Raw genomic sequence first — 71879 nt, 5'->3', positions numbered from 1 at the left:
GACTAGTAAAGGCGTTTGAAACAATGCAGAGGTCAGGAGAGGAGGTAACTCTATGAAAATCTCGGAACTATAACTGTTCTTCTCTGGGTCCGCAGTTTGAGGCCAGTCCTGCCAGTAAAGTTTTGGTGTGAGGGAAGCAAAAATCCCCCAAGCTTTTTTTTTCTTTTTTTTTTTTGCATCCTCACCCAAAGACATTTTCATTTGGTTTATTTGGGAGTGGGGAGGAGGAAGGGAGAAAGAGACAGAGAGAAACATCAATGCGAAAGAAGCATCCATCAGTTGCCTTTGTGCGCACCCAGATCTGTGCCGGGACCCACAGCCTAGGCACGTGCCCTGACTGGGAATCAAACCTGCCACCCTTCGGTTATGGGATGACGCCCCAAACCCAGAGCCACGCTAGACAGGGCCCAAGCTGGTTTCCAGGAGGAGGGGAGAGGGGTGCACAGCCACAGAGGCAGCACGCGGAAGCGGAGGGAGGGAAGTGGAGCGCGGCTTCCGGAAGGACGGGGACTGGCGGGAGCCATCTCCTCTCTTCCCCGCCACCCTCCAGTGTCTCCCCTCCTCTCCCCCAGCCTCCCTCTGGGCTGCCTCTGCAGAACAGCGCCCCAAGTCCACATTTCCAGGAAATAAGACCTGCTTGGCCCCACTTAACTCAACCGTCTAACCTTGCTCCACACAGCTTTGGCTGGAGCAGGGGGCGGGGGAGGAAGGAGCAGAGTCCTGGTTGCACATGAGGCTGGAGCAGCCCAGCCTCGGGCTAGCACCACATTGCTGGGACACCGACAGGGCACCAAGGGCCCGTCTCCGGCGCTTCCCCTACCCCGACGCAGCCAGCAGATGTAGGAAGGAGCTGCCATCAGCCCCACTGCGTGGGTGTGGGAAGGGAAGCACAACGAGAGAAGTGCTCGCCCAGGTTCCCACGGCCTGGAGATGGCGGAGCCGAGACTGGGACGCGCAGGCCACCCAGCTGCACGGCGCTGCACGGCGCAAGGGGGCCTCCACCGGAGAGAGTGATCCTGCAGGTGGCGCACAGCCCTTCCTAGCGAGGGTTCCCACGGTCCGGTCCACGTGCCTCACCTGGGTGTGTGAGAGCTGCCAGGGCCCATCACGAGTTCCAAGTGAAACTGCCTCAGAACATGTAGCTTGCCTTCGCACTGCATGAGTGCAGAAGGGAAATGACAATCTTGGCAGCCAGGGTTCTCAAATCCTTATTCCACCCTAAAGCAGCTCCTTTTCCTTACACCCCCTCAAGGTTCAAGACATGCAGACAGGCTGAGGGTGTTACAAACGAGGGAAATCTCTCCGTTTCTACAGGCAGGGGTACGTGTGCCTGGGCAGGGGGAGGGCACAGTATTAAAGGACACTGGTAACTCTCTTCTAGAATGTTCTGTTCCTTACCTCTCATTCTAAGCACAAGCAAATCTGGTCTCTCTGGTAGGCTGTATTCCTTTAGTGTATTTTTTTCTCTCCGCTTGCTACATTAGAAGTCTTTCCATTTCCAGTCACTACCCTGCCGCTGGCTTAGATAGTGCACTGTAATAATACGCAGCTCATACATTGTGTCCAGGAGACTCGCCACCTTACAGCAAGCGTCACTTCAACGGCAGTGAGCTGGCCATGGCCATGACCCACAGGGACCCCAGTGGCCGCTTACTATAAGCTACAGTTTGTGGATAATGCTAACAACGTTCTTTGAGAAGCCACATTTGCATGACCTCACTTTTCGCTGTGCCTCCTTTAAAATTGCTAATAAAAGACCGGCAAATGTGTTCTTGATTATTAATCTGTTCACCCCTTTTGTTCCTCTCCTGCTGTTCAAAGGAAACCATCTGCATTCATTACAACACGTCCCTTCACGACCACCAAGAACCCATCGCCTCCACCCTTGAAATCCCCAAACCTTGACGTGGTAGTTGCCCCCAAATGGGGGGCTTCGTGTACACACTCTCCATGATAGTCACAAAACAGGGGAGGACCCGCAACAGCACTGTGCTTCTGGGAACATGAGCCAACTTCGGAATCCAATTTCCAAAGGGAAATGTCATGTCTGTTCCGTGTCAGCCTCTGCTTCAGAGCAGAAAAAAATAAATAAATAAAAGCTAAACAATAGCAAGAAACCGTTGGCCTGACTGGTCATCTCCAGGCAAAGCAGAGGGCAGATGGGAAGCCATTCGACTGGCGGTAGAGCCTTGTCTGTCTACCTCCAGTTGCTTTGGAAGCAGCTGAGCCAGGCTGAACCCGTTGAATGAGACTTCACACGCACGCACACACACACGCACACGTTTATTTAAACCGCATTATTAAAAACACATAGGCCTGGCTGTCACAGGAACAGGTGGTCTGGCCGCTCTGGCCTCTCGGGTGCAGCAGGCCGGCTGCCCGCTTTGTCGAGGGCCCTGCCCCCCAACTGTCCCGGAGTGACAAGGCGGCACACAGCCGGGCTGCACATGTAACCCCCAGTCCCAACACGTCTCTCCCTAAGGTGGAAGGGTTCCTGGAAGTGAGCCCCTGGTAATGTGTAGATTTACAATCAACCTGGGAGAAGGAAAATAAAATCAACCTAAGAAGTATGAATATATATATGAATATGTATGTACAAATGCAAAAATCACTTCTGCTTTTACATTACCATTGATATACATACATGATAGTTTCCAGCTGTCTACATACGTGTGGAATTCATGAGTAAATAAAACCATGTAATCACACACACACACACACAAACACCACAGAAGGGGATCTAGATACACCGCAGATATCACATAAAAACTGTATCAATGATCTCTCACAGAGATTCTGATACAAAAAAATTTTGGAAGAAAACCATATAGTCCATTTTTAAGTGAGTTTCTCTCCCCAGCATTCAGATATAAAAACACTAAAAATGAAAAGACGCGCACCCACCAGTCGCATCCACGTGTGCCCGCCTCTGCTGGCAGGCCGTGCAGAGGCCCCATCGGCTCCCCCGCCCACTGCTGCACGTGCGAATCCACATTGACCCCAGATGCCCAGGAGGTGTTGGGGGGGGGGGGGGCTCGGTCAGCCCGGGGATCGTGGGATCCAGTCTTGCCTTTGCTGTGCGCCACGTACCCCACAACTGCTGTCTGTGCCACGAGTGGGCACTGGCTGTCTCCAGTCTATTTCCACGCTAGACTGTCACTGGTCACAAAGGGCCTTGTTCTCCCATTCCCTCCATTTTCCAACGGAAAAGGGGGAGGGTCAGCTAAGCTTGAGCTCAATTCGTCCCGGCAATTACTGCAAAGTCCCCCCCCCCCCCCGCCAGTGAGGGCAGCCCTGCCCCTTGTGCGTAAGGACGCGCAGCCAGGGTCCCGACAAAAGGGGGCCCTGCTTCTCTCCGAGGGTGCTCGGCCGTGTCCGGGCGTGCTGGCTGAGAAGCCTGCCAGTTCGCGTCTCAATGGGAAACAGAGACAGGAACCTGGGGGCGGGGGAAGCCGAGGGAAAGATCACCAAGTGCCAAGAGACAACAAACCATCGACTTGGTGAAGAGGAGGAGAAGAAACGATTCTGACCCCAGAACAGTAAATCACTGACAGAATGTAGCTATGTGCGTTTTAGTAGTATCCAGCTAAATTATGCTCTTATTGCAGATAAAGGTTATTTTTCTCTGTCTCTCCCCCTCTCCCTCCACCCCTCTCCTCACTAAAGTAGAGCTGCACATAAATTCAACCAAATGAAACCATTACAGTGAAATACCACCGAGATGCAGTCTGAAGTATAATTCCCGTGAAATAAGTAACTTTATTTAAAAATCAAAGTACTAGTCCAAAGGTAAAAAAAAATATTACATTACGATGAGAAAGAGGTCATTTAAGAAAAGGCCAAAATGACACTTCTTTCTGAAATGCTATATGGAGGCTTTTACAGCACTGGGGAAAAGGTGACTTTTTCTTAGATTTGTCCTTATTCTCTGCTTATGAAGAGAAGTAAAATGTTTGAAGAAAAGGTCACGTTTAATTCGAGGCCATGGCACACGCTCCTCTCCGAGGCCGAACACCCCCATCGTGCCCCCTTCCAGCTGTCTCCAATGACAACGGGCCTCCCTGTCCGGTGCTCCTGTCTGCCCGGGTCACATCCAAGACACGCCAGAGGTCACTTCTCCCAGCAAAGTCACTTATTTCAAAGGATAAGTAACGGCATAAAAAGGGGACATTCAGTTAATTTTAACACCTGTTATCAGTTGCTTCCCTCGGTCATCATGGAAATGGGGGAGGGGATCACAGATTCCGCAACAACATGCACCTTCCACTACAGCGAAGGGCTCATTCAATAGCTGAATCACTGCAGAGTGACTCCTCCAGCCTCATGGAACTCCAGACAGGGAAAGGAAAAGGAAGTTTAAGATCTAACACACCCTATAAAATTGTTGGGAAAAGTGAACTACAATCCCCAGTGAAACTGCCTCTTATGGCAATTAAGAGCCCGTTTGTGGAGCATTAACGGCCTCCGGCAAACTCAGCAAACCCATTCCTGGCTGCTGGTAATGACAGATTTCTCGGGGAGTATTATTTAATTAACAATAATGTGACAGAGCCGCTCAGCGGAGATGCAGCGTTTACTTACTGGAAACACTAGGCCACGGTAAGCGAAAAAGACGTGGGATTTGTTCGCCTCCCCGTTATCTTTTGTTTCTGCAATACGTAAGCAGCTCGTATTTATTTGCCACTGGATAGTTTCAGCTGCCAACGTGTCCAAAGAACTTGAGCTCTCACTCCACAACGCTGCTAATGGTCCTTGGCCGTTTGATCCTGCGCAGACATCCCCCAGGGCCTCCCATGTCCAGGGACAGCCTTCTTTGTCCTTCTCCCCCTCCAGACAAGGGCAACCGCCGGCCCCCCTTCCCCGTGCACGCCGGGCTCCCTCCCACCCCCATACATCATTCTCCGCTAATCACCCACCAGAAGTGATGCCGTTTGTTCTCTCTCCCTTCCCAAACAGCTTTAGGCTGCATCAGCAACTTGGTGGCGGCTGGGTCTCATCTCCCCCCGAGAGAGGCAGGCACTCGGACCCCATGGCCCAGGCAGAGCGGGAAGGAAAGCCCTAGGCCAGTGCAGACTTCACCCCTCCAAGTCACAGGACTACGTCCCCCACGCCCAGCGGACTCCTTTGGAGCTGACTATGATGTAAAGACCCGTTTCCCACTGGTGAAGGGAGGACCACTTTCCGCTGTTCTGCACCCAGCGGGAGCTGGCAGCGTGACGCGCACCCTACAACTAACGGGACGAGCTCAGGAAAACACAGAGACAGCACACTCCACGGAAGGAGGAGAAAAGTGAGTTATAAAACTTTTCTTGCCGTCTGCTACTTCTATGACATACAGTCACAACATCTGGTTCTAAACTGGCCAATGGCACAGAAAAACTGGCTTGGGAGGTGACTGTGTTGCCTTGGTCCCCGTGGGAGCCAGGCGAAACTGGCCAGGACCGTAATTTTACACTTGGATTGGGTGGCTGGTGACGGTAGTCCCCGCCGGTGTGCAGTCAGATTCCTGCCAACCGGAAGTCTTTATCTTAGAAATGCACAATCGGTGCGGAACTCGGTTGCCAAACAAAACCAAGTTCCGGCTCGTGGCTTCTGAAAAGACAAGTCTGAGATTAGCTCGCACTTCCCAGTTTAGCTCGCACTTCCGCTTGGCAGCGGGTCGGACGGGGTGTGTGTGGAGCACCGGCGTCCGCAGCAGCGAGAGACTGACTGCAGAGCTAAAGATTCTTCTCTTGGATTCTTTTGGATTCAAAGCAGCTTTCACTCAAATACTATCAAAGGCATCTGATTAAACACATCTCCCGGCAGGATTTTATCACAGGGCAGTGCTTTATTATGTATAGTATAATCAGACTGATATCACATGGCATCAGCCAGTGAATGTCTGGTTTCGAAACAACTTGTGGAAATAGATTTTATCCCTTTTTTTAATCCTAATTTGATGCTATTAACCAATTCCATTATTTAAACTGACTATTAAGACTAGAATCAGTTTGATTTATCAGAATGTATTTCCCAGTAATAAGGCTTTCTTGTTAGCCTCCTTCTTTAACCTTCCTTTACTTTTAGTACTTTGAAGAGAAATATTTGCAAAGTCTTTTTCCTTAATATGGATTAAAATGTGTGGACTGGTTCCTGTTAGACTCTTCATAGCCTTACAGTAAAAGAACAAACACTTGCAGAGTTTATATGGATTTCTTTTCATGAATCTTTATAGGAAAGATGGAATTATAGGAGGGATTATAGGGGAAAGAAATAATACATTAAACTTTGCAAAAGATACAGAAGAGCATTTTCCACTCCCCAGCAACCCAACCCCTTTACCAGCAGGGGCTGGGGCTGCTGGTGCGGTTCCCAGCAGCGGCATCCGGACGGCCCTGCGGCACTGCCCACGGCACCGAGTGCCGGACGGGGAAGGGGTGCGGGCGTGAAAGCAGGGGAGGCGTGTGCTTTTGCCCCAGCAGAGCTGGCGACCCTCTCTCACCGCCAGTGGTGCCTGAGATGAGTCAGCAGGTCATGCAGAACTTTTCTTTCCTTGTACCCACACCTGACAGCCAGTGGAGGTGGGAATGGCTGGCACCGAGCACCGTCATCCCCATCAACTTCACTTTAGTGGGACCACTGAGACTTTTCAACATGTGCCTGCAAATCCAACCTTCTTCCCAGGCAAAAATGAGTGACATGCTTACTACGATGTAAAGTCGGCAGCTGGAAATATCATGACTTACAGGGTTTTTAAAAGGCCTGAGGCCCCTCTGGCTCGCCCCCGCCTTGGGCCGGCGCACACTGAAGTCCACTGTGGGAAACCCCCTTCCCTGCAGTCGGCCTCCCCCGGTCCTCGGCCTGAGCCCCAGGAGGCAGGCGAGTTCCTAACCCCCCCAAGCAACCTGTCCGGTCTATAAGCTTCCCTGTCAGAACACCCATCCTCGTGTATGCCTCTCCTGCTACTGGCCGAGGCCAGGTGCACTGCTCCCGGTCCTAGCGGATGCCCATCTCCCGTGAAGACGGGTTTTTAAAATCTGATGTCATTATCTAGCTGCGCCTCGACTTTTCCCAGTAGCCTTAGAGAGTCCTTTCCGTTCCTCAGCCACCACAGGCTTCATCTTTAGGATCCTGCGGGTGTTTCTGTACCTGCTCCAAACTTCCGTCCTCACCCCCGAGACTGCCAGTGCCCTGGTGAGGACCCCAGGCCCACCTGGTGGTTCCTCAGCGGCCTCCATTGTTACTACTGCCAGACAAGAGCCATGGTTCTCTTGAATGAGAAAATTATATTACCGAATCATTGTTCACTCTTAGTTAATGTGATTCTATTCCAACCTTTATTAAATTCTTGCTTGGTGCTGACACTGTCCTCATTCGGAAGATACAGAGGGGGCAGTCGCTGTCCTATGAGAAGTCACAGGCTGGTGGGGAAAGCAGATCACGTGGGCCCTGCTGGCCTAACGGCCAGAGAGACGCGGGGACACGGAAGCCAGGCCTGGTGACTGTGAGTGCGTGCTTCCTGGGAAAGAGACTGCTGAGCAAAGAGCCTGGCAAAGGCATTCGTGTTTGAATGGATGCATGAAGGTCTGAGAACACAGCAGCTGTGGTTTATTCTGATGGACAGAAAAATGTGTGGGGAGCAGGGACAGGTGAGGCTAGACCCGTAGGGCCTGAAGTGCCTCCTGAAATCGAGGAGTTACCAGTAAAGAAATGAGGAGCCGCCAAAGACCCTGTAGCAGACGAGTGGCCTCGTAAGACACCTCTGGCTGATAAGAGGAGAACAGGTTAGGACAAGGTCACCAGTCAGGAAGCTGCTACCGTGTGAGGTGGATGCGTGAAATTTAAAAGACTGGAACTCTGGTTAACGGCAGAGGGATGGAGAGAAAGATGGATTTGAGGAAGAATTAGAAGGTGTAACTGGTTAAACTTGACAGGTTTAAGTAACCAGATGTGGGTAGCGGTTAGGGGACAGAAGGAATCTTAGTGGACACTGACTTCTGGATTCCCGTGGCTAGAAGTGCCACTCGTTCTCCAGGCTAGAGTGAGCAGGGCCAGAGACTCAACACACACACACACACACACACACACACACACGCACGCACACGAGCCAAACCGGAAACTGTCCCTGTGACCCACGGGTCTTACGTTTGTTCAGTGAGTTCTCATTTCCGAATGTCAACTGCACTTTTTTTCACTCATTATTGCTCTGTCTGCATTCCAATACTTCTCCAAAGAGCCAGGTGTATAAAGTCAAGACACACCTTGACCAACGTCACTTTAATGTGTTCTGCTTTGGTTAAGTCCCGATGCTTAGTGATCAGGACTTTAGATACCCTGAAAATTACGAATAACCCATAAACACCTGATACAGAACTTACTCGTATAAAATACTACTTATCATTCACCACACTGAAGTTGAACATGTAACTGAATTAATTACAACTCTCCCGTCACTCAGCACTCAACAGTCAGGACCGTGTTTTCTCATTTGCCGAGCCTGAGTGGGCACAGCCCACGGCTCTGCACCCACAGCTCCCAGAGAACTCCCTTCGGTGGAGACCCCATCTCTCTCACAGCACACGTGAGAAGCGGGCCATTCACACAGGCCTTGCTCTATACGTGCTTTTTAGACCGAACAATAACTATCTCTCCCGTCCCTTTCTAAATGCAAAAACTTGCTTGTGATCGGGACAGGTTATTGGCCCTTTGCTCTTCTGAGGTCACAACCCCCCCCCCACTGGACTCAGCCGGCTTGACGGATGCTCCAGGTGTGGCAGGCTGTACTTGCTAAAGACGGCCACAGCAACACCTGCCACCCCACAGGTGCTCTCCTGGCGCCTGGCCACTCCCCTCGTGCGTGTGCACGTCTGAGTGGCTCACGACCACAGGAAGCAGCAGGAGTGAAGCCGGGGAAATTCCGAGACCAGGTCACAGAAGGGCCCATACACAAGGGGAGGCAGCTTTGGTTTCCAGAACAGGCGCGCTCGCTCTGGAGCCCTGACCTCATGCACCACACCGCACACCGTCCCACAGCCGCCGTGGAAGCCCCATTGGCCCACGTGGAAACCACACACAAAGGCACAAAACCGGACCTCGTGATGGGGCACACCTGCCCCCGCAGCCCCGGCCTGCACGACACCACTGCCTTCGGGTCTGGCCACCATCTGATGGCAAACGCCTGAGAAACCCCACGCCAGGCCACCCGGTCAAGGCACAGCAAGTTCCTGACCCACAGAAACCAACAGAATGACCGCTGTTTAAAGCTCCTGTCACTGGAGGGGAATTGTTTCACAGCAGTAGCTAGCCAGAAAACAGGAATTAGTGTCCGAATGGTCCAGTACAAGGCCAAACGAGGGAGGACTGGTAGACTGAATTTTCCATTCCTCAATGTATGAGACGACACTTATGCCCCTGGTCCAGGCCTCCGTGTGGCTGGCGAGCTTGATGCCACAACCAGACGGGACTCGGATGAGCCTGAAAGGACTAAAAAGGCCCTGGATTCAGAACCACTCCTACTCCTGGTCATGTGCGGGGCCCATGGCAGCTCCCCTTTGCTGGGAAGGACCTAGTTTAGGACCAACTTGGCTTGGGCTGTTTGGGAATCTCTGTTTTCCTAAATCCCTGTTAACACAGAACTTCCCAAGGAAGAACACAAACTTAAGTGCACAGTCGGGGATTCCATTCCAAGCTAACTGGAGCAGGCTTTGGTGGGGGGAGGGGAGCAGGGGGGCTCTGTTCAGGGTTCCAATTAAGACCACCTCACACACTGCTTGAAGGGTGGTTCCAGTTACTGAGCTGGGGAGCCATCAGGGAATTAGAATGGTCCAGAGAAATGAGGACATTTAACCCATCTCTGCCCCACGACGGTGCCACCGTGGTGTAACTGGAGGCAGGTCGCTACGCAGGCTACAGATCAGAAACCCACCCGGTCGCACGTGCATGGCGGGCGCGCTCTGGCGGGGAGATGGAGGGGCAGCGGTGCCCAGAGGGAAACACTGGGACTCGGGCACTTGCAGACGACGTCTCCTACGACTACCTCCCACGGGGCAGCTGGGACCTGCGGGTACCCACGGGGCAGCTGGGACCTGCGGGTACCCGGCATCAGACCGGGGCCAGCCAACCCTGACGCAGCACAGCCCATGGTACCAGTGCGGTCAGAGGCAGCTCCAGCGCGGACTTCCCACTCTGAGGACCGTGGAGTGGCCACGTGCTGCTCTCCCACTCACGGGTGCGTGGCCGCGGCTCACACAGGGAGATGGGCTCCCATCCTGTCGGGGCACGAAGGGTTGTGTGACCTTGGGCATGGACATTTCTCTCTGTATCATGAACAATTTTACAGAGTATTTTTAAAAAGTTAATGAATACCCATGACCCCAATGTGAGAGTGAGGTAGAAAGAACAGTGTCTGTGGCCCAAAGTCCCCAGCTGAGTGACGTCCCTGCTCACGGTCACCGAATCAGCCCCGGGTCACCGGGCGTCCATGGCACAGGTGCCCAGCGGCAGGGAGAAGGGCTCTTGGGAAGGAGGAGGGGCTCATGTGCTTTTTTTTTTTTTTTTTGCTTTTTAAGTTTAATCTTCTTTGTATTTTTTTCCATTACTACTTAGTCCCCTTGTGCCCCCCTCCCACCAGCAATCACCACATATTCGTGAATCCTTTCTCCTTTTGGAGCTGTATCCCTCCGCCCCGATGGCGTCCCTGGCTGTCATCTGCCCTCCACCTGTGAGTCCGGCTCTGTCCTGCTTGGACTCCACACAGGAGTGAAGTCACAGAGTACGTGTCTTTCTCTGACCGGCTTATTTCACTTAGCACAATGTTCTCCAGGTCCACCCACACTGTTACAAAGGGTAGAATAGTCTTCTTTTTATGGCCAAGTAGAATTCCGTCGTGTACATGTCCCACAGTTCTTTTACCCACTCAGATGGACACCTGAGTGCTTCTGTATCTTGGCAATGGTAAATAACTGAACACAGACAGGGGAGCTGATGTTCTTCGGAATTAGTGTTTTGAGGTCCTTGAGATACATGCCCAGAGGTGGAATTGCTGGGTCAAAAGGCAGATCCACTCTGAGGTATCTCTACACTTCCTTCCACAGTGGCTGCATCAGTCTGCATTCCCGCCAACAATGCAAAAGCATCCCCCTTTGTCCACATCTTCGCCAGCACCTGTTTATTTGTTTGACTTGTTTGATTTACTGATGGCAGCCATCCTGACACGTGTGAAGTGATATGGCACTGTGGTTTCAATTTGCATCTCTCTGATGATTAGTGACACTGAGTATCTTTCCATGGGTCTACTGGCCATCTGTATGTCCTCGTTGGAGAAGTGTCTATTCAGGTCCTTTACCCATTTTTTAATTGGATTGTTTTTTGGTGTTGACTTTTATAAGTACTTTATAAATTCTGGACAAGCCCTTATCAGATGTATCAGCAAATATGTTCTCCCATTCTGTGGGTTGTCTTTTTATTTTGCTGATGTTTTCCTTTGCTATGCAAACACGTTTTAGTTTGATGTAGTCTCATTTATTTTTTTTCTTTTGTTTCCCTTGCCTGGGGAGACGATTCCGATTAAAAAAATTCCATGAGCTAAAACAAAAATTCTATGAGCAGTATCTGAGATTTTGCTGCCTGTGTTTCTTCTAGGATTTTTATGGTTTCAGGTCTAACATTTAAGTCTTTGATCCATTTTGAATTTGTTCTTGTGTGGGGTATAAGGAGGTTGTCTAGTTTCATTTTTCTGCACCTATCTGCCCAATTTTCCCAACACCATTTATTGAATAAACTATCTTTAGCCCATAGTATGTGCTCACTTCCTCTGTCAAATATTAATTGACTATAAAGGTGTGGGTTTACTTCTGGGCTCTCTATTCTGTTCCATTGATCTGTCTGTCTGCGTTTATGCCAGGACCAGGCTGTTTTGATTACGATGGCCTGCCTAAACCTCCTTTGGAGCTTTGGACTAAAAAGAGAAAGTTCCTCCCTCACCTCTTTTAATAATCAGCCATGGAAGAAGGAACTTTTTATCCCTAAGTCTAAAACCAAGTGTATTATCTTGCCTCTAATGAATGCCTCCTCCCAACCTCCTGCCATAACCTAAGCACAGAAGTTTTCCTGTCATTGTTTCACCACCCACCCTCGCAGCCCCCTTCCTTCTAACCCAGGGCCGTCAAACTCAGCTTCACCGGGGGCCACATCAGCCTCACAGCTGCCTTCAAAGGGCCGGATATAATTTTAGGACTGTGCAAATATAACTGCTCCTTAACAGTTAAGTAGAGCTTGGTGCTGCTGCTGGGAAGAAACAAGGTGCCGGGCCGGATAAAACAAGGTGGAGGCCGGATTCGGCCCACGGCCCTGTGTTTGCCGCGCATGCTCTACTCTGTCCGGTTGGTGGGTGGTGGGAGAGTCTGCCTCCTCAAGAGCTCAGACATCTCACCCATCTTTTCCGTCCCCGAGACCTTAGTCGACGTTCTCACCAGTTTCCCCTGGACTCTCAGCGGATTCCCCCACCCCTCTCCAGCAGCAGGGCTAAAAACATTTAACCACTTAGGTTTGTATGCCCCGAAGCATTTAATTGCTTGCTACGAACAACCAAACACACTCAAAACACTTCAGTCCTGCACTGTCCAAAGCTCCCGGCGGTTCTGGCCTGCATCTCTGATCCCTCTCCCGACTGGACCGCTGTCCCCCAGACAGCCCTCTGCGGCCTACATCCGCACCTCCGCACGCACAGCTTCTTCCCCTGGAAATGCCCTCCTCACTGTCCTTCAAGGTCTGGTTCCTGCGCTACCTTACACCTTTTCCTCCTGAGAGAAATCGTTTCTCCCCCTTCTGAACTGGCCCAGCATCTGCTGTCAGGGGTCTTGTGGCCCTCGTCACAAACAGGTCTGCGTTGCAGTCGGTCACGTATGAAGTGCATGCTGCAGGGTCGCTCCTGAGAAAGAAACCCAGTCCACCCACCTCCCTGGTTTGTCGCATCTGCCAATAGCCGTGGTGTAAACACTCACACCCCAGCTGAGTGGTAGGGGTCGGGAGAGATGTACCGATCAGGTCTCAGGAGAGCTGGAAGGGGCCACGCCAGCAGACTCCTCTTCGTTTGTTCCTCTGTAAAATGGGGAAAGAATTCCTTTTCATGGAGGTCTTACAAAGACTAAATGACAAAGTAAAGACAAATTACTTAACATCGCCTGGTGGAGAGGAAGTGCTCCACCCTGTGGCTTCTGCTGTGACTGCTCGTTCCTCCTGTGCTGCTCCAACGGGACCCCCACCGCTAGTGCCGGTACCGCGCCTGCGCCTGCGCCTGACTCCCGTGTCCACACCAGCATTAATGCTGACGTCTCCCCCTCTGAACTGCAAGCTCCCGGGGGGAGGGAAAGGGAAGTCACATCAGGAAGCACCTACTGCTTTCAAACACAGGGCTTTCGCCACCGGCCGAACACCTTGCTACAAGCGTCAGAGATATGCTCTCACTTAATTCTGACAGTCGCCTTGTGAGTTCACCTCCGCTCTGTAGATGGCAGACCAGGACGGAAACCATCTAAGTCTCCTGCTCGGGGCTGCGCGGGCGAGAAGTAGTGGGGCTGGAAGCGAGACTCGGCTTCATCTGGCTTCGCAAACCGTCCCTGGATTAAACGTCGTCAGTACTCAAATAGCTATCAAATTAATAAATTAAGTCTTAGTTTTAGATAGCAAATGTTTCCCCCAAACTCTTTTTCCTATCGACTACTCTCTGTGGTCCAGGGAAGGCTGTAGAACCGTTCGGCCGTCCTGGAGTTCTGCACAGAGGCACAGCTGTGAGAGGAAGCACTGAGTAGCAATTATCTGCAAGTTCTCATCAAAGAAAAACTTTAGCCAAAAATGCACATTTAAAATATGTGCTTTTTAAAAATGAACAAGCACACATTTAATGTAATTATTGTAAATGTCACTTAAACTAAAAACAGTGAGCATGTGAGACAAGTCTGGGAAATCAGAATTGACCATTCCTAACTGTAGCCACAGCAAGTGCCCACGGACTGCACTACACTTCCATTCGCTCTGATCTCGAGTGAAACAGAAGGAAGTGGAAAGTAGGTCAGAAACTTCCCGACTCCTTCAGGACTTAGACGTTCACTGAGTTTGTGTGAAAAGACCAGTAACAATCTGTCAACATTTTCCATCCTTGACAATATGGAAAGAAAGACAGGGCACCCTCAATTGGAAAAAGTGATTGAAATGAGCACGAAAAGCAAAGAGGACTGGGCACAAACTCTAGAGAAGGGGTTTCTGAAGTGGAAATCCCTTTCCTTGAGACCTGAGCTGGGGCATTGATATCCAGAGGCTCGGCGTACAGACAGGACACACGACGCAGGCTCTGTAGGGGGCCGACCAGGTGTTTCAGAGTCAGCTCTCAGCCACGTGACGCAAGCTTCCTTCTGCTTTCTGCTCTGCTCTACTGCTCTGACCCACCTAGATAGATTAGCATGGCATCTATCCTAACATAAAACCACACACTGTTCCCAAACTCTCCCTCTCAACCACACCTGCCCCACCATTCCATTTCTGAGTCTCAGAAAAAGCCCGCCATCTCACAGACCATCCTGGCCGTGGGGCAGACCAGGGGAGCCAAAGGGCGCATGGAGAGAAAGGGCAGATCCCGGAGGCCGAGAACGTCTCCAGTGAACACTGGTAGAGCCGGACCTTCAGGCTCAGGATTTCCGTGGCTCTTGAGGGACCTGGAGTTCAGGGAACTATAAATAATCAAAATTAGAATAAGCAAGAATGATGGCCGACTTGTCTCAGAAACCTCCATGGAAATTAAGTATTCTTTGTGTTTTCTGTTCAATTTAAAAAGAAGGCAACACACTAATTCTTCCACTCCAGTCACACCGTCAACTTATGCACAGCTTCTCTGAAGGGTGGGGGAAGGAAGTATGAGCACGTTAAATGCAAACACTGATTTCGAGACACATCCCACTTCAGAAATGTTAACTGTGGGAATGGGGTCGAGTCATGGGGCAGGTGAGGCGTGGAGGGAGAGGGCGGGGGCGAGAGCACAGCCCAAACGCAGGAGATCTAGTCCCAGGACAACCTCCTGTGGCTCTGCTGAGAGCTGGCAGCCTCCACAGACAGGCGGCTTTGAGCAGGCCGGTGAGTTCACGGCCGGCCATGAAGGAGGGGTGGAACGCCTGCCAGTGGTACGGAAGGTCTGCAGCTGATGAAAAAGACGGTGAGTCAGAGACCGGCCCCATCGTTCAGCACACAAAACCACACCATTAGCCCTTTCCAGAACGGGTCCCCGGGGGCAGGCTGCAGTCAGGGGCACCGATGCACACATCCAGATCCGGGGCGTTGGAAGTGTGCTTACGGGAGCACCGAAAATACTCTCCTTGTGGAATTTTACAGTGGAAATCTTACCGTCTGTGAACTATACATATTCAAAGGTATCTATGAACTTTTCACCCCACTTTATACCCACACCACCTGTTTTGTTCTCTGTGGGTTCTCCTCTCTATCCAGGGGTGTCCAACCTTTTGGCGTGTCTGGGCCACACTGGAAGAACAACTGTCGCCTTGGGCCACATATTAAATACACCGTGGCACGTAATCACACACAAAAAAAATCTCATAATGTTTTAAGTAAATTTACTTAAAATTTACTGGGCTGCATGTGGCCCACAGGCCGTGGGTTGGACAGCCCTGCGAGAACTGTGGCTCGTGAGTAAATGTGTGTGTTTGCATTTCTCAAGAGGAATCCCTGACTGAGGGACAGGCTAACGCCGTCACACTGACTTGTGTTCTGACTGAATGCTGACGCACCTCCCGGTCCACCGTCACACCGCACTGTGTATCTGCAACCTTCACAGAGCTTCGTTTTTCTTTTTAAAGGCGTGTTTGAGGCTCTTTCTATAAGTAAAAGTGATAGCTTGAGGAGTTCGGCTGCCTGAAACCACACCACCACCGTCTATATTTACCTGGGAGAAGGGATGAGGCCATACCAGAAAATGAACACCCACCCACGCCCCTCACAGGGAGTCACCAGCAGAGGCAACTGGTGTTTTGCTTCTGCGGAGACATCTGAGTTTACCAAGCAGGGCTTCCATTACCATGAACAGCTCAGGAGAACTGGGATAATGAAGAGAGGAATCAGAGGGAGGCCATAAAAGCCCAGCGCATTCCGATAAGAAAGCAGTAACCGTCCCTTCCCCCTCCTTTAAATTTCACAACGAATTCAAGTAACAAAATAAACAATCCGCTGAGAGCACACTTTATGTACAACTTTAATTTCTTCCCACTGTGTTCATTACCCAGCTATTTGCTTTTCCGTAGGCAGGATGACGGGGAAAACTTTTAAAAGACTCATTTAGCGAAGAAGTCAATTTCCACTAATGCAGTCTCCATGTGGCACACGCGGGCCTCCGAGCAGATCTACATACACAGATATGCACATATCGGCCTCCTCTTTCATGAGAACAACAGAAATTAGCCCACTTCCACGACTATTCTTATCCTGCAGGGGAAACATGACTATGAGAACCATATTATTTATAATAATTGCAAACTGGTTAGTATTTCTGATTTTCCCTTGTATAGAAACAGCTCTAATTACGCACAGAATAATGTAACTATTGTATAACCCAGATTGCACTTTCTAGAAAGTGAGGCAGGAGGTATTTCTCATGCGCTCCGCCATGAGACAGCAGGAATAAAGTGTTCTCCGTCAAGGGTAGCTGTCAAGCTCCATACCACGGAGTTTACGGGCAGTGCGGGCTTTCAGGTTTGGGAAAGAGGACGTGAGAGGGGAACACGGGCCACCAGAGCTGTCACAAGGTCACCGAGGGCTCCACAGTCCTAACCACGCAGAAGCCACCTCTGAGCATGCTCAGTGAGGGGGAGGACATGAGGGCTTTGTGCTGGCGTGTAGGAGGCGAAGGGGACAGGGAAGAGAGGCGGAAGCTGAGGGGACGATCCGCCTCCCAATGCTCATCACAAAGGTTCCAAAGGTTGTCCCTCCCCTCACCCAGCCCTTCGGATGACCCCTACAGGTAAAGGTGGGGGCTCTGACAGGCAAGAGTGCACGCCCCCTTTGTCAAAGACGGACTTACAGCCCCTCAGCATTCCCTCACATCTCACTTGGCCCCTGAAGTTCGGCCAGTGGCGGCAGGATGAGGCACGTCCGCACCCTGCACCTGCACGCACGCACATGTGCACTTCGACCCCTACGCAAGACACTAAGACTGGCCAGAAAAAGTAATCAAAATAATCAAAAGCAATCTAAAATAATTCTTGAGCAGAGTGCCCAGTAGAACTTATCCCAGATGTAAAAGTCTGTGAAATAGCATACATACAGTAAGCCCTTTCCAAATTTTGGTCCAACAAAAAGTACCCAGGAGACGTGTTTCAGATTTAGCTTCATCCTCTCCACGTACAACGTAGGTCGTTCCTCCTCCCGTGCCCGCCCCAGCGGCCGTGGGCTGCACCGTCCTTTTCAGGGCCCTGTCGCCTGCATTACCACAGCAGCAGACCCTCGCGGTGGTCCTGGGAGGCAGTTGGGACCGGGAGGACCGTCCTGGTGAGCACATGAGAAACCCAAGTTCAGCAGAGTGAACACGGGAGAGGTGACGAGGACAGGCCAGGGGCTGCAGTGGCTGACTTAAATCCGGTGCTCTCCGGGGGAGCTGCAGCCGGGCCTCTCTCTCACAACACAGGGAATGTTCCCCTACAGTTACACCAATCACGGTATTCTGGCCACGGCTTTTTTTTTTTTTTTTTTTTTTTTTTTGCGGTGTCCTTTAGCCATCATCCATGCCCCTAGAACAGCACAGCTATTTCTCACCGACCTTTACCAATCACTCATCTCCAGGGTTATGGTTGCTTCTTCGAGACGTCTCCCCTTAGGGGTCAGAGAACAGGAGCGGGGTTTCTGTTGGCCCAGAGAGAAAGGACCATGAACCCTGGGTGGCCCACCTCCTGGCGCACCACGGTGACTCATTAACAAATGCGCCGCCCAAGGCCCCGTGGCTCCCTGCACTCAGCAGCCACCCGCCTCGGAGCCCCACCCACCAGAGGCACAGCTGCCCACTCTGTTACAGAGTCTCTGAAGCCCCCCCCCAGCTTGTCCCTCCTGACCAGTTCTCACTGACGTGACTCCTCACACAGGCGTGAAATGGCATTGTATGAAACAATTGTAAGGCACCTTTCAACTCTCTTGTTCATATTAACAGTGAGCATCCGAGAGGAAGGCTAAAGTGAGTTCTGACGGTGCCAGGTGAGGCGGTGACCGAGGCCCGCGCTCCGAACCCCCTGCAGACGTGGGGCGTGACCCAGCTGCGCGGGTCCGAACCCCGAGTGCACGCATTTGTCCTGGGAAGACGAGGGCAGGTAGATCCCCACGTAGCAGTGGAAATACCAGGCCCACAGAAGACAGTGTGGCTGCTCCTGACAGGGCGCCTTCAGTGCTGCGCCGGCCAGAGAAACGGCTGATGAGGTCGCAGCCCAGGGGTGCGGTCCCCGGCTAATCCGACTTCACAGAACAAGGGAAGTCTGACTGACGACACGCTGTCCCCAGGGCAGAAGTCAACGTCCCTCTGACTCAGGAGCCTTTCAGACCAGGGGCAAAGCATCTGTAGGCTAGACTCCTAGCGCCCACAGCAGCTCGTGACTCACAGCACCTCAGAGTCTGTGAGGGTCTCTGAGAACCATACGAGGGTCACCCGGCCACTCAGGCCCCAGCAAGGTCGCGCCGGCAGCCCCTGCCAGTGCTTCCGAGCCAGAGCGGCCGGCAGGGGGTGAAGCCTGAGTTCCACTGTGAGCTGCTGAGAGAACAGTTCAAGTCAGAGAGGGAGGTGCTCCATGGCTGCTCACAGGTGAGGTCCAAGGTTCCTGTATTATCCAGGTTCCTGTATTATCCAGTAACGTGGGGTAGGCACGAGGTAATTGTGGGTGGCAAAAAGATGGATTTTGTTTTTAGTTTTTTAATGAGCCAAGGAAAGCGGCTGGGTTCATGAAAATATTAGTGACTAGCTGTAAATTTTGGAAATGAACGCCATGTGTAAGAGTTTACAGGGCTGCCTGACCGTAAGTATTGCAAAGTGCACACCATGAATTCAAGCTGATCAATGATACGGCATAACCCTTCAGCTCCGCTACCAATGGGAAGACATTTATTGACTAGTTTTAGCCAACTGAAATTCATATCCAAAGATTTGGGGTTGATTATAGCAAGAAAAACTATCTTGTTTTCATCAAAATATTATTTATGTCTCCAGCATTTCTAAAGCAACACGTTAAGACTCTTTAACCTGCTGAGCAGAAAACTGAGCACTCACGTTTCCTGAAAACTTGCTACACGCCCACAGGAAAGAGTCTGACGTCTTTACACTGTGTTTTCCTTCACTTGACAGGGAGTCAACGTCGAGCACATGGACTTGAACTGGGATCTCATCTGGGAAGCATAAGTATCCAACAAACCTCGTCATTTTTTTCTTATTTGGAAAATACTCACGTTCCAGCGGCTCGCCACCCTGCGCTTCACCCTCGGGAAGCCTGGCGATCCCATGCGGACTTCCGGTAGAATGAGCAATGCCAAGAGCTGGCTGGGACTCGGCATGTCCTTGTGCTTCTGGGGACTGATGGACCTCACCACCGCTGTCCTCTCCAGCTCACCGACTCCACCGGGCAGACCAGAGGCGCTCCCGTCGGACAAGCCGCAGTCACACCTGCGCACGAAGAGGAGCTGGGTCTGGAACCAGTTTTTCGTCCTGGAAGAGTACACGGGCACGGACCCTCTGTACGTCGGCAAGGTAAGAGCTACCCAAGAGAAAGAAAAGATTATCGGGATGTTAAATACTGGGACTGGCTGTGGACTGAATGTGCAAACTCACTAGCCTGTGTCTGATGCCTGAGAACAACGTGAACTAGCGGTGTGCTACTTGACAGCCAGCTGACCCTGAGTTCTGCTTTGTCAGGTGACCAGCCAGGAAGGAAAGACTTCTCTCCAGGCTCCTGCCTCTGCTCTGAGCAGCGGTGGGCTGGGGGGAGGGACGAGGAACGGGGTTTGGGAGGGCAAGCCCATTAAAGTCACAGAGGAGGAAGCAGCAGCCTGGGGAAGGGCAGGGTGGGGAAGAAGAAAACGGGGGAATGCAAAGGGGGTAGCGGAAGGCTTTTTGCTTCCTACCCCTCCCCCCAGAGCATCTCCACGGGCACTGTCTGAGGCCCAGATTTAATGGGGGGCGGGGTACAGAACAAAACATACTTCATTTCAGAATATGCTGGTATGTGCTCTATACTCAAGGATAGCTGGAGACAATCAATGAACATATTTATCAACTCTGTACTCAAATCCCCTTGATACATCTGTCATTTCATTTTTAATCCAGGCTTTCTCCTATGTTTACATTATCCGGTTGTTAATCAGAGACTATTTTGTGAAAGCAACCCAGTGAGAGGAAATGGGAAACAAGGAACTAATTAGAAAATAAATAATTCATCCCGATGATAACCTGAACACTCACTTAGCACAAAGGCTAAGAACGTGGGTTTCACAGTCAACCACGTGCAGGTTCAAGCCCTGTGCTGGCCACTCCTCCCACAGGACTTCAGACAGACCCCTACGCCCCATCAGCCTCTGTTCCTCCAAATGTCCAGTGGGGATAGTACGAGAGGGGCAGCTTCTCATGGATGTGTACATCAACTCTCCCCTCCACTCCCACCCACTTCTCAGCCCAGTTACCCGATTCTGCCCCCACCGCTGCGCACATGCGGTGCTTTCCACACACCTCAGGACACCCCCCCCGCACCCCCGGCCAACCGCGGCCAGCGGCTGCATTCCAGGGAGCCGTCCAACAGACGCCTCGGACACTGCTGACCCGCCAGCCCCTCCTCCTCAGCTCACAGTCCTCTCTGGGCTTCATGGCCTTCACCACATCCACCTTTCCTCTCCCTCTGAGCCTCCTTGCTGGTCCTCTCCTGCCCCGACCCCACTCACTGGAGGTCCTACTAAGCTCTGCCCTGGGCCCCTTCTCCTCCCGCACTCATTCCCTGGGTAGACCCTCCGCCCTGCGGTTGGAAACTCCACCCATAAACCCGCGAGTCCAAAACCTCCGTCTCTGTCTCCGGCTCAGACCGCTCACAGGAGCTCCAGCCTCACAAACCTCCCCCACGTGTGTGACCCAGAGGCGCCCCAGGGGCAGCGTGCCCAGGGAGGAGTTCTTACATTCCCGCCCAGACCAGCGGCTCCCCGGTCTTCTCTATACTCACGTCGCCATCACCTGGGTCCTCAAACCAGAGACCCGTGATCGTCCTTCGCCCTGTCCTGCCCCCACCTTCTCCCCACCCACCAACCCAATCCCAGGCCACAGTCAACCCCAAACCCTTCATCTCTCCCCCCGCCACTTCCACCACTCACTGCCCCCACCCCCCCCATGCACACACCCAGGTTCCAGGCCGGTTTCCTCCCTTCTCCCCGCACTCCCCTCCAAGCTCTTCCCCTCGGATGAGCCTTAAATACACGAGTCAGGCCGTGCCCCCTGCTTCCACCCTTCAGTGTCTTCCCAACGCACTCCGAACATGCCTTACGGGGCCACTCCTGCCTGACGCAGCCCGCCTGCTGGCCACTTCTTCTTCCCCTCACCCGTGTGTTCCGGGGCATGGCCCGGGTCCGTCCTACAACTCGCCAGGCTCTGTCTTATCGTTAGCTCGTCACGAAAGGCCCTTCTCCTGGCCCCCCTCACCACCGCCGCCCCCTCATTTGGGTCCGGGTCCTCCCAAGCCAGTCTCTATGGCAGGGCCCCACGTTCGAGTCTCTCACCACCGTGCTTCTCTTACAGCTCTAGTCACGACCTGCAGCGTGTAAGTTACATGCTCATTTCCACGTGCACCCCTGAAACCCCAGACTAGACGATAAGCACTCAGCACAGCAGCCAGCTGAGAGGAAAATGGTAGTAAACGTGACCCTGTAGTTGTAAAGGTGGTGGTGGTGGTGGTGGTGGTAACAGGAACAGTGGTAATAGTGGTAGTAACAATAATAGTGGTAATAGCAGTGGTAGTGATGGTAGTGGTGGTAGTAGTAACAACAGTGGTAATAGTGGTGGCAGTGGTGGTAGTGGTAACAGCAGTGGTGGCGGTGGTAGTAGTAACTGTAACAGTGGTAATAGCAGTGGTGGCAGTGGCAGTGGTGGCAGTGGTAACAGCAATAGTGGTAACAGTGGCAGCAGTTCCCTGGCCTTCTCCCCCTCCTCCACTCCCTTCTCTGTGTACCAGCAGCCGCCACGCCCTGTCATACGTCCTGCCAGTCTCTCAGACTCTGCTCGTCCCCTGCAGGCCCTGTCATTACTCTGGTCCCCCTGCTCTCCGGCACCAGATTAAGCAGGCCCTGCCTGCCTCCCTGTGGAGAGGCTCATCCCGTCCCTCCCCCGGGACTCAGGACACTTTTCTCCTCCAGGCGTCCTTTCCGGCCTGTCGCCCCTCTGACTGAGAAAGCTCTGTGCTTCAGCACGCTTAGCATACATAGAGTTCAAGGGCTTTCAGCAAACGACTCCTCGTCGGGACTCCCCAGCCCTCCCCTACGGATTCTCACGTCTCATCCTGACCCACTGAGCTGTGTCTCCTCACTGGCTCTGACGCACACACAGCACTTGTCCCTGCCCCAGACGTCCAGTGGTCTGTGCGACTGTCTGTCCGTGCAACCATCCTGCCCTGGCCATGCAGTCCCCCACTCTCCACCTGGTCACACTCACACTCGCTGGGGCCCAGCTGAAAGGCCATGTCCGTCGTGCACACATCCTCCATCCACTCTGAACCCCAAACGTTTCCAGCTACTCAGTATTTGTAAGCTGTCTGTCCCAGCTGGACAGATACGGCTACTGCTAGAGGAACTTTAAGAAAATACATCTGTGTTCAGTGACGGCTCCGCCTGCATGGACAGTTCAGAGCCCTCTAGCCTTCTCCCACGGGGAGAAACTGGGACGCCCTCCCAGCCCTCCCCACAGCTCCCTGCACCGAAAACCCAGCACAGACCTGGGCACACCACGGTGCAGACGGACAGCTCCGTGCTCAGCCAGTCACACCCACGCAGAGGTCACTTAGTCACCTCAACAGAGCTGTGAGGGCAGTATCATTCTCCACTTGCAGATAATTAGCCTAGAGGGCTCAGCTCACAGAGGTACTGTCCATCGTCCAAATTACACAAAAGGTAACCGACGGTCAAAGCCCAGATGAAAATACACCCCAAAATCTGACACTGGAGCAACCGGCTTTCCTTTGCACTGGCCGGCATCCAAGGGGCCCTGACTTGAGACTGAGCCCCAAAAGCCGCACAGTTGGTGTTAAGGTGGGACCAGGGACCCAGCCAAGCCCACCTGCCTCCTGACACCGGGAGCCCTTCGCTCTGTGGCACCGTCTAGGACTCACGATGAGGACTCACCCTTTCCCACTTACCCCACCCCAGGACGCAGGACACCCCAGGCGTCCCTGAAGTCACCTTGTCCAGCCAACGCACCAGCAACCAGTGCGAGTTTTTACCCTGCACTGGCGTGCCACCTCCGCATGATGGAGATAATTATCTATTCACTTACTGGGCACCTTAGCCCTTCCCTTTCTTTTAAAAGAGACTCATCTCCTTTTCATTCCCTTTACGCCCCAGGAGCATTCAGCCTGTCACCTCGCGCTCTGGAAGATGTCTGTTTAGAGAGTCTGCCTGTTTGCTTACTTCAGAAAGGAGTGTGGCCACAATTATCAGCTGTAATTGGCTCGGCCTTACGAAATCCACGCTGGGCTTCCCAGGGACAGGCGCTGTGGGGCTAGAGCTGGGTTATATTGACACATGCAAAGAGGGGGTGCAGAGAGCTAGTGCTTGTGCACGAATCTGCGGTCCCGAGTCAGGCCGGGGTTAACAGCTACACGGACGCTGTCTGGCCACATGCTGCACCCCGGGCACTCTGTGAGGCGCCATGAAAGGGGGCGAAAGGACTGAAACTCACCCTCATTTTTAAAATCCTACATCAACTAAGATTTTTCATAATCATGGGTACTTCCCATCAGTCACTACTCCTCTGGCTGAAGATCTCACAGACTAAAGAAGTCCCAGGTCAAGTAGAATATCCACCCGTCTTATCTTGTCTAGGAGACTGGGGGTGGGGGATGTTTTCCCAAGATATACGAATTCTGTCCAGAAAGTATCCATCCATGCAATATGAAAAAGAGACATTTATTGAAGAAGATACAAGACACATTGCACACAGGACAATGACACCTCAGTCCCCTTCAAAGTAGGCACCTTGGGACCTCACACAGTTCTCCCAATCCCCATCAGCTCCCCAACATATTTTCCTGAACCTCATCAATAGTCTGAAATGTGATTTGCTTTCAAAAGTGATTTTAGTTTTGGGAAAAGTCAGAAGTCACAGGGCACCAGATCTGGGCTGCAGTGGGGCTGAGTCACCTGGGCGTTTCGCAAAAAACCTCTGCACAAGACGTGATGCACGAACGGGCACCTTGTCGTGATGACACTGCCAGTCACCAGTTGCCCGGAGCTGCGGCCTTCTGAATCATCCGAATAGTTTCCATGGAGGAATGTTCAAGCTCAGCACAAAATTCGATGCGGATTCATTGCTCTACTCACTCAGTCATTTTGAATGCAACAGCCACACAGTACACATGCTCACTCAACAGCATCTACCACCCCCACTGACTAGTACAGTGAAGTCCTCATTGTCACACGTGTGCATTCCAGCCTACTCTCCCTGTCTGCCAGGTTACACTGATGTCACGTAAACCATTCTCATTATATCAACAAGGGCTGGACTTTTCCCAGACAGACCTTGTACATGCCTATGTGCTCCTTACCTTCCTCCAAAGACCTGGGGCTCCGTCAGTGTTAGCTGAAGTAAATGCGGATAAACACAGAACGTTTTTATTACAGTGCCAATGTGCAGAGTGACTCAGAGGAAACTGTTAAGGTCTCCCCTCTGCAGTTCCCACAGCCAGATGTGCACCCCTGGCCGGCGCACCTCCCTGTCGAGCGCACGTTACTACGCTGGTTACGGGGCTAGTGTCAGCCAGCTCCGTACTCGCTTCTCCGTACTCCACTCTGGGACGCTGGTGCTGGACTCTGCCAGCCACAATTTCTCCTTTTGCAACCTGCTCCCTGGTGGGTTCTGACAGTAGAATGTTCTAGAGGGAGAACCACTGGGGGCAGGAGGAGGGGGAAGGGCCTCGCTCCTTTTACCCAGCCAGCAACTGACTCCAGCGTCTGGGTTCTGTCCATACGCCCAGCACCAGCCTCATCAGAGCCCCGCACCAACATCAGCACCACGGAATGGCATCCCCTTCTCGGGGGTCTCAGCTCTGTGGGGGGCGGGGGTGCTGGGGACACGTCCTCTAAGCTCCTGAATTCCCAGCCCCAAGGGGCAGCACTCCCTCCTCAGCGGTGGCAGGCCCAGCCCCTCCCCAACATCTGGATTCTAAGGGCCGGACTCTTGCCCTCTGCTCCCGCAGCCAGAGGGGCGCTCACTGTGTCCTGGAGTCAGGGCCCCTCTCGGATCTCAGGGTCCCTTTTTACCTTCTCACAGTCACCTTTGTGCTAAAACAGCAGGTGCAGGGTTTGGTATCTGACTGCATCCCGACCTGACACAATTGTATTGCCCAGAAACCAGCCCTGTAAGCAGATCCCAGCCCCTGCATCACCGGCACTCTCCCCGCTCAGGAGCAGGGCCCCCTGCTTCTTTCTCTGCGTGTCCTCAGGGGCGCGCCCCCTCCCTCTGCTCTCCTCCCCTTCCCCCGCCCTTACAGGGACGCACTTGCAAACACACACTCAGGAGCTGCTCAAAAGACGCTTGCTAGCTCTTTTCAAACAACGGTAAAATGATTCCACAAAAAAGCTTCAACCCTGACCCCACACCTTACACCACTGTTTCGGCAAAAATGTTTGAGCCTTTACTCCACGTGAGGACCCACACCCAGATGAAAGCCACAGGGTCCCTGACTTCAGGGAAGTCGCAGTCCAGAGAGGACTTTAAACTCCTCCGGCTCACCTGCACTAGACGACAACAGAGACAACAGAGCAGAGGTTCCGCCGGGCCACTGACATCAGCCAGCGGGCGGCTCTGGGGGAACCAGAACCTCCTCTGCAGCAGCAGCAGCAGAGGTTCAGCCTTCAGGTACTTACTAAGCTCCCTCCGCGGGCAGAGCACTTAAACGTGGCCTGTGACGACCACGAGTGCTCGGCTCCGTTACGGGTCAGAGAACGAAACTATTTAGGTGACAAACAGAACATCTCAGACCGGTCCTGGGTTCTCAGCTCATGTCAGCGCCTATTGTTTCTCTCCCCTAAACAATCCGCCACGCCCGGAATTAACCTGCTTCATTCTAAGGGGAAGTCCTGTGCCGAGTGACTTAAATTATACAAAGCTACACTTAGATTTAGACTTAGATGGGCACTCATATATGTAAACACATGCATGCACGGGTATTTTTTAATTCAAAAAAATCCTGAGATCCTCGTCCTCCTTCTCCCAATGCCATTCCTCTGCCTGGGAACACAGGTCAACATGGAGTGGATCTGCATTCCTCTGTGGCCAAGGCTGAATAAAATGGCTTTCTATGCTACACAATAAGAGCTGTGCACCTCTGCTTTTTTAACTGCAAAAATAGAAGGTCTGGATTGCAAAAAAAATCGTAATAATACTGCATATGGAATGAGGTAATGTGAGCACTTCATATTCTAAATAGAATCCTTTAAGTAGAAAAAATCCACAGCTATTTTTTCGGTCAATTTTGTTCTCTTATTTCCCTTCCCTAGATAAGACACAGCTGAATTCCTCTAGGCAGAAAATCACTGTCTGCACGGTTTGGCCGCGAGTCAATCTGAGATCAGCTCTAAGCCAGCCACCACCTCCAAACCCATCCCGGTCGGAGGGTGTTTGAATACATTTTCAGGTGTCTTCCTGGCGTCTGTGCCACCTGATTCTCAGAGTAACACTGTCCCCGCAGTGCCTTAAGCAGCCGTCTGCATGAACTCTGCATTTTAAAAAGCCAACAGGTTGCTTTGCCCTCTCTGCGCCATTCCTGAAGGTTGCAGGGGGCAGAGGAGAGCTGGGCACGGTACCACCTCTCTCTGTGCACGTCCGTCATTATCATAATCGGCGCCATTTACGGCGTTCCCATCATGTGAAATGCTGCGCTCGGTGCTCACGTACGTTAACTTCCAGCGACCCCAACAGCCCTTCAAAGTAAGAGTCCATACCGTTCTCTGCATTTATATATAATGACAAATTTGAGAGTTACGAACGATAATTTGTCAAGGGCACTCAATTCATAACTGACGTAACGTTCAGGCCAGGTGCATCTGCCTCTCTGGCCCGAGCCCCACACTGGCGGTCTGTCTGATAAGGAAATCTCCTCGCCTCTGTCACCCAAGGGGTCAGGGTGCTCGTGCCCCCAGCAACGACAGAGTCAGCGGCGGCCGGCTCAGCGTAACTGGTTTTTTGTTGCCCCCTCGAGAGAGACACTGTTAACGACACACAGCACAGAGTTCCAGGGTTCTCGCCACCTCTGTGCACTGTCCGTCAGTAGAGATGCAGGAACTTATTCCAGGCTTACTGAGAATAGTGCCCTGGGCTCCTCTCAGGGGTCATTACAAGGTCACTGGGGAGGAAGTACAGTTGGGTGAGCAGATGAAAGTCTGTCCCTGACACAGCCACCCACGGACACTCCAGTGACCTGGTCACCAGGCCAGGAGCTGGTCTCACGGAAGAGGGAGAGGCATGGAGGCAGAGTAGCAACCTGCAGTGCGTTCCCTTCCGACGCCGGACACGTAAGCGGGCCCGGTCCTGGGCGGGAACCCGCAGGCCTGGGACCACGGGACCGGAGCCCGCGGAGCCCGGAGTCAGAGAGTACCTCCCCGGGCAGGGGCGGCGCTTACCAGCCATTCCGTCACCCTTTCCGCCAACTTAAAACTTCCCTAAAGCCTCTGAAACTCCCAAACTTAACCTACATCAACACTCTCTCATCTGACGGTGTATAGGTTTCTCCATCTTTAAACACTGCGACAGCAAGGCTGGGCTCCTCTTCATTCGGCGCGTGCCTGTCCTCACGCGGGGACCTGCACTGCCCAGAGCCCCCTTCTACTTCCCATGCTCCTCAGGGAGAGGAACTCGAGAAGTCACACTGGTACTGAATGCGACGTGGAAAAACATTACCTATCCACCAACCTATATTCGCTCTTCAACACAATCTCATTCAATGAGTGTTAGTTTTTGTAGAGAAACATTTTAAACATTTGAATGAAGTAAATTCTTCCTGTTTGAAAGGGGATCATATATTAGGACCACGCTGAAAATCAGTTTATTTCTGACACCCGTTCATTGTCCGTAATGAGGTCTTGGTGCTTTTCCCCCAGCTGCACTCAGACATGGACCGGGGCGATGGATCCATCAAATACATCCTCTCGGGAGAAGGCGCGGGCGTCGTGTTCACCATCGATGACACCACGGGGGACATCCACGCCATCCAGAGGCTCGACCGAGAGGAGCGGGCCCAGTACACGTTAAGGGCGCAGGCCCTGGACAGGCGGACGGGCAGGCCGATGGAGCCCGAGTCGGAGTTCATCATCAAAATCCAAGACATCAACGACAACGAGCCCAAGTTCCTGGACGGGCCTTACGTTGCCACCGTGCCAGAAATGTCACCAGTGGGTAAGGTGGAGGTGCACTGAGTCTCATGAAGAGCAATGCCTCTGTAGAAGGTCCTCTTCTCTAAACACGGGAGAGTGTGCAAAACAGCCCACACATTATAAAACTGAACCGGTACTGACGACCAAGTCCTCAGGCAGAAAACCACTGAAACACTGAAATCAGTCATAGGGAAAAAAAATTAGTAATTAGCCTGATGTTGTTATTCCATTCTAGTTCTTAAAAGACAAAAAGATAGATGATGGATTGATGGATGGATGGATGGATGGATTATGATTCCTAAGGAAGAAGCATTTTGGTATGATCAGAAGAGCAATGGAGAGCCAAAAAACACCGTGCTGCCCTTGCTGGTTGTTCAGAATTTAAAGCCCAGTTCCCCTCCGTCCCACTGTCTAAGCCGTAGGGACAGGAGTTGCGGAAGCTTGCCTGGAAAGGGGCCCTTCTGAGGCAGCAAACACAACATTAGCAAGTGCATTAAGACTGCCCATTCGGGATCGAGTCCAGCCTTTAGCAATTCGACTTGAACAGGTTTCCACCATCTCTCTTCCTCAGGGACCTCGGTCATCCAGGTGACAGCCACAGACGCGGACGACCCGACCTACGGCAACAGCGCCCGGGTGGTGTACAGCATTCTCCAGGGCCAGCCGTACTTTTCTGTGGACTCCAAGTCAGGTGCGTGATGCGACAGCCGAGGCGGGTGCTTGCTGTATTCCCTGATGCACTGCAGCTGCGGCTACGACAGACCCAACTCTCCTTTTCAAGGACCCTCCAGGGAGTGTACTAACCCGAGAACACTGTGATGAGCTCTGGGACTGAGCACACCAGCGCCGCCCTGGTGGGCGAGAGCGGCGCAGGGCTGCACACAGACAGTGTGCAGGGTATGGCGGGGAGGCCAGAGGGCCTGCCTACACATAAGTGCCTCCCCATCGGCCTTCCAAAACTCCTGTGTCGTACTCATTCCCGGGATTAAGGTCTTCTGTAACTCCAAGAAGACGTGCGAGGACTGACGTGTTAACCTGGCTCAACAGAGAACCAGAATCACTGATTCTGAAGCTAGAAAGAGCCGTAGGGGAATCATCCGGTCCATCGCCATCACTTAATACCGTATTTTGCCATGTATAATGCACACTTTTTGCCCAAATTCTTGTGGGAAAAATAAGTGTGCATTATACATGGGTATAATGATTACATACCACGGGTATAATACTGGTTACAATAATCCCGTGTATAGTGCCAACAAAATTGTGGGTGTGCATTATACATGGCAGCGCATTATACACAGCAAAACACAGTAGACAAGGAAACTGGGAATTGAGACCTAAAAAAATTGCTTCTAGTTGCACACAGGTCCCTGACACGTGGTCTGATGTTCTTTCCACTGGACCGCACTATACAAGCAGAGAAAAAGGCCAGAATGCGCAGAGGCTGGTGCAGACAGGTCTGGAAAAGGGAGAAGAGCACAGAGCATGGGCTGCGGCCCCCCAAAAGGAGGTGCTGAGTGGGAGGTGCTAACAGGAGGACAGCACGCAGGGCTGGGCGGGAAGGGGCAGTGGGGCAGGAAAGTATGAATCATCAGAGGCTCGGTTTGGTTTGGTTCGGTTCGGTTTTCGATTTTCCCTGAGAGCTCTGATTATGGAGTTTGTTTTACCTCTGAAGAATTCCCTGCAATACTTTCGAGTGGGCAAGTAATGCTTGTTTCCTTATCATCTTGCACTTGTGCTGGGCTTTTTCCCTTTTACAGTACTCTCATGCACCTTACCATACTTGAGCCTCCAAACTTTGTGAACTTTTGAAAGAGATGGAAGTACTATTATATTATTCCCATTTTATATACAGGAGAATTAAGGACCTAAAAGCAATTAACAAGAATTTGAATAAAGAAACTTACAGCCACAAAGGTAAAGTCACCTGCTCAGAGTCACCTGCTTATGTGAAAGAGAAAAAATTCATTTCTACTAGCAACCTGATAGAATTTCCCCCCCAGAAGTCCTGAGAGGAACCCGGAATTCAGAAAATTATGTCCTAAGAGCACAAAGTGCAGGAGTTTATGTTGGCAGGAGGAAAGAAAGAGGTCGTGCTTAGGGATGTCTATGAAACAGTAACCTCAACAATTCTAAAAACGGGGGAGGGCATGAGAGTGCCCACAGGGGAGAAAAGTATAGACAGAAAGAGGGTGAAGTGTCCTTTATATCCTAAGAGGAACCCTACACTATTGTGACAGCTCCCAGGAGGTATCTTTAGTGCTGAGGTCAAAAATACATGAAGAGATGGTTACTGCTGTGCCCACAGGGCATCTGAAAAAGGAAAGCCTGCACATGTCACTTCAGAATGCGGTGGCATCGGTAGAAGCGGTAAACTGGGGACGGGTCTGCGGTTCCCAGTGCCCTCCCTGGGCACGCACAGGTCTGCGTAGCCGAGGGCCGTGTTGTGAACTTGCAGGAAGCACGCCTTCCATCTTTGCCTGGAGTGTACAGAAGTCAACTTTTCTGAGGGGAAGGGTTCAAAGCTAGATAAACCATTACCACACATCCTTGGCCGGACCAAAACCCATTTCACTGGGTTTCGGTTTAGACCCCTCTTGATGAAACCGCACTGGTCCGTCACGACGCTGCTGCGTGCTGTCTGGGAAGTCCGTTCCTTGTGAGCATTCCAACCAAACAACTCACAGAGCACCTTTCGTGTTCTAGCTCATGGAATTCAATGAGGCACCGAGGTGCAGAACATGACAAAACAGAATGAATATCTAACAAAAGGAAAATTGAAATCCGAATTCCAACCCTGCTTACAGGTATTATTAGGGAGGCAGGAAAACGCAGACCAGCAGTGCCTTGCCTAAAGAAGAGTCACTCACACTGCAAGAACTTTAGGGGCCAGAGAACCGCTCTAAAATCACAGATCTGCAGACACACACAGTCTGTTTTCTCAGCCTGAAGCCCCAGTTTCCTATTGTGAGATAGGGCACCCCTGGTCGGTTAGAGAACCGTTGCTGCCACCTGCTGTTCTCTCCCAGTAATGCGGCCAGAGGAACCGAGCCCGCTGTGCTCTTCCGGCTGCAACTGCATTTACTCACCATTCCTGCAAGCACAGCCTCTTTGGAAGCTGAGATTCTGACCTCAAGTTTAATAAAACGCAGGTGACTTGCGTCTAGACTCTAGACATTAACAAAACACAAAGGAGACCCTGGAACCCAACCTTACACACTGGACGTGTGGTTTTGCTGTTAAAAACGAAGTCGCTCCCCTCCCGCAGGTGTGATCAGGACGGCGCTCATGAACATGGACCGGGAGGCGAAGGAATACTACGAGGTGATCATCCAAGCCAAGGACATGGGAGGGCAGCTGGGCGGGCTGTCTGGGACCACGACGGTCAACATCACTCTTTCGGACGTCAACGATAACCCACCCCGCTTTCCCCAGAGTGAGTATCTAACCAGGGAAGGGTTCGGCTCTCGGGCCAGAGGGCACACCTGTCCCAGAGAGGAAGGGAGGACCTGGGCTCCTCCTTGTCACACCAGGGGGTGACATGGCCCATGCTGAGAATGCACACAGGGAAACTAAACCAAAGCAGTGACCCACCGCACCACCTCACCTGATCAATTCACAAGCAGGCAGGCAGCGCCTGCTTCGTAAGGGCACGGGGCGGGAGGGGCACGAGATGCTGAAACCTCGGCCCTGCCCCTGTGAAGCTTGGGGAGTGCGCATTCTCTGCTCTCCAAAAGCTAACCAAGAAGCAGCATCTGCTGTCCGACGTGGCTAGTGAGGAACGAAGCCTTCACAGTAAACTAAGAGGCCTGAGCGCTAGCGTATAAAGGATTTAAACAGGCAGAAAGGAGAACATTCCAGAGCGGGGAGCAACTCATTCATTCCAAAATTCTTTGTTCCGGGCCCCATTCTAGGTATGAGATACAGACCAGTACACAAAGCAAATGCCCCCCTAGAGCTCACCTGAATGTAAGAAAAAAAGGTATCTATAAGGATCTGGAAATAAAGTTGCGAGTATAGTTTTATGTTTAATGAAATGAAGGCCTGTCTTGAGTTTCACTGTGTTGTTAGGACTAATGGGAGTCTCGAGAAGTTTTCAGGCAAGGCAGGGATACAGAGGACACAGAGGAAAGCCTGACCGGAGAGCCACACACGGACTGGCGTGGCAGGGCTGGCGAGGGGAGGCTCTGAGAACAGCCCACACTCGAACCAACAAGGACTTAAGGAAATGGCGGGGGGAGTGGACTGAGACAAGGAAGACAACATGGATTTCTGCCTCCTGATTTCTTGGCTAAGGGAACGAGGCAGAGGGTGGGGTCTGAGGTGACGACAACAGGGGGACAGGGAGAGGAACTGTGCGAGTGGTGGAGACAGAGGATGCAGCGTAATGGAGCAGAAAGGGGACGAGAGAGACAAATTCAGGTCTGGACGTGCACTGGCAGCCGGACAATCAGACTAAATGTGCTCAGGAAGAGTGGAATGTGGAGCTGTGACTGTGGACTGGAGCCCGGGAATGCAGGCACGAAGGTGAGAGGCAGGTGCCTACGGGCAGCAGCTGGAGAAGTGAGAGCAGCGGACACAACCCCAGGTGAGAAGACTCAACCAAGGAAATTAGGTAAAAAACAACTAAACCAGAAATAGAATCAAGCCTGGCTATCAGCTGAAGGGCTACATTTTGAGTCAGCCAGACCAAGTGTACCCTCTCTTTTACCAATGCAAATACAGCAAGAGTGCTCCAACACTTAGGTGCAACTGGTATACACAAAGTCCCTGTGAGATTCCAGGAAACCAAAAGGCGGGATACTAGGCAAGGAATCATACGTGTATTTGTTTAGACACAGAACACACAGCCCTCCTGGTGAGGAGAACACTGTAGGCAGATACCTGTGTGTTTCTCCCAAAGTTCTGCAACAGCAGAGTGTAGTCCATCAACAACTTTGGGACTGAATGGAAAGGGATCGATCCTAAAACCCAAACGCCTGCCAGCCTGGCGCAGACGCGGGCGATCTCCTGGCTCGTGCTGCTAAAGACCAGCATCGTGTCTTCTCCTGTGCACAGGGGGCACTGTGAGCTGGCTGGCCGCTGTCAGCCTCCCCAAAGTTTTGACACCAAGGTCTCAACCCAGGCGTCCCTGAGGCCTGAGACACACAGTAGAATAAAAGAGACCAAGTACATGCTGAACATGTGACTGTGTGATTTTGTGAGTCACAGTCTGATTGACTAGATAATGAAGACTGTGAGAAGTTGAGCCCCGGTGAAGGTAAGTTAGGAAAGATAAAACTCCATGGAGGTGAAAACAAACTAAACTGCACTGTGAATTCAGGGCATCAGGTTGAAAAGGAAAACACTGTAAGCGCTGAGAACTTTGGGGGTGTTCCATGCTAAAACGGGGGAACAAGAAGCATCGGAGGTCTGCCCAGCTGCAAGGACACGGTGGCGGCCGCCACATAGAGCCAGCGGCGCTTCCTCTCGGTGGCCGTTCCTTCTCCACGGACCACTGGGCACCAATACACTGGGGCGGCCGGCCACAGAAGTGGGTAGTCCGTGCACCGGCCGGGCCACGAAGGAAGAGGCGGGCATGTGAAACGTGAACAGAGCACATGTGCCCTTCGTGAGCACGGTGTTTGCGTTGTCCCTCTTTCTCAGAAGGCATCGACCCTCGGGGAGGCAGTTCATTAGGAAGGAATTAGGGGTTGAGAAGCGAGGTGCTTCCTGCCGCTCTGAAGGCAGATTCGCTAAGAAGTATTGTTACTTCCGTCCTGTGCTGCTCTCAGAATTACAGGCGGGCTGCTTGGCCCCTCCTTGCTGGACACCCAGCACAGTCTCCGACCGAACACCAGTTGCTCGGCCTCTGCCGATGCCAGTTTTCAGCAGCAACACTCACCTTCCAACTGTGGAGCCCGGAGAAAGAGGTTCTGCATACATAGCACGCTCTGGGTGACGCGGCAGTGACGCGGCGTTCTGTCCGGTGGCGGGTGACACGGCCTCTAACGTTTTGACCTCTCTTCCCAGAGCATTACCAGATGAGCGTGCTGGAGTCGGCGCCCGTCAGCTCCACGGTGGGGCGAGTGTTTGCCAAGGACCTGGACGAAGGAATCAACGCCCAGATGAAGTACACCATCGTGGACGGCGACGGCACCGACGCCTTTGACATCCACACGGACCCCAATTTCCAAGTCGGCATCATAACTGTGAAGAAGGTAATCCAGAGCGTTTTCGTGGAGTCTCTGAACGTGCACGAGATGTCAGTGAGGGCTGCTGTGCTATACTGATGGGTATTTCTTCAAGCCCCCTGAAAAGCGCTCTTTTCCACTATTCAGAAAAAACTCCTTTTGCTTACATGTAAGCGCTGGCTGTGTCATTTTACAGAGACAGTATGAGGTCACAATAAAAGTAATTACAAATATGTCATTTCTCCCAGCTCACTACTTAGCCACTTAAAAAACTGTTACAGCTTAATTCCCCCATGATGTTAATGACAATCAATATTTGCACTTGAGTAACTCACTTTTTTTTACCACAGTACAGCATAAATAACAATAAAGCAAGCTATAAAAGTATTTATGAATCAATAAATAACATGTAGGGATTTTTAATTGCTACTTAAAGATCCATAGATGCTAATTAACCTGGAAAAAGCTTATAAAGCATAGCTGCTAAGTGAAATTATCACTTGAAACTCCTTTGCTATGTGTTAAATTACCAAATTTTCTGAATATAAGCTCTCATTTTTTGTGTGTAGTATATGGATGGGTATCTTCAGGTGGAAAAATTTTTTTACATTTAAAAACCCAAGATATCTTAAATTACTTATTCAAAAACATCTGTTGAGTGTCTACCTATGTGCCAGGTACCACTCTAGGCATTTAACGTAGACAGTAAACAAATTAGCCAAAAAAACTCCGCCCTCCCGGAGCTTGCATTCCGTAAGCGGGAGACAGTCGAGCCAGTGAATGCCATGGGAGAGGATGAAGCAGAATGAACGTGGTGTCAGAAGAGCCAAGACGACTCTGTGTTTAAAGCGGGTGGTTGGGACTGGCCCCCAGAGGGAAGATATTTGCACAAAGACAGGTGAGGGGGCAGAGTCGCAGCATTGAGCTGGGTAAGTTGACAGACGCAGCCCTTGGAGGTTCCGTCTGAATGACTTGGGTGAGCACTGCACCCGCAGCCCTGGAGGGGAGGACTCGAGCGTGGGGATACTGAGGAGAGGGGCCAACCAGTGCCAAGGCCTGGGGCTGGAATTCTGCCCGGTTTGTCCCAAGAACAAGGGAGCTGATAAGATGGAGTGGAGGGGAAGACTAGGAGGAGGTGAAGATATGCAGAAAGCACTGAGAGAGCCAGACGGTGTAAGACTTTGCAGCCTGAGGGAAGGACTTGGGCGTCTTACTCCGAGAACAGTGGGGGAAAGCCGGAGGACTTGAACGAGTGTGTGACGTGCCTGGGCTCTCACTATGAAATAACTACTCTGTAGCTTCTGCTGAGAAGAGACCCCAGGGGGCAGAGGTGGAAACTGAGAGACTGGCTGAAAGGCTGTTGCAACAACACATGTAGGACATGATGGTGCACTGGCCTCGGGTGGCAGGGACGGAGGGGGTGAGGCGGCCAGAATCTGGATATATTCTGAAGGCAGAACCAACGTTATTCCACGTTGTTCCATAAAGTTGAACTAACGCTGCTTTAGAAGGGAAGAGTTCAAGGTCGCCCTGTTCTATTTTAGATGTTATCCAGCATCCCACCAACCGGAAATCTTTATAACCAGCATGCAATGACCTCAAAAACAGTGCAAAATGCTGAGATTAACTTTGGAATTATCAAACAAATCTGGACATAATTTAAATAGTGCTGTTTCTTATTTTATTCTCATTCTTTGAGAATTAGTAACGTGTGGCAGAACTATAAAAAGTGACTAGAAATAACACCAATTTAGTGTGCGATACAGGATTAAGAACATTCCCCTATTATGTGGTGCAGCTCAAGTTAACAATTAATAATGTATTGCTTATCACAATTAGAAACTTTAAACAAGGTAAATGCTCAAAATTTTGAATTGTGGATTGTTTAATGTAAAAATTCCCTTTAAAAAATTAAGCAATCAGAAAAAAGTATAGGGAATTCTCCATATTTCAAATTTTATATCTTAAAATAACATATGAGAAAATTCTAAATAATGTAATAGTATTATGTCAAATTATTAGAATGTAGCATACACCTTATTACAAGACATTCATTTTAAAATGTTAACTATTACAATTTTGTATCTAAAAGAAACCTCAAAATGTCATTTCTCCAGCTCCCTTCCCTGGAGAAGAGATTAAACCTCATGAGACAGAACACTGTCTTTCACTGTCATCACTAAACTATATCCGTGGTTCATCAAAACGGAGATCAGTTTTGCCAAGGTCCTCTGTATTTCTCTTCTGAACTTCCAAGGTGACGGAAAACGGGATTAAGAGCGAGGTCAATACCTGGGGTGGACCCCTCAAGTGTAACAAGCGCTTGAAGGGTGGCTGACAGCTCACACTGGGCGTCGGGAGTGACGTCCGCTCAGACGCCTGGTCCACCCTTCTTCCGCCTTTGTTCTCACTGGTTTTGTGCAAAATGGACGCGGAAGTTCTGCTTCTGATGTATTTCCCTAAGGCCTATTATTCATCTAAAAGGCACGTATTTTTCAAAAAGAAAAATGAAGTTAAATTGACAGAATGGGGTTTTCATAAAACCACACTTTACTAACAGGTATCCTGGGTCATTCTGGCTTTTAAAAGGAATCAATCAACTGATTTGCAGTCTCTTAAATGTTTGAAAGGTAACTTGAAATACGTATCTTCCAGCACATCCTTTACTCTGTGAGCACGCTGCTACACCGCTCTCCCGTCTGCAGCGTGTGTCCATCTCCCAGCAGGCGATAAACCACCGTTTTGAGTCCATTATCCTCTTAGGCAGACCACAAAGAGCAGGCACTCCGGTGTTTCATCAAACCTAAGATGTCCACGAAATGTAAATCCCACCATTGTTTTATATACCACTTTAAAAAAAACCCCTGCAATTTAAATGATGCAATGCCTTCTTACTCCTTAGCTTACAGTTTCAGGAAAAACTCTCGTAGACACAGGCACACTTGCCTCACTAGCTTCGGAACTACTCCCTGCCGCTGTCTGCCCGCCACTCTGCCTTCACGCCTCTTGTTTCACAACGGAATCAGAACACAGTCTTGCGGCAGACACGGTAGAAGGCAGTCCAGTTCAACACAGGCGACACCGCGGGCGCACAGAACTCGGCTGAGGCGCACGCGACGAGAACAGCTTCGAGCTTCGAGCTGGTCTGACCTGCGCAGGGACAGCTGCACCCTGTCTCCTGTCGCGCTTCAGGGTGCCCAACTGGAGAAGCAGCCCTAGTTCCAAAACGTCAAAATATGAAAAACTGCACACCTGAGCATCGCTGAAGTGTGGTGACATAAAATCTACGTATTAGCACCCAGCCCGTGCTTGTCAACACTCACACTGAGACACTTGTTCGCACCACTCAACGCCCCCGCCTTTTCTGCTGCGTTTTGAGCTTTGGGCCCTTGCTAGGCCCTGGGGAGCAGAGATCTGACTCGGTCATGGCCTGTGCCCTCGAGGGACCCGCGGGGAGAGAAGCACTTGTAACGCAGACTACGAGGAGCGTCAGGGCACCGTGAGGCCATGCATGCCACCGGGACAGACGACTCGGCTGAGGGTGCCTGCGTCACTACTTTGAGCCGTAATTTTCATCACTCAGTTTTCAAGCATACGACGGCACTTCATTTTTTGTGTGATCCAACTCCAAGAGATTTCTTGAATTGGAAACTTCATTTCTCAGACACTACTACTCTTTAATTTATTATTATGAGCATAAAATAAACAATTACTTGATGTTAAAAAACAAGTACAAAAACGTTTTGAGAGAGAAAAGTCAACCATATTTTTGTAGGCAATTTAAAGCTTAGGGTATTTAGGGCAATGCTTTCCCTGAATTTTAAATTATAAAATTATTTAAGTGAGGGAGACAATAATCTTAAATAATGTAATGATCACTAGGTAACTTATTTTAAAGACAATTCTAACATTAACTAAAAATTCACTTTAGTATCTTGCTAAAATAATTACTGTGGATATGGTAGTTTGGTAGTAATGGATACTATCCATTACTATGGATAGTAAAATATCCATACTTCAAAAACCAAAAAAGAACTTCGATTTATACCTCATAAAAACAAACTCAAAATGGGTCACATATCTAAATGTAAAAAACTAAAACTATAAATTTCTAGAAGGAAATGTAGGAGAAAATCTTTTTGACCCTGATTAGGCAATGATTCTTAGATATGACACCAAAATCCCAATCTACAAAAGAAAAACTGATTAGTAAGATTTCATCAAAATTAAGAGTTTCTGCTCTTTAGAGGACACTGTCAAGAGAATAAAAAAAATCAAAGTGTGCAAGAAATTATCTGCAAATCACAAGTCTGATAAAGGACTTGAATATACAACATATGAATAACTCTTCCAGAAGAGCTACAAAATGTTCAACGTCAGCCCTGTCTGGGGTGGCTCAGTGGATTGAGTGCCAGCCTGCAAACCAAAGGGTTGCTGGTTCGATTCCCACTCAGGACACATGCCTGGGTTGTGGGCCAGGTCTCCAGTAGGGGGGCATAAAAGGCAACTACACATTGTTATTTCTCTCCCTCTCTTTCTTCCTCCCTACCTCTCTCTCTAAAAATAAATAAAACCTTTAAAAACAATTTTTTAAATGTTCAACATCATTAGGCAGTAGGGAATGCAAATCAAAACCACAGGACACCACTTCACATGCACGAGGCTGCTAAAATCAAAAACGCTGATAAAACCAAATAATGATAAGAACATGAAGCAACTAGATCTCTCGCATACTCCTGGTGGCAACACAAAACAGTACAGCCACTCTGAAAACTCATTTGGAAGTTTCTTATTTAAAAAAGTTGAAAATACACTTAACCATACAATCCTGTAATCCCACACCTAGGTATTTACCCAAATGAAATGAAAACCTATGTTCACACAAAAACCTACATGTAAACATTCACAATGGTTTTATTCAAAACCATTAGAAACTGGAAACTCACCCAAATGGATGAACAGTGGTGCATCCATACAAGAGAATACACCTCGGCGACAAAAAGCAACGAGCAACTCATTTACACAACACTGACGAGTCCCAAACGCACGGTGCCACGTGAAAGAAACCAGCAGACACAGAATGGTTCCATTCCCGTGATGGTCTTGCAACAGGAGCAGAGTGCAGACCCGTGCGGACCAGCCGCTGCCCGTGGGGAGGGCGGGCCACGCGGGAGCATGGGGGAGGGGGGAGGGAGGACGGGGCGACGGGACTGCTCTCTCTCTGATTATCACGATGGAAACGTGACTGCGTGCATCTGCCGGAACCTCCAAAACTTGACACCACATAAGACACACTGTGATGTGGGTAAATTATGCCCTAATTTAAAAAGCAAATACAAAATTCACAGCAAGTTGGAAAAATGACTTAAGAGAAAAACCTGACCCAGCTCAAACTGAACCTAAACAACAGCGTCCACTTTGGTTTACCGATATTTAAAGAAACAATTTTAAGAGAACATAATGTAACTTACCAGGAAGATAAATGTCCAGGTTTACAGAGCAAGTATAAACGAAACAAACGGATGAAACTATTCCTTCAAATATATCGTAATCTGAGGGGCAGACTTCCCTGCCAATGAAAACCTCGCCTTCAGACCAGGCGCTAGGAAGGCAGCCCACCTGGTCCCCGCCCCGCGGGAACGGTGCGCGCTGGGAGACCAGGTGCGCGACCACCACGCTCGCTCGGTGCTGAGTGCACACGGCACAAGCAGTAACCCAGCAACACCAACAGCGAAATCCGGTTAGAATTTGAAAATAACAAGGTGAAAGTAACCACTACTGTTTGTTTCTCAAAAACAAAGCAGACGCTTAAATGGACATATGCCTCCAAGTCAGCATATTTTACCAAAAAAAAGTATGAATGAATATTTACCTACAAAAAATTAAGTCATTTGTGACTTCTGAGCTTTAGTAACTTATTTGCTATCCTCTGTAATTATTTTATGGACTGACTTTCCATATTTTTGTTGATGATGTTTTGAATTGTTGCTTAAAACTTTAAACATTTTTGTCAGTAAAAACAAAAAAAGGAAACAAATGGATTATTCTTAAAAGAGAGCATTCAAGTTCGCATTCTGCCCTGAAATGCTATATTTTTTAAAAGATTTTTATTTATTTATTTTTAGGGGGGAAGGAAGGGAGAAAGGGAGAAAAACATCCATGTATGGTTGTCTCTCGTGCACCCCCTACTGGGAACCTGGCCCACAACCCAGGCATGTGCCCTGACTGGGAATCAAACCAGCAACCCTTTGGTTCTCAGGCTGGCACTCAGTCCACTGAGCCATACCAGCCAGGGCGTGAAGTGCTGTATTTATTTTGACATAAAACATTCTGAAGATAGGGCTAGATCAAAAACAAAAATTCGATTTTATGACATGGCATTTGATTTTGCGGGTGAGCCCTGAATGAAATATTTAAAAGTGTAGACCAGCATTTCTACCCGGACACTACATAACCATGTTAGCTTAGTCAGCCTGTGAGCTCTGAGCCTGTTTATTCAACTACACAATGAGGCACTGGATTAGGTTTCTGAAAGAGATTTTCTAAGAAGATTGTCTACGGTATAAGCTAAATACACAAATTCCGATCTGACACAGTATCCTGAGGACTCCAGTAAATTGTGCCGATGGCGGCTTCTTAGAAAGCATCTCCACTGCCTTGGCACTCCAGAACTGCTTTTAAGGAAGAAGGCAAATAAGCAGCCCGGGCCTGAGCTGTGTGGGTATTCCGAAACAGACCTCGGACTCTCTCTCAATTATCATGACACCTTTTCAAATGAGCAAACGTCTCTGAATACAAGGTGAGCCTGCCGATTAAAGAGTGGGCATGTTAGAGTTAGGCCTACCCAGAGTACAGCGGCTTTCTCAACCAGCAAGCTGGCTTCCTCACTGTCTCTGAGCTGTTTAGCGCCTTCCTAACCTTCTTTACCCAAGCTGTTGAAATACACATTAAGACCAAGAACTATGGAACCAAAAAAAAAATCCTTTATTTCCCCCCTTACCTCTCTTCTGTGATTTTAATGAATTGAGGGATCTACCCACCAGCCATCAGTGTCAGTCATCCTTGGGAACTTGATGCATATGTTGCTGGCTAATCGATTTCCCTGCCGTTACTTTTCAGCCACTGAGTTACGAAAGCAAGAAAAGCTACACCTTGAAAGTGGAGGGAGCCAATCCCCACCTCGAGATGCGTTTTCTGAACCTGGGCCCCTTCCAGGACACGACCACAGTGCACATCAGTGTGGAGGACGTGGACGAGCCCCCTGTGTTCGAACCTGGCTTGTATTTTGTGGAGGTGCCTGAAGATGTGGCCATTGGAACCACCATACAGATCATGTCCGCCAAGGACCCAGATGTGGCCAACAACTCGATCAGGTTTTTCCCCCAGATTTCACCTCTCCCTTATATCGTGGGGTCTTCCCTTCCCTTGCATCAAATTCTCTAGCACCTTTTCCCTTTTCTTCTTCCATCTCTGGAGACTCGCCCATTTCTTTAAATTCTTTCTAAATGACATGGCCTTTTCATGTGACAGATAATGAAGTATCATTATGTCTACGCCTTACTGTCAATTGGTTCAGCAACATACACACCCCTGAGTTCTCAGTCCCAGCCCTGCTGACACCTGGGGCTGGATGGTTCTCTGTTGTGGGGGCTGTCCTGTGCGTTGCACAATGTTTAGTAGCATCTCTGGCCTCTACCCACTAAACACCTGTAGCACCCCCCGAATTGTAACGACCTAAAATGTCCCCATATATTGCCAAATGCCCCTGAGGAGGGTGGGGTACAAAATTACCCCCAGCTGAGAGAACCACTACTTCAGATAAAGCAAGGGTGTCAAACTCATTTTTACCAGGGGCCACATTAGCCTCGTGGTTGCCTTCAAAGGGCAGAAATAATTTTAGGACTGTATGAATGTAACTACTCCTTAATAGTTAGGAGTTGAAATTACATTTGGCCCTTTCAGGGCAACCTCGAGGCTGATGTGGCCCCCGGTGAACATGAGTTTGGCACCCCTGAATAAAGCATAGACAGAAACATAGATGTCAAAATGTTAAAAATGTTAAATCTTAGTCGTGAATATAAAGGTGATCATTGCACATTCTTCTGATTTTTATGAACCTTTGGCTTTTTTTACTTTTAAAATGGGGGAAAATAATATACATGATATATGCATTTCTGTATAGAAAGAACAGCCACGGAAACTACCTGTTTGTCGATGGCTTCCCTGCCATGAGGACCGGTCACACGGGGCTTCCCACTGCAAGCCTGCGTGTCAGTCTGCCCAATGTGTGGCTGGACTGAATGGTTCCAGCCAGGCCGCTTCCCCCTCGAGAGGGGACAGGGGGGCCGCTCGTGCAGTCACGGCCGTTCCCCTCCCGCTCTGGAACCCAAGCGCGCACAGCTGGTGGACGGGTGGATGCCCACCCTTCCAGAGCACTGCCAAGCCTCTGACGCTCGACACGGGAGATCAGGATGCCAAGGCTCTCTGAGGCCATCTGTCACGTTCGTTGTTGGGAGGCACACAAATGCATCCAGGGTTTTAGTGCAGATAACACACTTGAAACGCGCCCCGGTTGCCGACGGCCTCTGCTGCCGCCACTCCTTCGCCTGGCGCTGCCTGGCGCTGCCTGGCGCGCGAGGGAAACGCGCTCCTGCAGTTCGACAAGGATGGTTCTCCCCGAGGACCGCTGCGCTGGGGAGCTCCGCCTCCGCCAGCCGGACGTGAACACCTCGCGTGTGCAGGCACTGAAACGGCTAAAACGATTTTGTGTGAATTCTGGTGTTTGACTTTTAAAACTCAACTAGTCTTGTATTTTAGCAACTTCATAGGAGTGATATTTCTACCTTAAGCTCTTGAAATGTATAACAGGGTAGGAAGAAGTTAGTGAGACCATATCATCATTAAAACAACCACAACATAAATGAAATAGATTCTATTATTATAAATTTATATTTTCACAAGCCAAATACATATATACACATACACACACACTCCTATCAGTGTATCTTCTGACTGGTTAACGAATCTATTTATAACAAAAATACCGTGGGGAAAACTTCAGAGAGTAAACCTTTGTCCGGGGGAAAGGTTTGAAATGGACACAATCCTGAACAGATCAGATCTCACTTGTGTGCGAGTCGGGTAGCACACTCAGCAGCGGAGGCTTCCACAGCTTCCTCCCAGGCTGACTCTGGACCCCTGTGCGGTGAGCACCAGAAACAGGGCTTCGGCAGGAGTCACGTGACTAAGTGACCTGCAGAAGAGACGGAGCTCTGTCAGGGAACACGCGTGTGCACACACACACACTCCTAGAGCGAAAGTGCACTTTTCAGGACTGCAGTGGTCATCTCAAGGCGTATCTAGGGAGGAAAGAGAAACACCAGCGGGCCCAGATCCACTACTGGCATGGAGCAGAAGGAGGCATAAAAAAGTGAAGGAATCCTGTCTTGCTAACAGAGTCGCTTCACGTGATGGGCCACGGACAGCCACCAGTCAGCATCATGGAAGTCCACAGGGAAGAGCCTGTCTACTCCAAGAGATCTCGGTCAGAAGGAATCCAAACTGAACAGGCCAGAAGCACAGGGCAGGGTCCCCGGGGTGTATTCTGGGGTGGGTGGGACTCTATGTAGGTCCTAAGAACAGTCACGACCAAGGCAACAGCCTCATGCCTGGCGGTGAAAGACGAGGGTTGGGGCCCCAGGCAAAGCAGAATTCCACTGGTCAGAAGCAGTGACAACGCTCCCTCTGCACTTCAGTTCCAAGAAAGGGCAGAATGCACAGTGCCAGATGCAGGGTCCCTGACTTCTCCTGGTGCCCCTCAGGGACAAAGATGGTCCCTGGGTCCGAGCAGAAAATCGGGGGTCCTGGACTCTCAGGGGGAAAAAACACCTAAAAGTCAAATTTCTGGCTACCATTTAATACCCATTTGGGAATTATTTCCCTATATTATCTTTCCTTCAAATTATTTATCCTTAGTTTTCCTATTAAAGTTATTTTGAAATAATTTACACATGTTATATGCTGCTTGGCCATCTAATTCATCTGCATTTTTATTACAAATAAGTGAGATTTGCATTTCTGGCAAGAAATTACATATTAAATTACCCCAAAACCAACATATTACCTAAAGTTTAAATATTATGAACAAAGAGCCATTTAACCTTTTTAAAAGATTACTAAGATTTTCATCATCTCCTTTCCAGGAAGTCTGTGGTGTGTGCGGGCACATGCCCTGGTCCTTCCTTACTAGTGACCCCCAAACCAGCCTCCAGACTCGGTTTCATGCACATGAAAACCACAAGGCTTGGTCCTCCTGAAATGTCAGTGAACACCCAGGGAATCTGGCAGGCGGTGCCCGGAAGCACCTGGCCACTGGACAGGCTTCTGCTGTATGAGAACAGCCCGCCCGCCGGTCCCACCCTGGAGGGTGTGGGCGGGTTCGAGAGCCTGCCCAGGGTGTCCAGCCTCCGGATCGCTCCCAAGCTCAGAGCGCGTCCTGGGCCAAGCAAACAAGCAGGGAGCCCAGAGGAACCCAGCTAACGATCGCTCGGGGAGTGTTGTGCGTGTACGCGGTGCCTACTCTGCACATAGTAGGTGAGATTATCGTGGTCGGAGAAGGAAAACCACCTACAGAATTCACTAGTGTGTCCCAGTCTCCTCATTTTCCATCTGTATCTACACCTCCAATTTGCTCTCCTGCCTCCTGACATCTGGCCCAGCGTCCCATTCCGAGTCAGGGACGCTGTGACTGTCTCCATGCGGGCCCGGTGTGGGGAGTCGGACAGGACTCCACCTGCTGACGGAGGCTCCTCCGGGGCAGGGTTTCCCCGCGGGGCGTCACGGGGCAGTACTGTCATGGGTTCTTTCCACCGCTCTGCCCCACGCCCTCTGTAGCACTGCTCTGGCCGTGCACGTTTGCATGCGGGGCTGCAGAAAGCTGGTCCTTCACAGGCTGCCTCTCCCTCGGCGGCGGCGCTACACCCGCGGCTGGGAGAGCTGCGGTCAGGGTCACAGCCGAAGGGCTGGCTTTACTCATGGGTAGGGAATGGAAAGAAAAGACTGTCGGGAGCCAACTAGTATTTCTTTTTCCTAAGACAAACTCAACTCTTAAAACAGCCAATAAACTTGAAAACTGAATCACTAGTTATACCTAGAAAAAAAATGCTCCAGTTAATTTTCAATGAACTTTGCAGGCATATGTTTGTTCTTTATTAAAAATCGACTGTTTACTATCCTGGTTTAATTTTGTTCAAAAAGAGATCAGGTTTGTTTCCTTCAACAATCTCATTTGTTCCACGTGCAATAAGGCAGCATGGCCCTGTAGTCAGGAGCAGGACCTGGGAACCCAACTGCCTACTCTTGATTCCCAGCTGTGAGACTTGGACGAGAGACTTAACCTCCTGTGCCTCCGTTTGCTCACCTGTAAAACGGGGATGATAACAGTCCTTACCTCACAGGGTCACTGTGAGGCTTAAATGAGTCAACATAAGTCAGGTGTATAAATCAGTGCCTGACCACACGAGCGTTCCTTAAATAGGGTCACAGGCAGAAACAGACATTAATTTGCTGCCTTAAATTTCCCAACCCTTGGAAAGTTGTAAGTGAAACGATTCCAACTTCTCCAGCCCTCAGGGGCCACCTTTCCCTTTAATCTATAATTCTCTGAACAGCCACCCTGCAACTCTGCAGGAAAAAAATGTGTTTAAAACAAAACATTTTACTAGATAACACATACACACACATACTATACATACTCATATATATGTATTTATGTGTATATATATGACACAAAGGTTTTACCATCAACATTACTCTTACTGCACGTGATAGTCTGGTATGCATACATGCTATTTTATTTCATTTTCTTTCAGGTAGTCATAACCCACCATACTGACTTAACTAACCTACAGTTTAAAATACAACGCACTAAAGGAAGTGCTTGCTCCCATCAAAATAGCAGTTTCCCAGTTTCCCTACAGCTAGCAGCTTTAAATAGAACTTTGAACCCAATACATTTGAGTGTGTGAGTGTGTGTATTTCAAATCTTACTACTGCAAAGCATTAACTGTGGTAACTCTTTGCAAGTGATTTAACTCCTCTAAGTCTTGTCCCTGCCAATAACTGAGATAATACCTACCTCCTAGAGAAGGTGTAAGAATTTAAAAAGAAGCTATAAAATACCTGGTGTTCAGTAATGGCAGCTATTATAATTACTGGCCATTACCAAGGACTATATAAGGTTCTCCAGCATGCCTCTCAATTATGACTGCGTATCGAAGCCCTCATGGAGGGTTTTAAACATACAGATGCCCGAACTCCCTCCACAGTCACTCAGTCTCCCCAAATGGGAACCAAGGAACACGGCGCAGGGGGGACGGCACAAAGGATCAGACGGCCACGCCACACTCACCAGGAATTCTAGCGCTTACCCAGGACCAGGGCACATGGCGGCTCAAAGGACACAGACAACAGCAAAACGGAAGCCAGGCACCCTTTCCTCGGAAAGGCCTGCAACCATCAGGCGTGAGGGCTGGCACACACCCTCTTCTCCTGTGTAAGGACGCACGTCGGTCGGCACGGAGCACGCAGGTATATGCGATGGATACTGCCACTCGGTGCACTGCCTGAACCAAAGGAGCCGTTTTGGTTGCGAAACATCTGCTTTTTACACCCTGTTAATTACCTAGCTTACATGACATTTCCCAGCAAACTGAGCCCCATGAATTCATGAGTTCCAGGTTTACTTATAGTAAGCAACCTAGACGGAACGGACCTGGTCCATCCTGTTGAAGACATTCCACAGAGGAGGAGTCTCCACTGAGGAAATGCATGACTGTGTGTGCCAACAGCTCAGCCACTGGCGTGTTATAAAGGACCTGACGCAAATCTCTTCCTCTCAGGACCTGGTATTCATTAGGGGGACTACAATCACTCAACTACATGCTTTGCAGTTCCAATTTAGCATTCCAGAACTTATTTCAATAAAGTTCATTTTGAACAAAGATACATCGATATTCAGAGGGTCCCAAAAGCTTGGATGGTTTTAAACTTTAAATAGCTGAAACTGATCTTTAAATACCTTAACATTGCCCCAAGGTTTAGCACCCTGTTCCACTTTATTTTATGAATCAGGAAATTAAAGCAGTGATACTTCGTTACTGGTTTCCACGGGGGTGAGCGGAGGGGAGTGGACAGGAAACAGTAAATCCCATCTCCCACGTCTCCCAGGCACCCACGACTCAGAATCAGCGGACTCACGTTTCACTGGACATCACTCAGTTCTCTCAGATCCGTAACATGCTCCAGTGTGTTTATTCAAAGTGATGCCTTTAATCTGTTTTCAGAGTTTTTGTTTTTGTTTTTATTTTGTGGTTTTGTTTGTTTGTTTGTTTCCAGGTATTCCATTGACAGGAGCAGTGACCCCGGAAGATTCTTCTATGTTGACATTACAACGGGGGCTCTGATGACGGCAAGGCCCCTTGACCGGGAAGAGTTCTCCTGGCATAACATCACTATCCTCGCCATGGAAATGAGTGAGTAACTCAGCAAACTGGTCTCTCTCTGGTGACAAATGTAAGCGCTGTGGAAAGTGGAAGCTCCTAGAGCTTGCTGGGATAGGAACTGTGTTCTTTACAGAAAGAAACGAAAATCACAGTTCATGCAAGCGAGTGAACGTATTTAATTCAAATGATTATTGAGCAACTGCTGTACAACAATCTCCTGTTTTAGGGATTTAAAAAAGCATGCAAAAAAATAGCATCCTCAAGCCAAGAAGCTAGAGTTCTATACGAGGAAAAGGGTCAGTTCCTGAGAAATCTAAGAGGCTGAAATTTTACTGTTTGACAAGATCAGGAATGAACAAACAGCACAAAATATTATTTTTGGCTGGAAGAGTCCATTTATAATAAATGACCCTTATTATACGCAGGCATACAAAAATTTCAGACATCTTAAAATAAAATGCAGATTTATTAACATAAACTTAAAAATGGAATAGAAAATAAAATTGAGATTAGCATGCTTATTATAAACTTAACAAAAATTACCTTATTTACTGCTATTTACTTGTTTCCCGTAACTCCTAGTGATGGTAAATGTTCAGATAAATTACAGACCCTAACGTACTGGCCGAAGTACGTACAGCTATTCAGAGGGGCAGTTTGGCAATTAATCTTCTGCATTATGATTCTCCACAATATTCATACTTTTTCTCAAGAATTGTACCTCTAATAATTATCTTAAGGAAATAACAATAGATATCAACAAAAATTTATATACCAAAATGTCTACTGCAATATTATTTAAAAATCAGAATTAACTAGCCCTGGCCAGGTAGCTCAGTTGGTTAGAGCATCATCCCCATATGCTAAGGTTGCGGGTTCAATCCCTTGTCAGGGCACATACAAAAATCAACAAATCCACTGTTAAAATAAAATTTAAATTTTTTAACCAAGCAATAAAAATATTTACGAGGGAAACACAGTAGAGCCTAAGTATTTTTGAGAAAGGAAAAATGAACCAGAAGAATAAGGCATTCTGATTTACTAAATTTATTTACTAAGAATAATTGGTGCATCTTATAATTTCTACTCTGTCTTCTTGGGATGGTGACTAAAACAGGAAAGACAGGAGGGGGACTGCCGGGGCTGTGAAACTGTCTGTGTGTGGCAACCCCAAGCAAAAATCAAACTAAAAAGACATCTCCCTGTGAGTGGCGAGTAACTTCTCCTGCCCCAGCCAAAGACAGGGGTGCATGCGGTGTGTGTGGTCCTGCGATGACCCCCGAGTCCCTGGGTGCAGTCATCCGTGTTCCTGTTAACAGCTTGAAACCTTCTGGAAACAATCCCAAGCACAAAAGGTTTCGCAGGAATAAACCTAAGCCACACAGTACGCCTCCTATAATAAACGGGCTATTTTCGAGCCCCACACACAGAACTGACCTCCTTCATTCTGGAACCTGAAGTGTGAGAGCTTAGGGAGACCTTCAAACCCTCTTTTCAACACTCATCCTTTGATGCCTGCTCCCCGTCAAGTCTGGCCCTTCGCCTCATCCTGACAGCACGTGCACCCTCAGACACACACCTGCTCCTCCCCACGCTGCTGCGACCCGGCCACACCCCTCCAGGTAACACAGCGGCCACCGCCGCCTGCGTCACCCGTTCCTCTGAAACCTCACCCTCGCTCTCCCCTGTGCTCTCTGCAGACAACCCTTCCCAGGTCGGAAGCGCTTCTGTCACAGTCCGGGTCCTGGACGTGAACGACAACGCTCCCGAGTTCCCCGGGTTCTACGAAGCCTTCGTCTGTGAGAACGCCAAGTCGGGGCAGGTAAGGCTGCCTGCGAGGCACACACCTTGGTGAGCTCCCCCAGTGCTGGCAGGACCATCACGGGTAGCCAAACCTGCCATCGAAGAGATTTAGGCTCCGGTGTGCCCAGCTCCTTCTGTATGTCGCGTTGCAACAGTTTATTTGTTAAGACAACTATCTGGGGTCTCTATCACATTTCATGACCAAAAGAATGCTTCGATGACAGTCTGATCCGCCAGCTAGCCTGCAGCAAGCGATCCGCCCACCGTGCAACTGAACTGCGGAGAACCAACTTGAATAGCACGCGCTGGGCCCTGCAAGGGAGACCCCTTGAAGATCAAAAGAAAGAACAATCCCCTCTATTCCTCAGTTTAGCACTGATCCCTGAAAACATTTGCAGCAGGGGAAGTTTTATTCTTATGTCTTCCTACCCCCCATTCTTAACTTCTGGCAACAGATACGTAGTTTAGGGACTGCCTGCTGGATTCTCAGAATGTTTTGTGACCTAGAATTACCTACCCTCACTCCTTCCTCACTTAAACACCCCTTTTATCCGTGCTGCTGATGCCAGGTACATTTTGAGAGAAAAAAATTAATCTGGAGGAAAAAATTTCTACTTATTTGACGTAACCTTAGTTCTCTAACTCTCAGAAAAAAAAAACTGTATATTCTTTAAAGTCCACTCTTAAACCTAAATGAATATTTGGTTGATCAACTGAGAAACATCCAAAACCCTGCTCGGAGTGGCCGTGCGGCGACATCTGGACAGGGCAGTCGTCCACCCTGGCCCCACCCGTCCACACCTCAGACTGCAGGCCACCACGTCCACCCGTCTGTGCCCGCCTTGTAAGACGCGCTCCTCCCCGACTTCTAGCCCAGCAGACTCCCTCACAGCCCCGTTTCCCTGGGGTACACGCTGTGGCCCCATGGATCCTGGGGGTGGGGTGCAAACGGGTCAGGACAGTTTTAATATGCAAGTTTTGAGTCTGTGACATGCATGTCTCCGAGGCGAGAACGCAGGCTTTGGCAACCCAGGCCTTCCGCTGGGACGTGGTTCTGGTTCTCTCTCCTCCCACTCGCCTGCACCGCCACCTCCAGCACCCTGCTGCACGGAGGCCGTGTCTGCACAACCCCGAGCTCAGCGCAGACCGACCCACCACGCCTTTCCCATTCTGCCGAGTCAGTGTGTTTGTTAAGACGGCTTCCCGTCCTCCGGGGTGGGAGGGTGTCCTGTAGACATTCTGAAATAAATCATCTCAGCCATTGACTCCTGAAACTCTGTGCAATGGTCTACCGCACTCCTGAAGTTTTTAAAACAAGTCTGGGGTAATTCTACTTCCACATCCACTGAATTTCTGGTCTAGAAAGACCTGAAATTTTACGCAGCTCATAAAAGTTACAGTGAAGACTTTATAGCATAAGAAATGGTCCGTGTTATTATAAGAAAGGAGGTATAAAAACTATGTGGGCATGCTGAAGCGATGTAAAATTATGTCTGTATGAACCAAGATCGAGAGACAAGACACAAAAATAGCAAGAGCTACTATGCATGGGTGGGTTTGAGTGAGGGGGTTTGGGCCTTTATCTTAATACTTTTTGTTTTATATTATGACAATGGATTATAAAATAGAATAACAAAATACTGCTTTATAGTATAGGACAAGGTTATAATATGGCGAATATATAATACTTGACACCACGACATGGCAAGAGGCTAATTTCTTACCTATAATATAAAGAGAGTGCGAAGTAGCACAGTAGAAGCTTCCAGGCTGCCCTCGGCCTCACCGAGGTCGTCCGCTGGTTTCCCCACGGGCCGCCCTCGCCGCTGCTCACCGGGAGGGGGCGCACACCCACCGGCTGGGCAGGCACAGGGCTGACGGCAGTGCCCAGGGAGTCTAACCCGGGGAGGCCGAGTCCTACAGGTGACCAGGCGTATCCCTTGAGCTGGTGCTTCTGAAAATCTTCAGAGCGTGTCCCAGAACCAAAACCGAAGGGCAGGACTTGGGTCATCTTGGGCTAAAGACGACAAATAGGACAGACTCGTGGCTCGTCGCCTGCATTCTCAGTCACAGATGCAGTGCTGCTTCAGCTGGCCGTTGGCAGCCGCGTGCAGGGGCACAGAGACGGGAGACATGTGTGTGCACTCCAGGCCGAGGGAGGCGGTGAGGGGCTGCCAACCCCCCAGAATGCGGCCCCTCCTGTTCTGCAGCCCTGTGAGGGAGGGCACGCCCCGTTTCGAGGGGTGGAGGGGGATCTAACATACTATGAGCCACAGGGTGCTCCTGGCCTCACTCAGCGGGGCAGGGTCTTTGCTCAAGCTTTCTGCAAAGCCCCGTAGCCACCCAGCCCTGTGTCTCAGGCCCCCGCTCACCTGTATATGCAGTTTCACAGGTCTGATGCTCTGAAATGACTTTCCGACAACGTTAACCAGCAAAAGCACCCATTTATAACACGCATCAGCAAGTCTGTGCGGCACTGCAGGCCAGATGGAAGGTGCAGGACTTGTCTCGGCAGGGACGGGGCAGCAGGGTGACCCCGGTGTGTGCGCAGCACTGGCGCCAGGCGAGACTGCGGGGCCAGTTTACCTTCAGAGCCCCCCTGACCCTCCCCTTCAGTGCAGCACCACCCCCCAATTTTATTCCACAGAGGCCAGCTGCCAGCTGGTTCGCCAGGAGGCACATCCTGAGATGGCGCTCCAATGTAAGATGCCTATTCAGGAGTGTCCCCGGGCCAAAGCCTGCAGCAGGGAAGGACTTCTGCAGGACTGGGCAACAGGAGAAGTCCAGCTGCAGAGCAGGCCCACTGGCAGCCTCGGATGACCTTGCAGCGCTCTGGAACTTGAGTTTGCCCAAGTTGAGACGGGTTGGCCTGGCCTTCGCACTGCTGCCATCGGTCGCTGGGTGTGGGTCGTGCCGGAAGCTTGTGGGGACCGGGGGCAGGTGGCTGTCAGCAACTGAGGCAACCTCCAAAGGGACAGACAGGTGAGGGCTGGGGCCCCGAGTCCTTCACTGAAGGGGGATCTGAGCGGCGCACTGTGCACCAGTCCCCTTGCTGGGGCTTCCCCTGTTACGTAGTCCTCAGATACTGTGAGGGAGGCACTAGCTCCCTCAACCTTTGAAGAAGTAAAGACCAAGCAAGCCCACCTGGGCCCAGCCGACCTGTGCTGTCTGGCTGCCACCCTGGCTTTCAACAGCAGGACGTCGCGTCCACGGGGCCAGGCCCCGCAGGGGTGGAGGAGCGTGTGCTGTGGGTCGACAGAGAGGCGGACACACAGAACGGTGTATCTCACACCGCTCTCGTACAAGCTTGTCATCGTGGGCTTCACACCCAGGAGGCAGCTAACTACTCGGAAAGCACTGGGGAAAAGGCCAAGTCTGGGCCGGAGGAGCTCCAGAAGGCGGCACCCGCCTCCTCCTCTCCGCAGCCCCCCGACCTGCTTCTGGCCCTGGTCTGCCCTGCACCCACCCCCCCCCGGCGGACCTGCGCTCTGCCCCTTGCCCAGCGCCCTTCCTGCCAACAGACTGACCGCCCTGTGACCCGTTCACCTGACACGGCCCATGTGCCCTCTAGGTGCTGGTCATGCTTAAACAGGGACCTCTCAAAGATGACCACCTGACCCTGAAACACGAACCCCACCCTGGGGTTAAACCGGTGGCGTGAGAGGATGAAAAAGTGGGGGCCAAGCAGAACCCTGCAGCACCCCAGGGTTCACTTATCCAGACTCTCCTACTGAGACTGCCTGGAAACCGCGGGCGTCGGTGAGAGAGTATGTTATGCGGATGTCTGACACCCGGGGTATTCAGATAACACTCACCCTGTGACGTGAACATGGTCAGGCCCAACAAAGAACCAAAACGAAGCCCTGACCCGACTTGCAGGACCGCATGGGGATCTCCCAGGTAGGTGTCAGGGCACCCTTCCTGCTGGGTCAAGTAGCCTGCAGTCAGATTTCAGGGTTGGGGATGCCACTGGGCCCCGAAGCTTCTTCCTCTGGCTCCAGCTCACCTGAGCCCATGTCCCTCCCCCCTCAGCTGATCCAGACGGTGAGCGCGGTGGACCACGATGAGCCACGCAGCGGTCAGCACTTCCACTACAGCTTGGCTCCCGAGGCCGCCAACAACCCCAACTTCACCCTGAGGGACAATCAAGGTAATCAATCGGGTGTATGCTGGCTGCCAACGCTTTTCCACAGTTTGGGCTAGATACTCAGGATTATCCCACTGAGTGTCAAAATCCGCCTGCTCTTTACTAGCAGGGAACACATTGATGCTAATTTGCAGTGTCTTTCCAAGTTTTCTTTCAGAACGTCAGAGACAAAGGACACCCCCTGCTGATTCTGAAACCTTCCCCCAGTCAGTCCACGCAGGTTGAGAGCGGGCTCTGCCCAGATGCCCTGTAAGGCATGCAGGCAAAGACCTGCCTTGGCGCCGAGACGGCAGCGGTGTTTGTCCGTCTGTAACTACGGGAAGACGCTGAGAAAGATGATGGAAACTGGGCGAGATAAAGAGGGAAACCTGAGGGGACACTTCTAAGCAAGGATCAGAGAGGGAAGCAGCAGAAAGCTCCCAGAGCAAACAGGAGGCAAAGGCGACATAACCGAGGCGGCAAAGGGCAAATACGGGCCGCAAAGAGTGGTTTCGGTGCTGCGACAACTTTATTACTGTAGACAGACACCCCCGGGGCTTCCCTGCCCCAGCAAGGGCTCCCTGCCCGCCACAGCCCCGCGGGAGTGGAGTTCCAGACCTTCCTCTCCAACGAGCACCAGACCCCCGTGGGTTTCCGCGCCTAGCAGACCCTCCCCTGTCTGCCGAGGGGAAGCGGAGGGGCTCCTGTTCTCTGGCCAGATCCTGCTCGAAGAAAGGTCAGAACCAATGAGAAGTAACACAGGTCTGTCGGGTGGGCCCCTTCTGTCACTAACTCTGCCGCCCACCAGCTGTCGACTTGAGGCGGGAGGTCTGCGGGGCCTCTTTTCACTCCCATTCTACGATACAAATCGGCAGTTTATCACAATCTAAACAAAGGCTAACAAACAGTTGTGATTAGGCATGCCCGGCCTTGGTCTCAAACAGCAATTATCTGAGACTTAAAGAACTAATTCCACCCCACGTGATGGATTCTGTTATTAAACGTTCAGAGTATCAAACCTGTGTTCTTCTAAGTGGAAGCACTCTTCCAAGTCATGCCTCTAATCTTCTACACGTTACCAAAAATCGCTATGGCAACTTTGGAGGGAAAGGTAATATAAACTGTAACAACAGAACGACTGCAATTAAATACCGGGGTGTTTCCACCAGGTCAAACTCTGAACTGTTCGCTCACACGCTCTACAAGGGAGCCCCTCCTGCAAAGGGGCCCGGCCCCTCGGGACCGGCCTCACAGCGGACCCCCGGGGGAAGCAGCCCAGGACACCGTTCCTCCCGACCCTCAGCTGGGTTGCTCTGCTCCTTCACTCGGGCACTTGTCAGGAACGGCGTGCAGCGAGGCGCTGCAGATTCCTGAAAGGCCAGTCTGGGCACCGGTTCACGGAGCCAAAGCCGTAGAGGGACGGGCCACCAGAACGCGAGGACTCGAAGAAGAAGCGACCCCTCTCTCGGGAGGTTTTCCACGGTGGGAGCTGACACGTGCTCAGTGGGAGGAACGAGCTCTTGGTCTCCTCGTGACCACGCACCCCACGAGCAGCCTTTCCTGAGGCTCATGGAAAAGCCAGTCCACACCCGACGGGGCAGGTCTCCTGCCAGGCCCCCCTCCCGTGCCCAAAACCTGACACCCTTCTGTGAACACAGCAGAACACACCCTGTCTCCAGTGAGGCCCTGCTTTCCTCTACCGCCCAAAGCCTTATGGAAAGTACTGTGTGTGCACGGCACTTGACCATTCCAAATGCGTTTCCCCGTACTTTGCTTTACTTGGTACTTATAATAGTTCTATAAGGTTTGAAGGAAGTGACTAATCCCTCTGATTTTTATAGTCCGATCTGGTGTACAAGGAAAGGAAACAAACCAGTGGGTAAACATTAAGATTGGGACTGGAAATTGGGGCCTGTTTTAGCCACATCAAAAAAAAAGAAAAAAAAAGAAGAAAAATGTTGTGTGTCACCTCGGAAACAAATACTTTTTCCAAATTGGTTACTAAACCCCTGGTTATCGTATCCAACAAAAATTCTGTGACTGTTATAGCCCAGACCCCTTCCAGGAGCAGACTCGGCAACATGATGCTCCGACCTTTTTTTTTTTTTTCATCTTAAATAATTCCGAGGTCAAGAAACACATGATGTGCGGCAGGAGTAACACTTTCACAAAATTCGGCTCTGGTCAGACTTTCTTAGGACCTGGACTCAATCGAACTGGAAAACAAAAAAGATTTCCGTTTCTGAAAAACAAAATTAAAACTGTGAAACGGAACTAACAGTATTTAGCAATTAAATCTGGGAAACAGAAAACTGAGTGGGCTGTGTGGTAGGTGGAGATAAGAATACAATCCCAGGTTGGCAACCAGTTGCTGTCTTTATCTGCAAATAAGAGGAAAGGCCTGTATCAAAGCAGGAAGGGATTTCCATTAGCTGAATAATTTTCAGCTAATGTCACTGAACTAAATAAACTTTTACATAGTACAATGGCAGGAGTGTAACTTTGGAATCAGAGAGAACAGAGTTCAAATCCCAGCTCTGCTACTAAGTTAGTGACTTTGACCAAATTACATCATCTCCCTAGGTTAACTCTCTCATTGTAAAAGGGAGAGATTATCACCAAATTGTTGTAAAAATTAAATGAAGTGCTGCATGTAAAGTTGAAGCACTTGACACACAGACCTCAGTGAACAACAGCTGCTACCATGAAAAAGCCGGGGAGGAGAAGGTGCAAAATTTAATTAAGAGGGAATGTATTAGTCAGTATAGGCCAGGTTATGCTGCAGAAACAAATGATACAGAAATCTCAGTGACTTAACACAACCAAAGTTCACGTCTTGCTCACAGAAAGCTGGTAGAGGGTCTGACCCAGGAGAGCTACCTGTCCATGTGCGGCTCAGAGCCCCAGGCTGTCCGAGTCTTCACCCCAAATACCCCTTCCTAGCACCACACCACAGCAGAGCTCAGAGAACCACACACCAGCTGTCACGTGGTTCTGCCTAGAAGTGACATGAAGGACTTTGTGCTCATTTTTCATCATGTGAACTGTCCAAATTCAAAAGGGTAGAAAAGTATAATCCTTTATTACGTATGTCCAAGAAGGGAAGGAGAACCAGAAATGTTAATATTGATATTAATAACATTTACTTTGTTGGACTCTCAGAATTTTGTGTGAAGTTGTAGACTCTTCCCTGTGAAGTGTGAAACACATCCAGAGGACTCTCCGTGGTGACAGTTGCTTTGAGAGTCACTGCTTCTGCGTCCTACCATATCTCTCAAACTTTTCCTCTGCCGAAAGTGATCTGAGCTTTGCAAAAATATCTCTGATTTACAACTCAAACCCACTCAGGGAAACTTGAAAACACAGATTAAAAAAACAGAAGACCCCAAAACATCACAATAGGCAAGTGTAATACAAATACACATGCAGGCACACACGCTTTGGGGAAACAACAAATAATTTTGCTAATCCCTTTTAAAACTGGAGGGGAAAAAACCAGTACTGCTGATCAGGAAGGGGTTTTCACCAAGTTCACATCGACTCCTTGAACTCAGACCACCAAACAGGGAGAAATCACAGGGTGTGTCACGTGATTAGAGGATTTCAAACGAGCCTCTGCTGAATGAGTGGATTCTGCTGAGAGCACAAGGCTGATGACGGCGTTTCAGAGGCATAGAGAAAACAGCAGAAGACATGAATTCCAGTCCAAGCGGCAGAAATAAGCAATCTGCCACGGAAACGGGGGCTCCTCGGCGTCCTTCTCCTGCAGGCAGCAAGGGCCCGGCCTCGGAGAGCTGCCGGGGCCCACAGGGCACCACTGACTGCTCCGTTCTGTCAAGCTTTCCCAGGGACATTTCAGTCAGATCTGAAGTCTGACAGTTTGCCCTGGGCGATCTATGTCACCCAGGGAAAGACATAATCTCAAAAAGGGTTTCTCTCCCTAGGCCTCGGGGTTTTGCCCAGAAGCAAGTAAAATCTCGGTTTCTGCATCCAGATGCCGATCCACACAGGCTGCAGCTGAAGGCCTGCAGCGAGTGTCCGACCTCCTTCTCTCCGTCCCACAAACACCCCGAGCGTGCCTGCCCCGGAACTGTCCTCAATCCAAGAGACCAATTCACTTGCTGTGTCTTCCATTTTCTCCTTCCCTCTCACTCTCCTCTCCCCCTTGTCCACCCTGGAACCCCGTCTCCTTCAGATAACACGGCCCGCGTCCTAACCAGGAGGTCCGGCTTCCGGCAGCAGGAGCAGAGTGTCTTCTACCTGCCCATCCTGATAGCGGACAACGGGCAGCCGGTGCTGAGCAGCACGGGCACGCTGACCATCCAGGTGTGCAGCTGCGACGACGGCGGCCACGTCCTGTCCTGCAGCCCTGAGGCCTACATGCTCCCGGTCACTCTGAGCCGGGGTGCCCTCATCGCCATCCTGGCCTGCATCTTTGTCCTCTTGGGTGAGTAGGTGGCCCCCTTCCATTCTGTGGGTCCTGCAAAGGCTTACTTACTTAAATTACCACTCAGTCGCTGTCCCGGCACAGCTGTTCAGAGCTGGTTCAGTGAGCCATGCTCACTGCAGGCATCGACTGCAGGCCCGGGAACTACTGCGGGTGCTGGGGCTAACAAGCAGATGTCCCAGCTTTCACAGAGCTTACTGCGGGACACAGCAGTGCCTTCCGACACCCCAGAACCAAAATGACCGTTTTGGACAAGACACGATGATCACCTCCTCTAACCCTTTGTTCAGATAAGTGCCAGTTACATCACAAGGAGGCAGTGACAGGCCTAAGGACAGAATGCCGCAGACAGCCAGGCCTGAAATGCAGGCAGGCCCCACACGGGGCACCCCTGTATCTGAAAGGTACAGCTCTTCTCCTAAGCGTTCACCCCAGATTCTGTGGGTGGCAAGTGTTAGAGAGAAAGGACAAGGGACTGGGCGTTCTGAGGGTCAGGAGACGGGGTAGGTGCCGTTTTAAACAGGGTGCTGAGGAACGGTGTCCCCAGAAGGAGACCTGGGGACAGAGGTCTGGAAGAGCAGATGGAGCACAAGCACAGGGCTCTCTGGGAAAAGGAGCTGTCTGGGCGTTAGCTCCCTTCCCAGGCACTGCGGCCATCCGCCGAGGAGCGGTGACCAAACAGGGTCAGTGACCAAACAGGGTCGGTCGCCTCTGCTGGTGAGGCGAAAAGATGTGCCCACAGGCCCGTGGGGTCGCACTACTGGGGGAGGGTCCTTTCTCCCTCACCTCACGTCACACTCACGGCGGCCACCCAGCTCCCCTGTACAGAAGGCCATTCGTGTGACTGTTTTTGACCTCCACACTCAAAAACATGCAGTGGAACACTTAAACCAAGTCCTGAAACCAAGAACATGTATGTACACATGTCCCCACACATATATAGTTCTTAGCATACATATCTTACTGAGAGAAAAGCAGACTTAATAGATAGTAACGTCATCCCACACGAAAGAAGTCCCCGCACTCTACGAGAGGGAAGGGGGAAGCAGCCGGGAGTCACAGGGAACTGTCCTGTTTCTGGTCCCTGCCGGCAGCAGCGAAGAAAACCTCCCTGCAATTCCCCGAGTGCCCATAAGGTGGCGCTGGGAGGCCTTGGGTGCCTAACAGGATAACTGGCAAGAGGCCTTGGATGAAACTGGCTCTTAGGAAAACGCCCACGTTTTAGGTTCACCCTGGGCCCAGAGCAGAGGTGCTGTCATTAAAGAAAGACTGATTTAACGAGTCTGGAGCGGAGAAGCTCTCAAGTTGGCAGTGGTGTGCGAGAGGCAATTTATTGTACCTCCCACACCCATTCTGCCTTGTCTCTGAATTGCAGAGAACAAACACCTTGTCGGGAGCTAGCCCGAGCAGAGCTGTCGTGAAACCCTCCCAGTTTTAGGCACTCTTATTTCCAGGAATGCACTTCCCGCATGAAATATAACTCACAAACGTGAGTAACGTTAAACTGAAGTTCACTTGTCAACAAAGTACTACATTTTGTGGACAATTAAGTAAACAGTAACTTTGACTGTGTGGGATTCTTCTTTTTTATTTCACGTCTCCAGTAGGTATCTAGTTCCTAGAAAACGCTCACCGGCACAGCTCATAGGCTGTGCCTGGAGTTCCTAAAGAATAAACATCCCCAGAACCAATTCTCTTCTGTCAGGGAAGGCTTTTGGCTGAACAGGAGCTGGGATTAATAATCCCAAATCTTCTCCCAAACCTGATTTTGCAATACTTGCTGTTTAAATCTGATTATGGACACTCGGGGAATCAGATTAAAAAATAAATATGCAGCAATCTGCATTTTTCAAGAAATAGACCAGCCCCATGAACTGCCTAACTCTTCATCACATCAGAATTCCTTCCAGCAGATACTCGGAGACTTTCCCCGTGTTCCTCCTAGTGTTTTCTAGTGAAATGACATCCCGGCATCACCGGTGTGAAGGTTTTCCCAGGCCCTTAGGAAGAACGAACTTGCCCTGCCCTGCATTCCCTTTGCAACACCTGTAACCCCATGACAGGCTTTCTCACTGCCAGACTTTTTCCTGAGATGCTGGTGTATAACAGCAGTCCTCACATTCCACATTGTCTCCCCACGGACTAGCACCTGCCTAAAAAATACCAAGTTTAGTAACTATTTACTGAACCCCACAAAAAGCTGGTTCACTTAGAACCCCACTTCTGCTGTCTGCGTCCACCCACATCACACCCCAGCCTCCGACGCCCAGTTCGAGCCTCCATGCCCTTGGAGCCTGTTGGCACTTTGCTCTGAAGTCCCACAGTCCTGCAGTCCGTGAGTTCTCTTTTTGCACACCAAGAAAATACAGGAGAGTATATAATTGTTTCCTCTGTGTGTTTTTGTCACTCATACTCTCTTTGGGGAAATATTTGGTATTAACATCATTAAATGCAATTGCCAAAAAGCACATTCTACATTCAAAAAGCATTATTATTAGTTTTTTAAGTCCATCCATTACTTTACTGGGCATCTGACCGTACCCCATGTTCCCCCTGGATAAGCTGGGGTCTCATTCTGCAGTGCAGTCAGGCTGTCCCTGCTCACCAGCTGTAACAACACCCATCTACAACATAATCAATAGCAGTTCTCCAGCTAAAACTTCAACACACCTCCTGGAAACCATTTTCCGTCCCCGAGACAAACAGTTCAATGTGATCTTGTCTAGCTCTCCTTTAAACCTCAGGGAACACATCCTGAAAAAAAATATGTAGCTATTTATTGGGATAAAATTTTATCCAAACCTGCAAGCCCAGACCTAACCAGGTGGTGCTTCTCTGACACCACGATGAACTATATACAATGTCACTGCTCATTCCCCGTCCTTCGTAAACACTGTTGGGTCTAGAAAGTCACGACCCCGTCTCCAACTAACCGAAGGCTCTTCAGCAGAACTGACTTTGTGGGACAAGAGCAGTCATTTACGCTCTCTTTTCTGGAGGAGACATAAAAAGACTGAGGCTTCTGACTGACACTTAGCATATGAATCTTTATGCAAGCGCCCTAATACATGATAGTTACAGAGCAGGATCCTACTACGCTGCCAATGCAGGAAGGCAGGATACCATTTACATAATAAAATGCCACATTACAGTAAGAGAAACTTAGATCCCTCTTACAGAATTGGAAGACGTGCTGTGATCCTCAGCCTGCACTCGGGGCAGGCCACGGCGCCCCGGCTTTGTGGTCGGGATTTCGTATGGGGTGGCGGGGTGTACGCACCCGCACTCGCTTTCAAAGCGGCAGGCTGATGCAATGACACGTTCCACGCGACGTCCCATTGAGCCGCCTGGAGAACCCACAGGGCTTCACTTGCCCGCACTCGCAACCCAACCCGGCCGAACCGGTGAGAACCAAGCAGGGCCCGCGGTTGAAAACACCCCCACGCTGCCTCCGAGCTCCCCGCCCAGAAACTCGCCCTACCGGGGGTCGATCGAGGCTGTCTCGGGGTCACGGAGCTGGGCGCGCGGCGGGGCTCCCGGGTCAGCTTCCTGTGCTCTCCTCCCCCCGCAGTGCTGGTGCTGCTCATCCTGTCCATGCGGAGGCACCGGAAGCAGCCGTACACCATCGACGACGACGAGAACATCCACGAGAACATCGTCCGCTACGACGACGAGGGCGGCGGCGAGGAGGACACGGAGGCCTTCGACATCGCGGCCCTGTGGAACCCGCGGGAGGCGCAGGCGGCGGGCGGCCCCAAGACGCGGCAGGACATGCTGCCGGAGATCGAGAGCCTCTCCCGCCGCGTGCCGCAGCCGTGCGCCGTCAGCAGCACCGTGCACAGCTACGTGCTGGCCAAGCTCTACGAGGCGGACATGGACCTGTGGGCCCCTCCCTTCGACTCCCTGCAGACGTACATGTTCGAGGGGGACGGCTCGGTGGCCGGGTCGCTGAGCTCCCTGCAGTCGGCCACGTCGGACTCGGAGCAGAGCTTCGACTTCCTAACAGACTGGGGTCCCCGCTTCCGGAAGCTGGCCGAGCTCTACGGGGCGGCGGAAGGGCCGGCACCCCTCTGGTGACGGAGGCCCCCGCGCGCCAAAACCCTGAACCCCGACGTTCCGGGAGGATGCTTCGCGGACGAGGTGCCGCCGCTGACCCCACGAGCAATACTGTGCTGGAGAGTGAGAAGCGGGGAGCAGAAGAGCAGAGTTCTCTCTGGATCAGCTTTACTACTTGGTTGGATTACGGAAACACAAGAAGAAGCGGGCAGAATCTCCCATTATCTTTTTTTTTCTTTTTCACTTTCGGGACACACTGTATTCAAAGGCTTGGAGTCCAAGGTGAAGTACGGCCAGCTCGGCTTTTCTTTGCCTTTCACCAAGGCCTTTGTCACTTTTCCACCACAAAGAGGCTCTGATCTTAGGGTGACGATTGAAAGCGGACAGCAAGGTCTACTCTCAGATTCTTTTTTATTTTATTTCATTCTCCAATTAAGAGTTTTGCTGGCGCATCAAACCGAATAAACCAACCCACACAAAAGAACGCTGGAAAAAAAAATGTGATTCGGTGAAATCAACCCACTCATCCTAGGATGGATGGAATTTCTTTTAACCCTTTTGAGACCGAGTGAGGGCAAATGGCCTTGCATGGGGGATGGATGGGCGGGGTGGGAGAAGGAAGAGGCATGGACGCTGCGCTCAAGTTCAGCGGCTGAACCTGCAGCTGCTGGCATTACAACTGACGGAGCTCCACGAGCTTGGAGTGCTCTTGTTCTCGCGGCGCTTTCACTGTGCCCCTGCGAACTCGTTCAGAAGGAAGCCAGAGAACCTGCCTCTTTTGCACTGTAGATGTCTCTTCCACGTGCCAAATGTGAAGATTAGATGCTACACATGAAAGCCAAATAAAAAGAAGTATCTGATAAAAGCATGGGTTAGAGGGCTTTCCTAATCTGTGTGAGGTCAATCCAAGGGATGTTTACATACTGTAGATAACCTACTTGAACAAAAACCAGTATTATAGAGGATAAATGGATGTAAGAGAATCACATGTATAAGTTTTGTATATTTGTTAATAATTTTGGTAATAAATATGATGTACTGCAGCTCAGTACCCTAGCACTTCTTTTAATAAAAGTTAAATAGAAGGGAGAGTCTGTTGCTAATGCTTTCAATTCCTGAGCAGGTAGAAGGTGGCTCTGTGATCCTGGCCTGGCCGCAGATGCTTGGGGCTGGAGCTGGTCCATGAGGCAGAGCCAGCAGCAAAGAAGGATGAGGCTGTGCCTTCTCTTTAAGTCACTGAGCACGTGAACAGCCGTGGTTCAAACTGTTACGCTTTTCACGACCATTGTTCCCCCAGCTCTGAAAAGAGCAAAAGCTGATTTGAGAACATTGACAACACAATGGTGAATTTTGCCCATATTTTCCATTTTGGGAGAGGGCTTAATACATAATCACCGAGGAGACAGGCCACTGTGCTTTGTTCTCTGTTCTACTGGCAAATCAAATATGGACAAACAAACATGGACAAATGTATACCAGAAATGTACAGCTCATCAGCACTGAATGAGCTCACAGAGTCTGGGACTGTATATTATTTATCTTTCCTTCCTCCATAGTAGCTAATATTGCCCTTTGCATACAGTAGATGCTTAATAATTGCATTATAGTTACGTGATCAAAGGGATCTCTTTCTTTGATATCCTATTACTAAAAGATATTTTATACAATTGTCCCTATAATTGATGACAACTATAAACAAAATAGTTTTCTGTATGTCATGGTTATAGTAGTAGTTCTCAAATTTCCGTGTATTTATGTCAGAATCACCTGGAACAATGGTTAAACGGTAGCTTGTTGGGTCTTATCCCAGAGTTTCTAACTCAGCCAATCTGGGGCCATCTGCATTTCTAACAAGCAGAGTCCACCTCTCTTGAACTCACCGAGATCAGATATCAGCCCGCTTACAGTGGGGCCCGCTCACCCACAGAGTGGTACCGTTAGTCTCTTGTCCAGACAAAGGACAGTTTGGCAGAAGTGTGTGCAGAGGCTGACGCGTGTCTGGGAGCCAGGAGGACAGGCTTTATGCTTTTTACCTGGTGCACTAGCAGCCAGGCCAGCTCTCATCTTCGGTGTGAGCATGCCAACCCTTCCTCCCGTGAAAGGCAGTTCTCACCCACCCTCTTCAAGGGTGAGTGAGGTGGGATGTGAAAATAAACTCAGCAAAGCAACACCATGAACTGAAGTCCAAAGACTAGGATCTAAAAAATGAGTTATTTGGACATGGGCAAATGAAGCCCAATAACATTCTTCCTTTCTGTCACTAGCCCTGAGGGTAAGTCTGGGACTGTTTCACTTCGTGTTGCATGTATTAAAATGTGGGAACAGCTGTTATCCGAACCACAGGGGCTTTTCATGCCCCACATCCCGCAAGAGTGGTACCCATGATACTGGGCGTGAAGTGATTAAACAGAAGCCCCCAGAGCTCCCGGTCCCCTGGAGGATGTTTAATGGAGTGGCACAGGAAGTGCGAGAGAAACACAGGATAGGAGGTCCATTTCAGCTCACATGCAGCTAAAAGAGACTCTTCCCTCCAAATGAGTTTTGCAGTTCCCTTTCCACAGCCACAATTTACCACAAATGCTGCTCCCTCTGAAAAGCAAACACCCTCCCCCCCAGACAGAATGCGGAGAGAACAATCAGGTTAGACGGGAGAGCTGTAAAATTATTCAGCCATTCCTTTGTTAAGAGGTAAAGCAGCTAGCTGTATGATGCATGCTGGAGGAGAGCAGGAGCATCTGTAGAAATCAATTAAGACTCTGTCTACAACTGTACTCTGGACAGGAACACAAGCAAAGATAAAAATTAGCAATGTATTTTCTGAATCGAAAAAGCAGACCATCCCAACACGGTAAAGAGCGAAGGCAGATTGGAGCGGTTCACACATATTTAACATACACAATTTCATGTTCTGATATATGTAGACACAGGAAGCCATTCCCACAATCAAGGTAGGAATGTATATCACCCTTAAGGTTCTCTCACACCCCTTTGTAACACCTCTCCCCCACCTCTGCCTGCCCCTCCCCAACTCCAAACAACTACTGTGCGCTTTCTGCACGAAGAGTTTTCTATGTAAATGGAATCATACAGAGTAAATGTTTTTGTGGAGGTGGGGCTTATCTGGCTTCTTTCACTCAGCACTATTTTGAGATTCATTCATGTCATTGTGTATATCAATAGTTCATTGTTTTTTGTCGAACAACAGTATTCTATTATATGCCTAGACTATTTGTTTACTTATTCACTTTTTGGTCTGCTCAGACTGCCATAACAAATACCATAAACTGGACGGCTTAAACAACAGAAATTCATTTTCTCACAGCTCCAGAGCAGGAAGTTCAAGATCAGGATTCCAGCAGGGTCAGGTTCTGACGAGGGCTCTTGTCCTGGTTTGCAGGCGGCCCCTTCTCGTCCTGTCCTCCCTGGGTGGAGACAGTGAGTTCTCCGCTATCTCCTCTTATAAAGACACTAATCCTATGAGGGCCCCACCCTTATGACCTCACTTAATCACTCTCTTACTCCATTTGAAGGTTAGGACTTCAACACATGAATTTGGTGGAGACACAATTCAGGCCACAGCAGTTCCTGTGCTGACGGACATTTGGGTTGTTTACAGCTTTTAGCTATCACAAGTGAAGCCGCTGACAGCATCTGTGTGTGAGTCTTTGTATGGACACACGTTTTCTTTCCTCTTGGGTAAATACTTAGGAGTGGAATAACTGGAACCACATGGTAGGTATGTGGTTTTTTTCCTAAACCATTGAATTGTTTCCCAAAGTCTTTTCATGACTTTACGTCCCCACCAGCAGTGTGTAGGAGTTCCATTGCCTCACTTGGTATGGCCAGTCTTTTTCACTTCAGTCATTACAATAGGACAATAGGAGAGGTGTTGGGTCTCACTGTGGTTTTAGTTCGTAATACCCTAATGATTAATAACATTAAGCATCTTTTTATGTACTTGTTTGCTACCCATATATCTTATTTGGTAAAGGATCCAGATGTATTTCCCCATTTTTAATCGAGTTGTTTGAGTTTTCTTTTTGTTTATAGATACAAGTCCTTTATCAGGTGTATGCTCTACAAAGATTTCCGCCCTCCCCCCGCCCCCCCCCGCCAGTCTGTGGCTTTTTATTCTCTTAACAATGCCTCTGAAGCGCAAGAGCTTTTTATGTGGATGAAATCCAATTCATCAAATCCAATTCATCAATTCGTTCCCTCATAGATTGTGCTGTTGGTGTCATTTCTAAGAAATATTTGCCAACTCAAGGTCACAAAGATTTTCTTCCATGTTTTCTTCTAAAACCTTTATAGTTTTAGGTTTTACATTTAGACCTATAATCCATGTTGGGTTTATTTTTGTAGATTATTAGGTGCGAATTGAGGCTTTTCTCTTCTCTTCTCTTCTCTTCTTTTCTTGTCTTATCTTTTCTCTTCATTTCTCTTATTGGCACATGGACATCCAATTGTTCTGGCATCTTTTTTGAAACAGGCTATTCTTTTTTTTTACTGCATCACCTTTGAGCCTTGCTGTGAATTAAACTCTATCTGCCAAAAAGGTATCTTCAAGTCCTAACTCCCAGCATCCATGAATGTGACCTTACAAGGTCTTGGTAGAGGCAGTCAAGTTGAGATGAGGTCACACTGGGTTAGGGTGGGCCCTAATACAACGACCGGTGTCTTGATAGGAAAAGGACACAAAAACAGACACGGAAAGGAGGATGCCAAGTAAACTGAGGCCCAGCTTGGAGTGACGCATCTATAGGCCCAGGAGCATCAGGGTATCTGGCCATCCTCCCTCGGGGGCTCTGGAAGGAACCTGCCCACGCCTTGATGTCAGGCACCCAGCGCTGGGAGAGAATGAATTTCTGATGTTGTAAACCACCCAGCTTGTGGTAATTTGCTATGGCAGCCCTTGGAAACAAGCCTTCCACAGCACATTTTAAAAGACCCATTTTACATAAAAAATAACTAAGTATGAATCCCTCATGTGCCCATCAGTTTGGCTGGATCTACAACACACACACACACATTAATATATTGATTGATTGACTGATTGATTGATTAGTATGTTCATTTTGGGGGACAGTTTTTTTCTTCCAACTCAGCCGTTTCACATGGTTTGCATAGGTGGCAGGCTCCCACAGATGCCCCACGGGGCTGGCAGGTCACGGCAGCAACAGTCCTCTCCAGCTGCCTTGGCAGCCAGGGAGCAGCTCTCATGGCTGCAGGCATGCCTCAGGGAGAAATGAGTCACCAGATGGCTGAGCAGAGACACATCCATTCGCATGACCCCGCCGATGTGGGCAGTGCGGAGAGAGCATGAGAATGGAGAAAAGTGTGCGCTTGCCGTAAACAGCACCAAGTGCTCACCGGTCTGCAAGCCCCTCAGCAAAAGGGCGGCGTTCAATGCAGGTGCCCTGGTGCCACGCCAGTGAGTTCCCCTTTCTGCAGGTGCCACGCTGCCCTGCCACGTGGAAGGATTAACCTTCATAGAGCAGGCTGCACGGCTTCCTTCTGTCTCTTGCACTTGACGTTGCCTGGATGCCCCAGGAACCTGATGCAATCCTGTGTGCTTCCCTGCCAGGCCCATGTGCAGCGACATTCACTCATCCTAACTGCTGTTCCTCACTGGCCCACTGAGGGGCATTAAGCGTGTGACCTGGCATTTGCCTCCAGGACTAGCTTCGGCAGCACTGCATTTTCGTATTTGCCAGTGACTTCTTGGGACTCTGACTATTGGACTACACGATGGTCCAAGATGGGATTCTCAAATGAGAGGCATTACCTGAGGATGAACGTCAACTACATCCAAGAGGGGACTTAGGGTCGCATCGGCATGCTCCAGGCTGACCTCACCGCTGCAGAGCGGCAGAGCAGGGAAGGGAGAGAGAAACTGCCAACTAATGAGCACCTACTGTATGCAGACACTGTGCCAAGCGCTTCCACACAAGTCATTTCACACACATTGAAACACGAGCAAAGCACAGACCTAAAACCAGAAAAGGATGCAGAGCCGTGTGTGATGTTGATGCCATCGGCTGCCCCGCGAATTAGATACGGGGCTCTGCACACATTCTGAATGACTGGTCATTGACATCCCTTCCGCACCACAATCCCTGGAGGACGGAAGGCTGGCCTTCGCAGAGGACAGGGAAGCCGGGGGGGACACCCGATGGGAGTCATCTGAGAAACAGCGACTGGTCATGCTTGCAAAGTCCCAGTCTGACATTCTTTCCGGAAATCGTAATGTCACTCTCTCTGTAAGGAGTTTGTGGAAATAGGTGTCACTGGATAGGACCTCATTGTCAGGGGTCTTACATAACCCAGGTTAATCTCCTCTCAAAGGATCAAGAGGCTATCTCCGGAGGACAACGGCAGGCTGCCAGGTTTACCCTGTGTCCCTGCCCTGAAACCGGGTACCCGTTCTCTGTAAACTCCAGGCCACTTACCACATGCAGACTCCCGCACGGATCTAAGCATATGCCAAGCACACCGCAGGCATGCTGGGCCAGCCGATTATTTATGGGCCTTGGCAGAGAAGTCTTTATCAGGTGTTTAGTCACCGTCTCCGTGACAGCACCCACTGCGACAGTGAGCAGTAAAGTGAATAATCGTACACCCAACTTGGAAGGTCAACTCCTGCTCGTCTTTCTAATTATTAAGTACCCCGTTCTCAAGGGCTCTCAGCAGCAGAGTTTCCTACTGGGAAGGTAGATTGCTCATTGTTCAAAGTTGTTCTTTTGTTGCAGATGCACGCATGTAATAGCACGAGCAGTGATCGCTCGAGCGCGATCCCTTTCTTTTGAAGAAAAGAAGACGAGGTGTTTGGTTCTTGAAAGGGAAGGCGGGAGCTTCTTTCTGCCTTTTCATCTCAGTGCCACCTTCGCTGTCAAGTTCATTGGTAAATCTCAAGGTTTCTTTAAAATATGAACTGATCATCCTTTAGCATCACCGTCATTGGTCTGTCTCCCTCCTGATGAAATACTCTCCCGTGAAGGAAAAGAAATGATGAGACCCTCCCCTTTTTATCTCAAAGAGAAAAAACAAAAAGACACTTGAGGTTGCAGAAATAGAAACTCGCAGCACAGAAGTCTCTACACACTCCTTCTAGCCAAAGATGCACGGGACCCAAAAACACCAGCACAGGAGGAATGTGACCATTGCAGTGAAGGTCATCACTTAACCAACCCTGGCACGGTTTTCCAATAAGACCTAAATGAATAAACCCCAGATAAAGAGCAAGCTGATGTAGATAGGTGATTTTTACGTTCTTTATATTAACTAGCACACTTGGGAACCTAAATTATTGAATACTAGCACACTCGGGAAACTAAATTATTCAAGGGATGACCGTAGATCCTTTTTCTTTCTAAGTCTTGGCTTATAAATGGGATGATCACACATGGCTGTGTTCTAAGACTTGGCTCAGTGTTGGGTTCAGCTTGGCCTCAGTTCCATTCTGCAGGGCAGAACTCTCCCTCTCCAAACTGGAAAGAACAGCGCGGTCTGTGTGCAGTAACCCTGGAGCTGAGGAAATGCGCATCTCAAGATGGTAGACGTTCCGGCTGTTCACAAATACGCCCGTTCTCCCCATCCTGGGTGCACAGTAGGACAGGTGCACAGTAGGACTGCTCTAGTCCACCCTGCTATAGTTAGACCTGGTCATGTGGCTGCCCAGAGACGATCAAACACAAGCAGGATCCTTTATAGCCAATGCAGAATTGGCCATGTCTTCCGCCCCCTGCTGCCGTGATCTTTAAAGTGGGCACCAAGATGGAGCCCCTGTCTGCTTCGGCGTCTCGGTGACCTTGATGTAGGCAGCCCTCCTGCTGGCCTGTCATCTGAGAGAGAGGGGAGAGCTGACACACAACAGAGAGACCAACCTTGGTAGTGGTAAAGCCCATGAGCTTTTGGAGTTACTTATTCTGGCACTATCATTTAGCCGAATGCAACAACAAAAACGAACTTCTGTTATGAGAAGGGGCTAATTTGCTGGTATGAACAGAGTGATGACTACTGATGCCTCATCAAAAATGCATGTTCCCGGTTGGTTTTTTCCCCACGAGCAAGAAGGGATGTCACTGATCATTTGCATTCACTTTCTTCCCTTGCTCCTCAAAATCAACAGCCCACAATTCTGAGACTAGAGACATAAAACAGCGCTGTGCCCAGAGACAGACAGGCACACGGGAAGCACGGCTACACGACCACGTGCACAGAGCGGGGTGATGTGGCTGTGACACAGGGAACACGAAGGACGCTGGCAACCGCCAGGGGCTGGGAGACGAGTGTGAACGGGCACTCCCTCTGAACCCCCACGATGGAACCAACCCTGATGATACCTCCACGTGGGACTTCTGGCCTCCAGAACTCTGTAAGAATAGATTCCTGATGTCTTCCTGCCACTCCGTTGGCGGCACTTCGTTACAGCAGCACTGGGAAATGAACCCGGTGACTTTAAACCACCACTCCTCTGCCTGCTTGGCGTTTTTACGATGGGTCATCACACAGTGAGTCTTTCCACGTCGGTCCTGCACACCCCTGAATTTTAAACCTTCCCGTTACAGTCTAAGATGAGTTGAGTAAAAGAGAGCATGGATCTAACCTCTTCTTCCACCAAATAAACCCCATCAAGATCAGAAGCAATGCCTGGTTTGTCTTTTAATCCCTCTTCCAGCACCTTCTCAGACCCAGCCCAGTGCCTGGCCCACGGCGAGGCCACTAAGACACCTGCTGAGAAAACTACAGAACAAACAGTGGCCGCTCCTCCTGTTCTTTTCTCCTCTCATATCAAGCAGTGATTTCAGAACAACTGAATTACTGAGTCTGTTAGTGTTGGCTCCCTTCATGGCCAATTACTAAACAGTAAACCGGGCCCCCTTGGCAGCCAATCTAAATCAGTCCATCCACAGATGAGCGCCCGCTATTCCATGGTCTGTAAATGCCATTCCCATCCATGATTGCAGCAGGGCAAGCAAAGGAGCAAGCCAATCACCAGAGGCATGCTTGGAGTGTTTGAACCAACAGAACATCATTAATCACCGAGGGCAGAGCGAGAAACTTAAGATTTAAGAGGCGAAAGGAAAAGTTAATCTGAAAAAGCGAGCTGCCGCATGCCAATACCCACGTCATCGATGACTGGGTGCAGG

General features: G+C 50.1%; 1 protein-coding gene across 1 annotated transcript; it reads left to right on the top strand.

Moving 5' to 3' along the window:
* Positions 1 to 19198: 19198 nt before the first annotated feature.
* On the top strand, positions 19199 to 63773 carry CDH20 (cadherin 20). The gene is made up of 11 exons (XM_028524492.2): positions 19199 to 19756; positions 28351 to 28645; positions 29195 to 29314; positions 31892 to 32059; positions 34636 to 34823; positions 41916 to 42169; positions 48192 to 48328; positions 49999 to 50120; positions 54134 to 54251; positions 58423 to 58674; positions 62246 to 63773. Exons 1-11 carry the CDS (start codon positions 19511 to 19513, stop codon positions 62749 to 62751), a joined length of 2406 nt encoding a protein of 801 aa, XP_028380293.1. The 5' UTR covers positions 19199 to 19510; the 3' UTR covers positions 62752 to 63773.
* The last annotated feature ends 8106 nt before the right edge of the window (positions 63774 to 71879 follow it).

Source organism: Phyllostomus discolor, chromosome 9 (genome assembly GCF_004126475.2).
Source record: "Phyllostomus discolor isolate MPI-MPIP mPhyDis1 chromosome 9, mPhyDis1.pri.v3, whole genome shotgun sequence".
NCBI lineage: Eukaryota > Metazoa > Chordata > Mammalia > Chiroptera > Phyllostomidae > Phyllostomus > Phyllostomus discolor.
Note: the sequence above shows the minus strand (reverse complement) of the source record. Positions and strands in the feature narration are given on the sequence as shown.

Bases quoted from the DNA above. Each gene is read 5' to 3' on its own strand.
- CDH20 (XM_028524492.2), top strand. From the start codon at position 19,511: ATGCGGACTTCCGGTAGAATGAGCAATGCCAAGAGCTGGCTGGGACTC. The intron at 19,757-28,350 runs GTAAGAGCTACC...CTTTTCCCCCAG, and splicing joins ACCCTCTGTACGTCGGCAAG to CTGCACTCAGACATGGACCG. The intron at 48,329-49,998 runs GTGAGTAACTCA...TGCTCTCTGCAG, and splicing joins TATCCTCGCCATGGAAATGA to ACAACCCTTCCCAGGTCGGA.